The 72,089-nt window shown below is 42.9% G+C and overlaps 2 protein-coding genes across 2 annotated transcripts; both read right to left on the bottom strand.

Moving 5' to 3' along the window:
* Positions 1–20,969: 20,969 nt before the first annotated feature.
* pvalb8 (parvalbumin 8) lies at positions 20,970–26,320 on the bottom strand (the record flags this gene model as incomplete). The annotated part of the gene is made up of 4 exons (XM_080723932.1): positions 20,970–20,995; positions 23,020–23,129; positions 25,038–25,170; positions 26,260–26,320. 4 exons carry the CDS (start codon positions 26,318–26,320, stop codon positions 20,970–20,972), a joined length of 330 nt encoding a protein of 109 aa, XP_080580058.1.
* A 26,611-nt stretch (positions 26,321–52,931) lies between these two features.
* LOC308282646 (parvalbumin alpha-like) lies at positions 52,932–56,120 on the bottom strand (the record flags this gene model as incomplete). The annotated part of the gene is made up of 4 exons (XM_080723035.1): positions 52,932–52,957; positions 53,676–53,785; positions 55,266–55,398; positions 56,060–56,120. 4 exons carry the CDS (start codon positions 56,118–56,120, stop codon positions 52,932–52,934), a joined length of 330 nt encoding a protein of 109 aa, XP_080579161.1.
* Between the last annotated feature and the right edge of the window lie 15,969 nt (positions 56,121–72,089).

The following is a 72,089-nucleotide window of genomic DNA, read 5'->3' as shown; positions in this document are numbered from 1 at the left end:
ATCACTGTCACGTTGCAGCATGCAGGGGTCAGAGCTGTAGCCCTGAATGGCCATCACTGGTCTGGAACTCTGAGGGCTCTGTGATTGTCTTAAGTACCAGCTCTTATGCTTTAACTTAAAGGCCTGTCCATACTGCCTCCGACGGAGAGTTCCGGCTTTCTGACGTGCAGCTTTCCGAACTCTAATTCGGGTAATGCTTTTTAGAAGATGCAAGTGACGTCATTTTGTAGTTGAACCAGACCTTTGCGATGAAAAGTTCGCTGGTCAGAGACAGGCCTTTAAATTAAGGCATAAGAGCTGGTAGTTGATTTGGTTCCATTTGAACACTCTCAGAGTTAAGGGGGTCCTTGCAATTGAAACATTTGAGAACCACTAGTACTAGTTGGATTCCTAATATGCCATACTGTAGTGTCGTAGTAAATAATTGTCATGTACATATTCTGAGAAAACGAATACAAACATTTGATAGAAATGTTGTGATGTACGCTGTACACTGTCGTCTCACAGCTAGAAGGTCCTGGGTTCGATTCCCGCTGTGGACACTGTGGGTGCTGGGGGCGGGTTCTCTCCTCCGCGTCATCAGCTCCCATACCCTATAGGTGGGGTTGGCAAAAGGGCCTTTCTGTATGGAGTTTGCATGTTCTCCTCGTGTCTCCTAGGGTAGGTACCCTCACAAAAAAAATTCCATATATCCTGGTCGCTTAAGTGGTTAATTTATAATGTACTTTTTCACTTCCTAATCATTTTTATTTGTAACTCACTTTATATTTGAAACAAATCTCAAAGTGCACGTGCTACATTAAAATGGCAAATAAACGAAGCAAAAGCAAAAGAAAGCCAACAAAAGATTAACTAACATGGTAAAACAAACTGTTAAATCTGTACATTAAGAACAGTGCACACCTATTATACACAGCTCATGTAAGATTTAAAAAATACATTGTGATCACCAAGAAAGGGTTAAAAGCACCAAGGGCAACCAAAAAGGTCCTTCTAGACAAATGCCTTTCGTCCCCTTTTGAAAGCGTCATCTGACTGTGGTGCTCTCAGGTGGTCAGGGAGGGCATTCCACAGCAGAGGAGCAGCTGAGCAAAAAGGCCCGTCCCCCATATAGTATGTAGGTTGGTCATTTTTCCCTTGAGTGAGTTCTTATTTCCAGAGCGGAGGGAGCGTGTGGAGGTTGGGGGTTCAATGAGTTCTTTGAGGTATGAGGGAGCGTTGCCGTGGATGCACTGGTGGGTGAGGAGGCAGACCTTGTATGCTATCCTGGAGGAGACGGGGAGCCAGTGTAGGGAATGAAGTATGGGTCCTAGAAACCTAGAGGAGTCAAACATACAATATTTGTTTTTTTAAGATTTGTTTTTTGGGGGCTTTTTATGCCTTTTATTTGATAGGATAGTAGACTGACAGGAAATGGGGAGAGAGATGGGGAATGACATGTGGCAAAGGTCGTCCGGATCGGGAATCGAACCGGCGACGCCAGCAGGCATCATAGCCTAGTATGTGGTATGCGCCTTGACCACTTGGCCAGCGGGCGCCCCTAAACATACAATATTTGTAACTCAAACTCGAGTAAATGTATTTAGTTACTGTCCACCTATAGTGTTATTTAAACTTGAACTCAGTGGTTGGGGTTAAGGATTTAACCCACTGCTTTACTGAAATATTTACGTTGTACGGCTGTACACCACAAACACACACATCCACACGTGTGGAGTGTTTAAATTACTAGAGGTTAATGGGTAATTGGCTTTGTTTTATTTACACTTTAATTTGTAGAGTTCCATGTAAACACATCCTCGCTGGTAAAACAAGCTGCCGCAAACACGCAGGAAAACAAGAGGATGAGAGCTCACCACATACACACACGTGTACACGTGCGTGTACCACCTTATACCTGTCCATACATCAGGGTTAGGCAACCGTAGGCACACAGGAGGTTGATCACTGCCACACTAAGTGTGGGAGAGAGCGGGCACGTACTGTACAGGCCGTCTGTAAAAAGTTATTACTATGGCGAAAGAAATGCAAGATGCCCCATTTCCATGCCATACCAGAAGGCAGCATTAAAAGACAACTTGGGTTCATATTTTAGATTGTCATTAGAGAAAAGAAAAGATGAGTGTTAAAATGTTTTCATTTACTTCTTTCTATCATTTTAGTGATTTTAACGATTTTGATTTGCATGCATGCCCCCAGGTTGGGGGCATGCATGCAAGTGGCTAAATATGTATTTTTAGACACAAGAAGCCCATTCCCAAGATACACTGCAATCTTTCATGGGCAGATGTGACTTATGGGGGCTGGTGTAAATAGTAACAAAGCCATTTCCGGCTGTTTAAAAAGTGTTTAAAAAGACATATTTAGCCACTAGACCGGTTTCTTGTTTACAAACATTGAGACTAAATGCACAGCTGAATGTATCATGTAATCAATTCCCACCAATCCCCAAACCTGTTGTTTTGGGGAGCGCTGGTTTCATTGGCTAATTTTGGTACCAACCCTGCGTGCGCATCTAGTTCTTAAAAGTGTAACGTGGACCAGAAACCCGTCTATAGTACGCATGCCCCCAACCAGTGAAATCAAAATTCTAAAATCGCTAAAACATTAGAAATCAGTAAATGAAAACATTTTAACACTCATCTTTTCTTTTCTCAAATTATCTCCTAAAATATGAACCCTTGTTGTAAAAAAACAAAGTTGTCCTTTAAAGAAAATGTCCTTGTCCAAACACTCCTGAACTTGAATGCAGCATCTTATGTTGAAAGAATAATTGCTCTTATCTCTCTCTCTGTGTAGAAATCCATGCCGTACGCGTAACGCCGCATTCACTTGATTATGCTTAGTTCAGTGTGGTATCAAGCAAAAGTAAAACTGTACAGAATGTTACTACTTTGGATTATCGTCAGCGGGCTTCAGAAATGTAACTTGCCATCTGGGGATGATGTCACAAACCACTAGACTAGACCAATCAGCTTACGTCTTTTTTGGGGGCCTTTACGGTTAAAGGAGTAGTTCATCCCCAAAATGTTTTTTTTTTCTTTTTTTTTTATCAATTACTCACCCCATGGAGACATTCAATCATTATTTTCAGGCCCTCGGGATACCCAACAACTTTGATTGGCTCCCACAAAGTATGTCAAGGGAGTTGGGTTTGACAAAGTTTCAGAGGTGATAGTAGACACCTTTATGAACACATTTGTGGAGAAAGCTAGTGATTTAGATTTAGTTCCCAGATTGGTCTAGCAATAGGCTAACTTTCCCTAACTATCTCAGAATGCAGTCGGCCAGAGGTCGTTGGTTCACTTCCCTTCCCCTTTCCTCTCCTCTCATCTCATCTCAGGTCACTCAGAGTAAGCGAGCTGCCTGCTGCGTTCCCTCGTCCGGCTACAGTCACAGTAAGTGCAGACGAAACAATCACACACGCACACACACACACACACGCACGCACGCACACACACACACACACACACACACACACACACACACACACACACACACACACACACACACACACACACACACACACACACACACACACACACGCACGCACACCTTCTTATCTGATCCCAGGTTTCTCATTTGGAAAAGTCTGCAGTGTGTCTGTGTCTGCGACAGCCATTACTACCGTCTGTCTGTCTGTCTGTCTGTCTGTCTGTCTGTCTGTCTGTCTGTCTGTCTGTCTGAGTGGTGTAACGTAACTAAGAACAAACATTCAAGTATTACTTAAGTATGCAATTGTTTTTGTATTTTTTTTACTTCTACACCACTACATCCCGGAGGCAAATATTCTACTTTTACTTTAATTAAAACTTTAATTACTTGTTACTTTCCAGATTTGTGTTATTATTACAAAACATACATTAACCACTTCAACTCAATATACATTTCGGCCATTTGAAAATGGACTTGGTTGCATGCTGAAAATTATATGACCTTTATTGAAGGATAAACCCCTTGAGATGTAGCATCTCATTTTAGAGAGGGTCCATAATTGCCGATCTACAAGCTCACAATGTGTCAGGATGCGACGCATTGTGAGCAAAAATGCATGCAAGTTATGGCAATATTGAAATATTCAAGGTAATTCAATCGTTATTTCATTGTCATCAAACGTCCCAGTGAGAAACCCTCGAACCGATTAAAAATTGATTTGTGAGGAAATCTCCCCTACTTCCCTCGCACGCAGCCCTGTGTGCGTGCATGCGTGCATGTGTGCGTGCGTGTGTGTGTGTGTGAGTGTGTGCGTGCGTGCGTGTGTATGTGAATGGGAGCGGCCATGGATATGTACATAGCTTATGATTGTTTAATGAAGGCGTCCCGAGCCTGCAGACATCATAAGCACACAGGCTGCAGGACTAATGCATGTAGGAGAACAGAGGGCAGCGCTGTCACCGCCTGCATTATGCATGCAGTTCCTGCACTGCCCATTCACTCAGCCCAACACGCAACGTTTAAATCTTTCACGACCGCCATCCGCCGTTCATGAGATCGGGTGACCGCGGCAGCGTTGAGGTTCTCAACCTGTGGACCCCGGACCCCGGACCCCCTCTGGGGGCGGGGGTGGTGGAGCACGAGGGGATTCCAAGTAGGAATGGGACGATAAGCGATATTATCATTTACCGTGATAAAAAACACTCACGATAATCGTATCGTGGAGATTAAATTTATCGTGATATCGTCCTCCGTCATGCACTGGGATCAATTCACCTTTTATTTGCCGAGCTGCATATCCGATACCTCTTAAACCCTCTATAATTGGTAAAAGGTACTTATAATATACGTACTTGATACAATCTTTTTTTTTCACTCTATCTAATGTCTTTGCCAAAAAATAGCTGATCGACGCGTTGTGAGCTTGTAGATCGGCTATTTTTTGGCAAATGTTCCGCCTCAGGATAATGGATTTTGATTATCGCGATAATATCGTAAATCGCGATTTCTTTTGTCGCAATAATCGTGTTATGACATTTTCATATCGTCCCATCCCTACTGTGTAGTTGTTCTCAGTGCTGTGTTCTACCTGTCACGCAGGTATACGAAGTATGAGGTGAAGATTCTTTTTTTAACAGCGTATGCCCTAGCTCGTGAACTTTTTAAAGTAGCGTATCTGATAGGCATTATGCACTCTTGGCGTATGTACACGAATAGCCACGGATCATAGATTATCGTATGCCCTCAAAAAAAGTCTAGAACACACCACTGGTTGTTCCCGCATAACTTGAGTTTAGTTACTCGAGTTTAACTTGAGTAAGTACGATGATGATGTCACACGCATACCCTTTATTGATAAAACACTACGATTTTAATGCTGATACTAGAAAGATTTAATTCTTGGACAATGCAAGTGTGGTTGCGGTGACGTGAGTCGAGAGGAATGCGCTGGGAAATGAATCAATTTCTGTTAGATATCGTGATGTCAAAGTGAAGCATGACCAATCCTCTCTTTATATTGTCCAGGGTATCAACCTTACAACCCAGATAACGTCAATCAAAAGGTTAACAAAAAACAGGTTCACTTGAACCTGTGTCTCAGTGTGTCATGATCTGAGACACCTCCTCAGCACTCCTGCACACTCCAACATCAATAATGGCATCGGGGTCCCTGTTCTCTAGCTCAGCGTCATACTGCAGTGTGGGAATGTCTTGGCGCACTCAACCAAGTATAATCAAGATTCAAGCCAGTACCGGGGATGCAACTGTTTCAACATAAAATGCTGCATTCGAGTTCAGGACAGTTTGGAAGAGGCGATTCTCTTGAATACTGCGTTCATGGGAAGGGGGCATTTGCACTTTAACAGACAGGTAAAAGGGCGGGGGCTCAAGCCCCCTGTGTGCACGTGCCTGTTGAAGACCATTGTCTGTGTTGGAACCAACTACAGTACATGATCTGCACAGTATATGATGGGGGTCCAACCGTGGCCAAATGCATCCTCAACATGACCACGGGACAATAGGACATTGACATGGCCATGACAGAGACACTCCTGTCCCCTAAACGGACCAGACATGAATCACATGATCGCCGGTGTCGCTGCATGGCCGCCGTGGTGGACGCAGAACGGAGAACGAGTTTGAAATCTCTAGGCCATTTCGCAGCCTTTAGCTTCCCACTGCCCCGCCCCGCCCCCACTATGTCAGTTTGTTATCAGCAGAGGATGAGGTGCACATTAAACATTCACACAGACTTAATAAGTAAGCTGAGCCTGACAGACACTCCTTCCTTGGTATGAGTTTTTGGTGACAATGAAGCGGAGGGCATCAATTATTGACGCGGCCAAGAAGAGACAAGCAGCAGAGCTAAAGCCATCCTGCTCCTGCACACAGTGCTTCTCAACATGTGGGTCGGGAGCCCAAATTATTTTATACCCCAGCCATATGTGGAGCTCAGGGAGCGATTAGGGTTTAAGGGTCTTGCTCAGGGACACATGGACACATAGCTGCCTGACCGGGAATCGTGCCTGCGACAACCAGGGGCTCTGGCTCCCTAGAACCAAGAACTTTCAAGAACCTGTGAAGTTCTGGGACCAAGTTCTGTTTATGTTTCCATACAACCAGACCTAACTGGGAAGGTCCCACAAAAGAGCAGCAGCGCTGCTGGCCCCCGCCGCCCATATACAGCAGGTTCTCAGAAATTATGTTTAGTACTACATCAAGAGCAGGATCTTAAACCCATTCAGAACGGGTACACATTATGGCGTATTATTATTTTATGCTTTAACTATTGAAAAATAGCAGATATACAAGCTCACAGCGCGGAACCGAGTGCCGCGCTGCGAGCTTGTAGATCTGCTATTTTTTCGTGAACATTTGAATTTTGACCCGATTCTATAAGTGTCTTTTGAATCCTTCTAAGATTTTTTTGAAAAACCTATGTTTCTATGTCAGCAATCTGGCCAGCCATCGTCAAAGAAAAGGTCCTTTTCACTTAACTGGAGCTCAGTTAGTCTGTTCTTGAGAGACTACTATGTCAGTGGTTCTCAAACCTTTTCATTTGAAGGACCCCCAACGTGATATGTATTTGGCCACGGACCCGCATCTCAAAATATTTAGTTCCAGGGACCACCCAGAAGCAAAATTTGAGTTACAAACGTTCGCTTTAAAAATACAAATATTCAAAGATTTGCACACATTTTCACGACCTTTTCAAAAATAGCAGATCTACAAGCTTGCAGCGCGGCACTCGGTGCTTCGCTGTGAGCTTGTATATCTGCTATTTTTCAATAGTTAAAGCATTCAATAATCCTAGGCCTAAAAGGTTCCCAGAACCTTGTCTGAAACCAGGCCGTGCGCTATGGAAACAAAACCAGAACCAAAAAAAATAAAAAAATTAAATAGGTTCAGGTTCTGGAAAGTTCTGGTTCCACCTCGTAGTGGAAAAGGGGCTTATTTCACTTGATTTTCAGCTCCTTGATGACACAACAAACAGCTCCTGATGAGCTCAGCGGTTTGCTTGGCCATGGCAGCAGAAACAGCATCATGTGCTGAGCAGAAGGGTTCACCTTCTGTCTGTTGACTGTCATTTTCCTCACCGTCATCTGTGTCCACCAGGATGACTGGCATATTATCTGTGTACTGTCCACCAGGATGACTAGCACATTATCTGTGTACTGTCCACCAGGATGACTAGCATATTATCTGTGTACTGTCCACCAGGATGACTAGCATATTATCTGTGTACTGTCCACCATGATGACTAGCATATTATCTGTGTACTGTCCACCATGATGACTAGCACATTATCTGTGTACTGTCCACCAGGATGACTAGCATATTATCTGTGTACTGTCCACCATGATGACTAGCACATTATCTGTGTACTGTCCACCATGATGACTAGCACATTATCTGTGTACTGTCCACCAGGATGACTAGCATATTATCTGTGTACTGTCCACCATGATGACTAGCACATTATCTGTGTACTGTCCACCATGATGACTAGCACATTATCTGTGTACTGTCCACCATGATGACTAGCACATTATCTGTGTACTGTCCACCATGATGACTAGCACATTATCTGTGTACTGTCCACCATGATGACTAGCACATTATCTGTGTACTGTCCACCATGATGACTAGCACATTATCTGTGTACTGTCCACCATGATGACTAGCACATTATCTGTGTACTGTCCACCATGATGACTAGCACATTATCTGTGTACTGGCCACCATGATGACTAGCACATTATCTGTGTACTGTCCACCAGGATGACTAGCATATTATCTGTGTACTGTCCACCATGATGACTAGCACATTATCTGTGTACTGTCCACCATGATGACTAGCACATTATCTGTGTACTGTCCACCATGATGACTAGCATATTATCTGTGTACTGTCCACCAGGATGACTAGCATATTATCTGTGTACTGTCCACCATGATGACTAGTACATTATCTGTGTACTGTCCACCATGATGACTAGTACATTATCTGTGTACTGTCCACCATGATGACTTAGCACATTATCGCACTGTCATGTCCTCACTGTCCGGCAGAAATCTCTTATCTCGTGCAGTGTTGATTTTGTTGACTAAAACTATGACGAAAAATGTTTGTCGACTGCGTTTTTTTCCACTGACGAACACTAAATAAAAACGAAATAAAAACTAAGCTGTGATGACTAAAACTAAGACTAAATATATTGACAATTTCGTCAACAAAATAAAAACTAGACTAAAACGTTAGGGAGGGACTAGTCACTAGTGCTGAAGAGAGTCATTTTATGTTTGGTTGCTCTCAGGTGTTGCGTGTTACGACGCGTTGTGAGCTTGTAGATCGGCTAAATTCAGCACGCAATCAAATGTAAAATCAGTCATGTACCAAAATACGTTTTAGTTGACTAAATCAACTGTAGATTTAGTCACCTAAAATCATATATTTAGTCGACTAAAATTAGACTAAAACTAAAACTTTTCAGGTGACTAAATTATGACTAAAACAAAAAATGTAATTTTATTCAAAAAACTATGACTAAAACTAAATCCAAATTTGCTGTCAAAAACAACACTGATCTCGTGATTCTTTTTTTTTTTTTTCTCTCTCATAAATTGATGTCTTACTTCAGGGGTGTCCAAACTTTTTTCAAAGAGGACCACATTAGAAAATATTAAAAACACCCAAGAGCCGACTACATCTCAGTCCTGACATGATGTACTTTCGGTCGGACTATAACAAAGTCACACATACATATGCATCGCAAATTACAATATTTAATTAACTATCATAATCAATATTTAATATCAATGGTGTCTTTTGTCAGGTATGTGCTCTGAACAAAACATAAATAACTCACGTTAGCAAATGTAACCAGACGTGTATAAAAGTAAAAAATACAACAAAATAGCCTTTCTTTGACCCCTCTAGAATGAGACAACAAGGATATATTCTTGTTTGGCGGTGCTGCCGGGCCATTTGTAGTACAATTTAGGAATTAAGCTGCGGGTAATTAAGCACCCGGCTAACTTGATCGTGCTGCTGTAGAGAAAAGGGTGGAGGTGATCTTGGACTGTATTGTACTGTATGATCAAGTCACGGAAAAAGCATCAAAAATAGCAGATCCACACGATCAATTGAATTTGGATCCTGGACAGTTTTTTGGACATATGAGGTTTCCACCCGACAGAGCAGTGTTGATTTCGTCGACTAAAACTATGGCGAAAAATGTTTGTCGACTAAGTTTTTTTCACTGACGAACACTTAATAAAAACAGAATAAAAACTAAATCTAAGACTAAATATATTGATAATTTCGTCAACAAAATAAAAACTAGACTAAAACGTTAGGGAGGGCCTAGTGCAGAAGACAGTCATTTTATGCTTGGTTGCTCTCAGGTGTTGCCCCACCCTTTAATGCAAACCCCATGCTCTCAGGTGTTGCCCCACCCTTTAATGCAAACCCCATGCTCTCAGGTGTTGCCCCACCCTTTAATGCAAACCCCATGCTCTCAGGTGTTGCGCGCTGAAAATAGCTGATCTACAAGCTCACAACGCGTGCCAAAATACATCTTATGATATTTAGTCGATTAAAATTAGACTGCAACTAAAACTGTGTCTAAATTATGACTAAAACTAAAAGACATTTTATTCAAAAGACTATGACTAAAACTAAATAGAAATGTGCTGTCAAGCACCGTTGGGCCGGCCATTGCCCGAACTGATAGTTAATCCGGTTGTGCGTCACACACTGAGAATATGGACTCAGTTCAGGAGAACCTATAACTATGGAAATTTCTCCTTGCTAACCCCCGTAGCCTCCAACCACTTTTTCGTTCCGTCATTAAATGATATAACCTTTCGTAATTGGCGCGGAAAAGGCATCAGAAATTTCAAGAACCTGTTTATAGATAGGGGTTTTGCCTCTTTCGAACAATTGACAAGGAAATACGGCCTGCCTAGATCGGACCTTTTTAGGTTCTTCCAAGTTAGACATTATGTGGAATCTGTAATACCCGACTTCCCTGAAGAACCCAATACCAATCCCATAGATACCTTTTTATCTTTCGATCCGACGACAAAAGGCGCTATATCAATCCTATATGACACCATCTCCAATCTGAAATCCGCGCCATTGGACAAGATAAGAGCTGACTGGGAACGGGATCTTGGGCTCGCTTTATCGGAAGAAAAGTGGGATTCAATTTTTTCCTCTATACATAAATCCTCCCTCTGTGCCCGCCACTGTCTAATACAGTTCAAAATAGTTCATAGGGCCCACATCTCTAAAGCCAAACTTGCAAGCATATACCCTGACGTGAGCTCTAGATGTGACAAATGTAACGGTGAAGCCACGCTTATACACCAATATTGGTCGTGCCCACGGCTACAGTTGTTCTGGAGTGGCGTATTCGATACACTGTCCAACATTTTAGACCGTGATCTAGACCCGGACCCCCTATTGGCTCTGTTCGGTACAGTCGGAACTGAGGGTCTTCCCCTAACACGGACAGAGTCGTATGGTTGACTTCACGTTATTGATTGCTAGACGTGCCATTCTGCTTAAATGGAAAGATGCTGTCCCGCCTGGGCTTAATCAGTGGCTTTGCACTGTGATGTCCTGTCTGGAGCTGGAGATGCTGAGGTTCTCAATTGCTGGCTCTGAAAAGAAATTCTATAAGACTTGGAGCCCTTTTATGATGTTCTACCGTAATACCCAAATGGCGTAGTGTGGCGCTTACCTGCTCTGACCAACCCAACACGTAGCAAGTTCTGAATATCTATTCCGCTTTCTTCTGACTTTCTTTCTTTTCTCTGTACTAATTTTTATCTTATTTCTTGTTTTATTGAATCTGGTGTGCAACCGTCCTGGGGATTGAGGGTGGGGGGAGGGGGGATAGGGGTCGGGTTTTGGTCTCTCTCATAATGATGTACTCAGATATCTACATGTGATGATGTTTTTTTTTATTGAGATTGTCTACCTGCCTCTGGGCTATTCTATGTGAAAATATAATAAAAAGATTTGAAAAGAAATGTGCTGTCAAAAACAACACTGCGACAGAGACGATATTGTTGAACTCTCTCTCTCTCTCTCTCTCTCTCTCTCTCTCTCTCTCTCTCTCTGTCTCTCTCTCTCTCTCTCTCTCTCTCTCTCTCTCTCTCTCTCTCTCTGTCTCTCTCTCTCTCTCTCTCTCTCTCTCTCTCTGCCCTTGAGGTGCAGGTGTAGTGTGTGTGTGTGTGTGTGTGTGTGTGTGTGTGTGTGTGTGTGTGTGTGTGTGTGTGTGTGTGTGTGTGTGTGTGTGTGTGTGTGTGTGTGTGTGTGTGTGTGTGTGTGTGTGCGCTTGCATGTGTGTGTGTGTGTGTGTGTGTGTGTGTGTGTGTGTGTGTGTGTGTGTGTGTGTGTGTGTGTGTGCGTGTGCGTGTGTGCGCGTGCGTGCGTGCGTTTCTGTGTGTGTGTGTGTGTGTGTGTGTGTGTGTGTGTGTGCATGTGCGCGTGTGCGTGCGTGCGTGCGTGCGTACATGCGTTTCTGTGTGTGTGTGTGTGTGTGTGTGTGTGTGTGTGTGTGTGTGTGTGTGTGTGTGTGTGTGTGTGCACGCGGGGCCCTCAAGGCTCACGTTTCCTTCCTGTTTACCGCTCCGCTCGCAGCATCTCGACCTGCAAGGGTCACGTCGACACGGAGCTGTGTGTGTGTGTGTGTGTGTGTGTGTGTGTGTGTGTGTGTGTGTGTGTGTGTGTGTGTGTGTGTGTGTGTGTGTGTGTGTGTGTGTGTGTGTGTTGGATTCAGTTACACACTGGCTTCCCCCGAACTCTGTACCCTCCCCCCCCCCACCACCTCTACCCAGCGCTGGAAAGTAACTAAAGTACATAAAGTACTGTCCTTAATTACCATTTTGAGGTACATTTACTTTAATTGAGTGTTAATAAATGTTTCTATATACTTTAACTTGTGAGTTACCTAAAGGACAACTTCGTTTTTTTACAACAAGGGTTCATATTTTAGATTGTAATTAGAGAAAAGAAAAAGTGAGTGTTAAAATGTTTTCATTTGCTTCGTTCTATTGTTTTATCGTGTTTACTGTGCTAAAATGTGAGGCATGCGTACGCATGGGGTCATGCGTACAAGTGGCTAAATATGTATTTTTAGACCCAATAAGCCAGCAGTTTCTTTATTGCTATTTAAAGTAACACTTCTAGCCCCCATAAGTCACATCCAACCATGAAAGGTTGCGTTGTATCTTGGGAATGGGCTTATTCTGTGTAAAATGACATATTTAGCCACTGAACCACTGAAATAAGAATCTCTAAAACAATAGAAAGAAGTAAATGAAATAATTTTAACAGTCATCTTTTATATTCTTTAATTGCAATCTAAAATATGAACCCTTGTTGTAAAAAACTAAAGTTGTCCTTTAATCTGTGTTTAGATTTTAAACTTTTACTCAAGTCAAATATTGAATGAGGGACATTTTACTTTTTGATATTCTTTTACCTTTATTGATAGAACACAATAGAGAGGGACAGGAAAACCAGGAGAGAGACACGAGAGAGAGTGAGGCGCAGCAAAGGCCACCGGGCTCGGGAATCGAACCCGCGGCTCGACTCTCTGCATTAGAGCTTATATCGTGGCATGCGCCTTAAGCACCAGCGGGGCCCCGGACATTTACTCTTAACGTTGTGGTGTAGTTGCTACTAGGGGTGGCATGTAGCTGTTTTCATTTCGATGTACTTCGATTTTTTAAGTTAAAAAATATATTTCGATACAGTTACTATATCGTTACACCCCTAGTTGCTACATCTGAGCACTTTTTCTACCATCTTCTACACGTGCATACATAGACATCAAAGGGGGCTTGAGCCCCTGCCCTTCTATCCATCTGTAAAAAGTGCCCTCTCTCCAGACCATGAATGCAGTTTTTACTGTGGTGAAAGAAATCCAAATGCCTCCGTTTCCATGCCATACCTGAAGCTGCCGTTCAAGAGAATTGCCTTGTTCAAACTCTCCTGAACTTGAATGCAGCATCTTATGTTGAAAAAATTGCCCTCTCTGTGTAGAGATCCATGTCGTTACGCCACATCTCCAGAATTGACTTGATTATGCTTAGTTCAGTGTGGTATGCAAGCACCGAAAATAGCCAACCTCCAAGCTCGGCTATTTTCGATATTTCCGCCAAAAGGCTCTTTTGGATATTTCAGCCCCTGCCTCTATAACATTCTCTGCAGGTGCCTGTCTACCACTGTCACCTGCACCCTACTAACTGCCCCCCCCCCCCCTCTCTCTCTCTCCCTCTCTCTCTCTCTCTCTCTCTCTCTCTCTCGGCCGGGGCGGTAGATGGCGAAAGATGACCTCACGAGCCCTCTGTCTCTTGGACTGTGTGTGTGTGTGTGTGTGCACTCCCTCTCTCACATGCACACACACACACACACACACACACACACATACACACACAGTTAAACTACGGCCGTTAGTTTCGCTCTAATGGGTTATTGACCTTCCAATATACGTTCAATATTTCTGCTGTAATCATATTGCTACGGTCTAATTAGCGGCAGTACGTCTGCTCAGCTTCTGAAGGCCTATTACTGAACGTCCATCGTTATAAGGATGGACTGGGCCAGGTGGCTGTTCTGCTGCTATAATGCTATAATACTATAATGATAAACTTTACTTATCTAGCACTATTCAAGAGCAGGTTTCAAAGGGCTTCACAGACAAAAACAAAACACAAATGTGTGTAAAAACAATGTACACTACAGCATATTATAGCCTATAATAAGTTCAGTCAAAACATAATAAGAGACAATGAAACAAAAATAAGAATGAAATCAAAGTATTGTTATTTGTCAAAGCATAGATTCCATATGCTTTGACAAATACAGGGTGTTTGCTTAAAAAAAACTACATTTTTTTTTTACTTCTTCTATGCCATAGAAGTTAAAAAAAACTGTAGTTGAAAGCCATTTTATTTCAAAAAGAAAAATTTGTTATAAAAAAACAGTTTTAAAATTTTTAGTAGATGTTTATTAAACAAGTTTGTGTCCGGGTAGCTCAGTTGGTAGAGCTCTCGCCTTTGAACCACAAGGTCACGGGTTCGATCCTGGCCGGGCACCACCTACTCAGCGTATCAGTATAGCACGGCGTGGGTGCGGCAAGTCATGTGGCAAGTACTGATGGTAGGTGTGGTGCTCCACTTCAGCAATTCATTTCCCAGAGCTCTAGTGCATTATAATGGGTACAGCCTCCATCTGATACCGACAATACGTACTTTTTGGAGCCCTTACTGCAAACGCCCTGAATGTTATGAAACTACTTACTACAGCATCTTACGCTGAATGGTATTATTGGGAAATTCACAGCGTGAGGCAACAGAGAGTCTCCCTGATGAAGTAACGCTTGATTCATACGTAGTTGCAAAACAAAAATATCCAATCCACAAGCTCACAAAGTGTCGCATCGCGACACACTGTGCAGCTTGTAGATCGGCTACTTTTTGCAGCGCAACACTCACTGCACAACCAAAGCACACGTCGGCCTTAAGGTTTAGCTGGGGATAACAGAAAAGGAACACCATAATTAAGGCGACACACCCCTGGAATCCAGGTAGGAATTACACGTTCATCCTTTATCGGCAGCCGCCATCTCTGCCATAATTCCAGGGTATGCGCAGTGCCAGGTAGGTAGCAGGTGTCTGCAGCTGTAATGGCCGGGTTTGCCCCTGTAATACACAGAGGTGTGAACGGCTGCCACGGTGCCATCTCTCCAGGTCTAGGACAACGGGTGGCACTCTGTGTTTTGGGCCCTCCGGTGTGTATGGGGGGGTGCCAGCCAGGGGAGCCGGTGCTTAGCTCTGATCCCCTGGAAGCCTGTAAATGCAGAGATTGAGGAGGATCTCTGCGTGTTATTTGAAGTGTCTCGGAGGAGGAGGAGGAGGTGGCACATCATGTTCAGGCCTGTCTGCAACTCTGCATGTGTAGTGAGTGACTATCGTTGAATCAATTAAAAGTGCTGCCGTAGAGGATGAGCGTATATGGGCTCTTAACTCTGACTCTCACATCAAATTCTGCTGACGTTTAACATTTTATACTGTTTATTGTCAGAACCGTCACGTCTTGTCCGTCTGGACGGGGTAACCCCTGACACTGTGGTTCCCCTGACACATCATTGTGACATTGCAGGTGACAACACAGGTGACATCACAGTGATGTCAGATACTCAGAGCAGGGATCTCCATATATGGGCATAAACAGGTGACATCACAGTGGTGTGACTGGTTTAGACAGGGATCTCCATGTATAAAAGGGATTGTATGTATGATTGCGACCGTCAGGTCGTTGCAACCGTCAGGTCGCAGTTTAGTATCAAAACCTCCACCGGCCGTCCGTCCGTCGGTCGGTCACACGTCACACGTCACACCTTTGCCCTGCTCATATCTCCGCATCAGTATGACATCACACTCCTGACATCAGTATGACATCACACCGTACACAAATGACCCTTATATCAGACCGGCATTATCTACCGACAGATTAGTAACAAGATGTCAAAATCGTCTAGGAAGGATGGTGTGAGTCATGCTGGCACCCTTCGCGGCAGGAGGAAGCTGGTGCAATCGACCCCTTGGCTTGTCGGGACCCCTGCCTACTAACGGGGTGGCAGGCTATCACCTCAGACTAGAACCCGTACGGGGTGGCCGACACCAGCCCATTGACAAGAGAGAGGCCTTGATGTCCCTTTACTCTTTGATGGGGTGGCCAGTTGACTAATAGTTTCCGTTCGGGCCTTCTCGATATTGTACAGATTTCCACGGGAAATCTGGGGGTGGCTGTTACAAAGACCCTCACTCACCTTCACGTCATGTGGCTAGTCGTTAGGTAGCCATAGTTACACGTTGAAGGTTGAATCTCCAGATATGGAGATAACCAACACATCCCTCCATATATGGAGATAACCGACGAATCTCACTAAGTCTGACCTCACAAGCCCCATATTTGGACACGAACAACATATAACTCCATATATAGAGACATAGCTGCTGACATCAGTATGACATCACACTGCTGACATCAGTATGACATCACACCGTACACAAATGACCCTTATATAAGACCGGCATTATCTACCGACAGATTGTGGAGATAAGCGACCAACGGTCGCTTATCTCCCGATTAGGGAGTCTTACTGGTGTCAGATGTGATAGATCTCATAGGATTTTGGGGTCTCACAGCATATCTCCATATACAGTACATTGATCTCCATATATGGGTACCAGGAGACTCCATATATGGGTAACTGGTGCGAAATTGTTGCACTGGAAGAAACAGAACTCACCCTCTTTGACAGCAAAGTGAGTGAGTACTTAGGGGCAGCACTTACTTAAAAACACCAAGGTGCTAATTACCGGAAATGATAGCACCCCAGGGGCAGCAGTGGTCAGGAGGCAGAGTGGCCACTTGTTCGATCCCAGGCTCCCCCAGAGTTAATGTCCAAGTGTCCTTGAGCAGGTTGGTGCCTTGCATGGTTTCCTCCGCCATAGGTGTATTAATGTCTGTGTGGATTGATGAATGTAATGCACTTTGTAAAGCACCTTGGATATATATTCCCATAGCACTTACCATATAGCACTTGCCTACCCTCAATGACCATACATATCATTTAGATAGCATTGTTATTTTATTTTTTATGAAGTTTTTACTGAAGGTTCTTGTTTTCTTAGATTAGCCTATTTCCATTTGATGTACTGATGTTGATGTAATGATGTATTACCCTGATTATTGTAAATTGCTCTGGATTAAGAGCTTCTGCTAAATGCTTAAATTCTAAATTGATATAAATGCATCATTTATCAAGAAAAACGTGTGCAGCCTTAAACAAGATAGAAACAAAATAAAATACAAAAATAACAGTGTCTATTTGGGCTCCTACAGTGTTTGCCACGGTTGACTATGCTGTCTGAAAGTATGCTGTGAAATGTATTTTATTTACACTTTTTGTAACGCATACATGCTGGGTATGGATACAGTACAGTACAGGGCTACTCAACTTAAGATAGCTCAGTGGCCAGCTAAATAAATTAGACAATGATTTTGTGACACACAGAAATCAGGCACAAACCTCTTGAACAAAAAGATTGTCATGGAATGAATTATGAAATAACTAATTTTCCTCTTTTGGAATAAACATTATAGCAAAAAGTATTTTAAAAAACAAGTCAGAAATGGTTTGTTAGGGGTGTTGGAGAGAAACACAAAAATAAAAGATATCAGAAAATATTAGTCCACACTGAAAGTAGAAAGAATATTATATGTATTGCCGCATGCAGGTTGGATAGCACTGCAGTACAGTATGAGGACTAGAATGGCAGTGATGTGTTGTGATCAGAGGAATAAAATCTGTTATGTTTGGCAGTGGTGTAAAGTAACTAAGTACAATTTTGCGGTATTTCTACTTTACTTGAGTATTTCCAATTTCCAATACTTTTACTTCTACTCCACTACATCTGGGATCCAAATATTGTACTTTTAACTCTGCTACATTTATTTGAAAACTTTAGTTACAAGTTCCTTTGCAGATATACATTATAATATTATAAAACATACATGAACATACATAGCCCTATGTTATACCGTCGCTATTTGAAAATAGCCGATCTACAAGCTCACAACCCGTACTTTTCCCACCACTGATGTTTGGTTGAAGAGGCCAGATGAGTCCTCCACTGTATCATGATGATGAGCAGCCAGCCTGCTGCGTGTGCGTTTTCACTGGGACACACACACGCACGCACGCACGCACACACACACGCACACACACGTGCGTGTGTGTGCGTGCGTGCGTGAGAGAGAGAGAGAGAGACACCAGTTCAGGTGACCTTGACAGACACCTGTGTGTCACCGCTGCAGATCAGATGTCACCAGAGCTCAGCGGTGTAAATGAGCCCGGATGTACCTTAACCCTTTGATGGATGTACCTTAACCCTTTGATGGATGTACCTTAACCCTTTGAGACCTCAATGAGATGTACCTTAACCCAGTGTTTCTCAACCACTGTGCATGGGGACCTCTGGTGTGCCCCTGAGAAGGGTCAAGTGTGCCCCTTGAAACTGCTTGAAAGCCAGTATTGTATTTAGCATTTTAAAAATGATTTAAACTAGTGAAAACAGCCGATCCACAAGCACACAACGCCTCGCGGTGCGAGGCGGCGTGTGCTTGTAGATCGGCTGTTTTCACTACTGTTGCGCGACAGCCTTGTATGATGAAGCAGGGATTTACTTTGAAACTTGGAGATACAAGGTTTCTTCCCGACAGTGACGATATTTACACCCCTGTATTATGTTGGTGTGCCCATGGATTCTTGGGACATGAAAAGTGTGCCCATGCAGAAAAAAGGTTGAGAAACACTGCCTAACCCTTTGATGGATGTACCTTAACGCTTAGACCTCAATGAGATGGAAACCAGTCGAAGGACTTGTGTTATCCTCGAACTGCTGTAACCATTTACGTTTTTATTGTTTTTCAAAGAAATCTAATCTAATCGAATCCTATTCTTTACTACGTGAGGACAATTCTACCAATGTCTTCTAAATCAGTAGTTCTCAAACTTGTACCCCCAAATTGATATACAGTAAATGCAGTGCTGTGTTCTACCTGGCTGTAACGCACGTATACGGTGTCTGCTGTCGGAAATAAAAATATGAATAGCGTTTGCCCTCGTGAACCTTTCAAAGTAGCGTATTTGATAGGCATTATGCACTGGCGTATGCCCTGGCCAAGAATAGCCGGATCATAGATAATAGATAAAAAAAAGTCTAGGACACAACACTGAGTATATGGCTGCGAGGAACCCCCCTATTTGAAATGCCAGGGACCTCGGGAGGGAAGTGTTAAAAAAGTCCAAATTATTAAAAAATGATCAAATGGCTCTTTCAAGATTTTTCAAAGATTTTCAAAAATAGCAGATGAACAAGCTTGTTGCGCGGCACGAAGTGACACGCTGTGAGCTTGTAGATCTGCTCATTTTGAACAGCCAACACTAGAATCTAAAATGATTTTAGTGTTGGCTCCCCACACACACACACACTGTCTAAATACGGTACGGCATTCTATATGTGTGTGTGTGTGTGTGTGTGTGTGTGTGTGTGTGTGTGTGTGTGTGTGTGTGTGTGTGTGTGTGTGTGCAGTACGTGCATGTGTTTAATACTGCATGTTTACAGTTGTAAACATGTTTGTGTTACTAACCTTATACTGTCGGTCTAGTTCTAACTTACCGGTATAAGGTTCACACGTTCTCACACACACACACACACACACACACACACACACACACACACACACACACACACACACACACACACACACACAGTCATGGGAAGACAAAACAATAAATCTAAGAAGAGCAAGAGTTTGTGTGTGTTTTGTGTGCATGTGTGTGCGTGCGTGCGTGCGTGCGTGCGTGCGTGCGTGCGTGGAATCATGCTTTGCAACATGCCCAACGGTACAACATTTTACATTTTAATGTTATTGGCCGGGTTTCCCAAAGCGATTTTAGCCCATCGTAGCTCACGCATGGTCGTAGAGACCAAGCCCCGACCGTCATGTTCCCGTGTTTACATGGGTTCGGGCAGAGCGACTTATTTAGCTTCCTACAACTTCACCAGAATTCAGATTTCACAAACAAAGTGCTTAATAAAGTCTCACTCCCGTCTAAATACGATACAGCATTCTATAATTACCCGTATCCTCCGTGTTCTTTAATAAGAAGCCTTTTTATCCGATCGCTTTCTGTTTTCCCATGTATTTCCTGGCGTTCCCCATGGGCAACCCCATTGAGATAAACAGACAGCGATCGGATAAAAAGGCTTCTTATTAAAGAACACAGAGGATACGGGTAATTATAGAATGCCGTACCGTATTTAGACAGGTGTGAGACTTTATTAAGCACTTTGTCTGTGAAATCTGAATGTTGGTGTAGTTGTAGGGGGCTAAATAAAAGTCGCTCTGCCCGAACCCATGTAAACCCGGGAACATGCCGATCGGGGCTTGGTCTCTACGACCATGCGTGAGCTACGATGGGCTAAAATCGCTTTGGGAAACCCGGCCATTATAGTTCACTCCTGCATCCTGAAATAAACGCCACCAGCGGACAGAAAGACACGGACAGAAACTCTTGGTTTTATTCATTTATTTATTTTCCCAGTACTTTTTGGTGAATGGTACATTTTTGCATCATAATGGTCAATGCGGAGGTATAACGATCTGTCTAACATGTACGAAACAACAAATGAAACGAAACAAAGCAAACCTAAAAACATGGAGGTTGAGGTGTTTTGTCGATCGACCGGAGAAGGAGCGCGCTTGTAAAATAAAAAATGAAAAAAAAATGAAAAAAAAAGGATTGGATATATCTACGTAGATTGGAGAGATGACCCACTAAACTAACTAAAGTCCGGTAGGGTGGGTGGAGGTGGGTGGGTGGGTGGGGGTCAGGGTGGGGGAGAAGGTGCTGGATGGAACGCCTGGTTCCAGGTGTTTAAGACAAGACCATGGCCTGGAACTCTGTGGAGGAGAGGAGAGAAGAGAGAGAAGACAGCATGAGGAGGACGCCTGGCTTCTGATCCTTCTACACCATACATGGGCTACTGGCGGCCCGGGGGCCACATGCGGCCCCCACCTTCACTTAATGAGGCCCACAGGTTAATACCGGAAAACTGATGTATTCTTGATTTCAGCTGTTACAATTCCAAACATGACCTGCTTTAATTCGGGTCTATATTAGTAGCTTAATGACTAGTAGCTGATTTACAAGCTCCTTTTTAAGTTCATAAAGTTAACATGAGAACATAACTAAATGTGTTTGAAATTAAATCAAATTTCAGGATTCCAATAAATAACAAAAAATAATTCAGGATTTCAATTCAAAAGAAGCAAAAATATTCGATCTACAAGCTGCGATGCGTTTTGCGCTTGTAGATCTGCTATTTTTGCTTCTTTTGTATGAGATACTAGAATGACAAAGTAGGACGTAACAATATGCAATGTGGCCCTCTGGAGTGAAGGTGGAAATGTAGTGGCCCTCGCCATCATCAAAGTTGCCCACCCCGGTTCTACACTGTGGGGCCTTTTCCACCAAAAGAACCTTGGTTCCAGAACCAGTGCCGTTCAACTTTCTTGGAACCTTGGTTCGTTCTTTGCGAACCGGCTTGCGTTTCCACCAGATTGAACCAGATTGAAACAGATTGAACCAGAGGAACCAAGGATTTTGTGGTTCCCATTACGAACCAACTATTAACGGTTCGAAACCAACTCGGTTCTCAGTGGAAAAGCTCACCTCTGGTTCATCCCATAGGCAGGAGAAAGAACCAGAACCGGTTCTTTGCCGGTCGAACGGCGCTCATCTCGTTAGGACCTGAGGCCCATTCCACAAATACCTTCTAAATCAGTGGTTCTCAAACATTCCAGTGCCAAGGACCCCCATCTGAAAATGTTTTGTGCCAGAGAGGGACCCCCAGAAGAGAGGATTTGTGTTTATACAAATTCTAAATCATTCAAAATGTTTGACATTTTTCAAATATTTGGAGAACCACTGTTCTAAACATCAATCTAAAGAACTTTCTGAAAAACATATGTTGTTATATCTATAGCTAAAATATAGAATGACACCGAAGCTTTCCAGAGCACGTCACCCATTTACAACCTTACATTTTACATGGACATTTTACCATAAGGGCCAATTAGGCCTACCGGTATACGAAGTGTAATGTTGAAAATGAGTGGGCTGTCTACACACCAACCACTATAACTGAAACCATAATATATAGTTTTATAAATGTCAAGTCAATTTGGACAGCAGAGTGCACACACCACTATAACCTAGAATGTGGTGAACCATAGAATTATGTTTTATAGTTATAGTTATGAAGATTAAAGATTGTTTGGCATACGGTACATGCCCAAAAGCTTGTAGATTTGCATTATTTAGACAAATTCGGGAAGATCTTGAAAATGCACTCACACACACGCACACAGCACACAAGTGCACGCATGCGTGCACACACCACACACACACACACACACACACACACACACACACACACACACACACACACACACCAAGTGCTTGAGACACACTGTGACACAGTAAAACACCTTCATTTTCAATTTAGCTCTGATTAGGGTCAGTTTATGTAGGAGCATGGACTGTGCAGGCTGATCTTGTAGTTTTGTGTTCCAGTTCAGGTTTAAAAACTACAAATATGGCAGGTTAGTAAGCAACACAGCTGCAGCTAATGAAATGAATAACGTGTGTATGTATGTGTAAGATTTGGGTGTGTCCAGAGCCATGGGCCTGTGTGTCAATGTATAAACACAGACAGCAGTCGACAGTGTTGTCAATGCACGTTGAGTCATTGACACACATACACACAGCCATTATTACTGTGATCATAGCTGCAGCCATATCATCACAGTGTAGGACAGCCTTATGCAGCCTGCCATGTTTTTACCCTGCTGTAGTTTTTGACCACAAACTACGAAGCTCCATGGCTCCTTTAACTGACTGCTGTGCGGAGTCTCAGACTGACCTTCTATTCCGATCTTGCCGTCGCTGTCGTCATCGGCGGCGAGCATGAAGGCCTTTGTCTCTTTGTCTGTCAGAACTCGAGCCCCGGGGACGAACCTCTGCAGGAAGAACCTGGAGGGTACAGAGAAACACCCACACTGTGAGCTAACTGACACACCACACTATAACCTGGAGGGTACAGAGAAACACCCACGCTGTGAGGTGACTGAGATCACACGGTACACTCTGAAGAACCTGGGTACAGGTAACACACCACACACCCTGAAGATCCTGGGACAGGATACACACCATTTATTTACTAAAAAGAAACAACGTTTCAACATATGAATGGATAAAGTAGTTAAGATGATTGTGATAATGCGTAATTACTTTTGCCGGGGACCTCCAGGAACTCCCCCCAAGGACCCCATTTTGAGAACCACTGTCATAGGACACACTGATCCACTAGAAAGGTATACACTCGGGTTGCCAACCAGGACTGTTTAAAGTTTGCTTGAACAAATACATTTTCATTTAAGATATTTGCCTATAATGTCATGCCCTAAATAGGAGATGCCGGTTGAAAGTAATTAAAAGGGTAATTCATTTTAGAATAAAGAATGTGCCTCTCTTACCAAAACTGTTAATTTTCAGGATTCAAATGTTAAAAAACGGCAGAAGTAGCAGATCGACAAGCTGCGCGCCGAGTCTTCAAGCTACTTTTGATGCTTTTGTGTAACACTGTAGTATGATGAATAATGTATGGTTGTGAAGGTATGGCACCTCCTTATTCAAAACTTGATAGAACCCTACAACCCCACCCGTTCACTCAGATCTGCTGACAGTCACGGGGAGGCTGACAGAACCCTTGCTAAAAACCCCAGGGATACCTCTGGGATAGCAACACTTCTGCATTTAATACGCTACTGTGCGTGCTTCTATAACAGCTATTGGCTATCTATTGGCCTGGATATTGAGCTTCACAACAGAACGTAAACCAAGAAAGTGAACGTGGTCTCACTCATCTCTGAGGTAACAGCGCTTACCCTCGTCTTATCAACCAATCAGGAAAATGTCGCTGTCGTGCAGAAACCTCTTATCTCCATAATCTAACTTTGTGTGTGTGTGTGTGTGTGTGTGTGTGTGTGTGTGTGTGTGTGTGTGTGTGTGTGTGTGTGTGTGTGTGTGTGTGTGTGTGTGTGTGTGTGTGTGTGTTTTATTATTTCATTTTGTAAATTAACGCCCCACATGATCATAACTACAGTGTCAAATACAAGCATCAAAAGTAGCAGATCCGATCTGCTCCATTTTTGCTGTTTTTGAATTGGAATCCTGAAAGGTAACACTGTAGACTCCTGACAGAGGAACTGTAGTGCTACAATAGTTTTCATCGATGTGAAAAAAATATATGAATATGAGGAACTACCCGTTTCCACTTTTTGTTTTTGTTCACCTTTTTGGTGATGGTAACTAACAATGAACTGGGTGTTTTCTGTTCCACATGTCTCAGTGAAGTGCATACAGACAGCCTTTATTTGATTATGTTAACTTCAGTTAAAGGTGCAGTAAATTATATTTGTTTTGTTTAAAGCACGTTTCCTCTTCTACCCCAGATTTGAACCCGGTTCCCTGCACAAGTGCTGATATTTTAACCATTGAGCTAATAGAGCTGGCCTGCTTGCTCGGGGGATGAATTGAAACCTGATCATCGGGTCAAAAGTCCTGTCAAATCCTGGTGAATCGTGAAGAAAAATAATGTATAATTATTATTAATAAGACATCATAGACTGAATGGTGTCTTACTGAAGGGGGTCCAGGGACCCCCAGTGGTATTCTGGAACAGAATACCACTCAGATGGAGGTCCACGGCCAAATACAATTACATGAAAAGGTTTGAGAACCAGTGTCCTACTGCACAGCTGAGAACATCCTGCAAGGAACTCATGCACAGACAGACTCATATACTGACTTATATACTGTAGTGCTGTGTAGTACTTTGCTGTGTATTTCGTGTGCGTTCGTTCTTTTCTCCTAACTCACTTGAGCTCCTCCTCCTCGATGAAACCGCTGGCATCGTTGTCGAGGATGTTGAAGGCGTTCTTCACCTCGCCGGGGCTTTTCTTGGTGAGACCACACGTCTCGAAGAACTTCTTACAGTTGAAAGAGTCCGGTGCTGGAGGGGATGGGAGGAGAGGAGAGGAGGGAGGAGAGGAGAGGAGAGGAGAGGAGAGGAGAGGAGAGGAGAGGAGAGGAGAGGGGAGGGGAGGGGAGGAGAGGCGAGGAGAGGAGAGGAGAGGAGAGGAGAGGAGAGGAGAGGAGAGGAGAGGAGAGGTCAGAAGATGAAAAACAGCATGTAGTGTGCTTTTTGTTTGACAGAGATGAATGCTACTGTAGCTGACCCCAAAATCACTCGCATCACCCTTGGTGGAAAGTTACTCAAGTACTGTAGACTACATCTACTTATTTGACAACGGTATGACCATTTTTGCAATGCTTTATCTTTATCATCATCATCATCATCTGCGATCACTTACACTTGCCTATATGATGGTCAATGGATTCATTGTTCTATACTTTTAGTTACAAGTTTACTTGTAACTAATTTCGATTATTACAAAACCTGCATTAAGCAGTTAAGCCCACGTCTTATCTACTCTAAAACGGCAGATCTACAAGCTCACAACACTTCGGTGATGTCATGCATTGTGAGCTTGTTGACTTCTGCTCTCAACAGTCTTGCGGAAAGACGTCTGAACAATTTTGAAAACTTCCGAAAAGAACGACTTACTTTTTGTACTAAAGTATGTTTTTTATGCCAACATGGTATCACTTTTACTCCTGTGAAACCTTGAACACAGGACATTTATACTTACAGAGTATTATTGCTACGCTGCTTTTAGTTACATTAAAAATCGCAGTAGGATTAGGCAGGCTACCTCTTGAGTCTTGTTCAAGTTTTCCCCAGATTAAATATACATGATGCGTACCGAAAAGCCCTTCCAACTATTTTGGCGTGGCATCAACTCAACAACACGCGCATGCATCTCCACTATCACTGACTGTACAATATTTTAATGTCAACTATATCCTATTAATTCTGCAATGAATAGCCCCAGGCTACTGTATATCCTAAGCAGACAGTAGGCTATAGGATAGCCTGGCTGGAGATGCAGGCGTGCCCAGCAGACTCCCGTTGGGTTTCTATACGGTAATGACAAAAAAGTAATGTATAAGCAATAATGCCGTCGCTGACAGACGATACCTTGGCAGTCCTTGATAGCACTGGCGATGGCATCCGCCGACAGAATGGATGAGAGGGACATTTTAATCCTGGTGGAAAGGGAGGGAAGGACCAGTGTGAATTATTAACACGCGCACGCACCGTCACGCACACACACACACACGCACACACACACACACACACACACACGCGCGCGCGCACACGCACACACACACACACACACACACACACACACACACACACACACACACACACACACAGGCAGGTGTATACAGTACAAAGTGTGCAGGTATATCATTATATCGTTGTCGGGTGGCGGAAACCTTGTATGTCCTAAAACATTTAAACTATAGTGAAAATAGCCGATCTACAAGCACACAACGCATTGTGTCGCGAGGCGTTGTGTGCTTGTAGATCTGCTATTTTCACTACTCTTGTGCGACACTTTTTGTATGATGAAGTAGGGCTTTAACTTATGAAAAACAAGTACAAATGTCAAACTTTGAGATACAACGTTTCTGCCTGACCGTGATGATATTTTCACTCCACGGAGTGGAATGAAAATATATACAGTGGTGGAAAGTAACAATAAGTGTATTTACTTAAGCCTACTGTAGTGCAATTTTGAGATATGTTTATACGCTACTTTAATTTCCAATACTTTGACTTCTACTCCACTACTTATCAGAGGCAAATCTTGTACTTTTTACTCCACTAAAATGCTATGAAAACTTTACTTACTAAAGATGTAGATTTTGATTATTATTACAAAACATACAGTTAACACTTCAGCCCTGTATAGGATATACATTTCGGATATTTGAAAATAGCCGATCTACAAGCTCACAATGCGTGGCAATGCCATGCATTGTGAGCTTGTAGATCTGCTATTTTCAAATGATTTGTTATACGTTTGAAAACTTGAAATGGGACACTCTGCATGACGGGTAACTTTTACTTTTGGTACTTTAAGTACATTTAGATGCCAATCATTTTGTACATTGTCAATTTTGAATTCTGGACATTTACTACATTGCAGTATTGATACTTTTACTTAATTAAAAAATGCATGGGCCTACTTTTTTTCACTTTCAGATATTCAAATATATTCCTGATTGCTAGTGGAGTAAGTGTAATCAGGAATAAGCTGATTGAAAATCTAACCGGTTTTTATATTGTTTTTTCACGTCTTTCTTTCTTTCTACATTCATCCTCCCTTTCCTGAAAACTACAAATGAAATGGGAGCTTGTATGAAACATTAATTTCACCCACTTCATTCTCTTTACACTTAAACCTGTAACGTTACAATGAAGCTGATTCTGATGTGAGGAGAATATTTCGTAGCCTATAGTGGTTCTCAAAGTGGATTTCAGGGACTCTCCATCCTTTGTGGGGGTCTAAATGGACCCTTACAAGTCTGTAGTGTACAAATGGAATCAAATGGACCCGTTTTGTACACTGTCAAAGTTAAGGGGAGACCTTCAAATTTCGAGTTTGAGAAACAGCACTGCTATAGACGAACATAAGTGCTGCGTAACTGTAGCTGCGAAAAAACTATAAATAGCCCTGATAATTCGTCAATAATTGTCACTTTAAAAGTAGTCTAGTTCACCTATAGGCTATATAGCCTAGGCTACGACAACGCATTTTCTCCCCCTCGCTGAAGGTCATTCTGACTTTATATTCATTCATTCCAGGCTGTTTTTACATCTTTTACGCAAAGTCAACTTGTCTTTGACGCGCGCAAGGCAAGCGCAGCGGCGCGTAATTTCTTTCACCTCTGGCACGGACTATTATATATCCCGCATTCCGCTCTATATCTGTATTTATAGGATAGCTTATCGTCAGTGTTGGGTGGAAACCTTGTATGTCCAAGACCTTTCGTGTTGTATTTATCGTTTTAAAAATGAACTACTAGTGAAGATAGCAGATCTGCACGCACGTGTGGATCGGCTGTTTTCACTACTTTTGTGCGTCGTTCTTGTATGATGAAGCAGGGCTTGGCTTTACTTGGTGAAAAAACGTACAAACTTTAAACTTGGAGATACGAGGTTTCTGCCCGACAGTGACGTTATATATAGGCCTATCTATCATTCTGTATTTAGGATATTTTAACTTAGCTACACGGTAAAATACTCCGTATCAATCTATCCATGCGTAACTCAGAGAGTGGAACCAGATGCACCCATACCCTCTCAGAGTTAAATTAACACTGACTGAGTGACTTTCGTGCGTGTAAGGTGTACATAAACATATCCACAAAGATGCAGACAGACATTGTCAAAGTATTTTGTTTGTTTCCCCCCAAAGAGAATTCAAACGTCACACACAAAAGTCAATACAGAAGTTTGTTTCAGTCAAAGTGCCATCATCATCATCATCATCATCCTAGTACAGTGGTTCTCCAAGTCGATTCCGTGGGTTCCTTCGAGTGTAGAAATTGACCCATACAATTGTGTAACTCTGACAGTGTACACATGGAACCAAATGAACCCTAACGGCTCCATTTGGTTCCATGTGTACACTGTCAGAGTTATATGGGGGAGACCTTGGCATCTGAAAGTTTGAGAACCACCGTCCTATAGTAAAAGTATCCAATGCACCTGCGACAGTTCTCCCGAGTTTCCGAGCCTCCTTCGAGGTGCATTTTATTCGGACGGAGACGCAGAGAGAAACTCACCGGTGGTTGAGGAGGTGCTGATGAGGTGATCCGGTGGTGGAGGTGAGGTGATCCGGTCGCTCGGTCGGTCTTTCGGGGTGATGATGGTGATTCCCTGCAGAGTAAAAGTCTAAGGCTGTGTGGTGGCCGCTGCCTGGCACGCCGGGGATTTATATAGGTCTGATTGCGGTGACAATGGGGGACTGCATTGAGTTACCTGTCTATGGATCAAATTCTAGAAAACTGCCCGCCCCTGATCGAGTTTCTTAGCTAACTAATTAACCTTTCCTATTTATAACGCCGCGGGGCATGCAGGGATGAGAGACTGAGACTGGACCGTGGACCTCTAGGGCATCTGGAACGCCCTTGTAAATAGCAAATTAAGTAATAAGTGCATTAGACCCCCACCTCTCTGTCTCTGCACCCACCCCTCCTCCCTGTGTCAAACTCAAACTCAAACCCAGCCCTCCCTCTATCTCTCTCTCTCTCTCTCTCTCTCTCCTTCTCTCCCCACCAGTGGCGTCAGTTCAGAAAAAGTTAAGGTATGGCAACATGACTGGTTTCTTGCACGCGCGCCCTCCCGCGCGTGCAAGACACCAGTCATGTTGCCATACCTTAGCAACAGGCACGATGAAAAGTACATTTTATTATTTCCCACTGTAGCTAAGGTATGGCAGCTGCCATAGCTTGCCATACCCAATTGACGCCTCTGCTCCCCACCCCTCTGGAATTATATAATGTATACAGTAAAAATGCTCTCTCTCTCTCTCTCTCTCTCTCTCTCTCTCTCTCTCTCTCTCTCTCTCTCTCTCTCTCTCTACCCCCCCCCCCCCCCCCACCCCCACCCCCATAAAGATATCTCCTTACAGGCTGCAATGCCAAAAGAGACACACAAATTGTGCCAATTGCAAAAAAAAGAAATCCCACCCCCCCTCCCTCCCCTCTCTCCCTCATATTTTCACATTTGAGGTGAGTGATGATACAACAATGACCAGCAGTGTACTTATTATGTTTTAGTGACTTTGTCTCTATTGTTTTAATAATAAAGTTTTGAAGTCAAACTATTAGTGGGACATCCGGACATCTGTGGCATAAGCACGATGGACTACCAGGGGCCCCTCAGGGGTCTTCAACATTTTCAGGCAAGGACCCCTTATAGCTGAGAGAGAGATGAAGCAGGGACCCCCACAACCGGTTCATAGATTCCATATAGTTTCATTGTTTGACAGCACAATCATCAGTGTATTTTGGATTCATGTCGATTTGTGTTTTCAGATATTTAACCACTTGAACCGTCAATACTTAATAAACTTGACCTTTCACTCTGTACTTAGTCTGCTCTTTTTCCCCTCTACACCAAACCTCTTTGCCAAAAATAGCCGATCTACAAGCTCACAACGCCTCGCAGCGCTGCTATACATGATGTTGTTACTGTCCCATTATCTCCATATTCTAACTTTTTTATTTATCCACCTCTTTTATGTGGGAATTTACTGGAGAATGTTTTGCACCACACTTCCGGTTAACAGCAGACATACAAGCTCACGTCGCGTCGCAGATGCAACCATTGTGAGCTTGTAGATCACACTCGGCTGTGTCGCCGGAAGCTCCGTGCAACTTCTGCGCAATGCACGACGGGATCTTGGAAAGTTGTGGATATATATATATATATATTTTCTTCATAAATGAACGCCCTGCAAGGTTTGGAGCTTGTAGATCTGCTATGATGCTTTTGAATTTGAAACCTGAAAAGTAATAGTTTTGGACATGAATAGGGCGGTTACGATTATGACATTTTACATGGCGATTAATTGTCACTCACAGGGACGTGCTGGGCCCCTGATTCAGCCCGGGAAAAAGAGTTGGAGAGGCCCTCAATGCGCTATAGAGAGAGATCTCTATAGCGCTGCTGCTACTCAAAGATTTGCCATTTCAGATCATGACAAGTGACAAGCCAGTGGGCCAATTACATGAGTTATATTTCGCCGTTGTCGGGTGGAAACCTTGTATGCCCAAAACGATTTTAAAAATTATTTAAACTAGTGAAAACAGCAGATCTACAAGCACACAATGCCTCGCGGTGCGAGGCGTTGTGTGCTTGTAGATCGGCTGTTTTCACTACTTTTGTGCAACATTTGAAACTTGGAAATACAAGGTTTCTAATGGTCGGCCTGGACCGGCCAGGAATGAACCGGTCGTTCGGGAGTTGTCCCACTTTTCCCAATACCCAGCACGTCCCTGGTCACTCATATACTGTAACTACGATTAACGATTTAATTCTGTTTGTGTCGTTGACAATTACATTTCTGTTTGGCTTGTAAAGGCGTTGAATTTGCACATGGCAGATATGACACCTATCCACAACTTTCCAACATTCCAAAATGCATTGCGCAGAAGTTGGACGGAGCTACCGGCGCCGCAGCCGAGTGTGATCTACAAGCTCACAACGGTTGCATCTGCGACGCGACGTGAGCTTGTATGTCTGCTGTTAACCGGAAGTGTGGTACAAAAACTTCTCCAGTAAATTCCTGCGGAAAGAGGTGGATAGATGCTAAAAAAAATAAATGACATGACATTTTTGCCAACTTTATACTTAAAAAACAACATTGATATAGTGGAAATAGCCGATCTACAAGCTACAAGCGATGCAACGCATTGTGCAGCTCGTAAATCTGCTATTTCCACAATTTTTGAAAATATATGATTTTCAAATATATTTTTTTTCAACATGGAAACGATTATGACAAAATTATCGCGATTATGTCAAATAATTGCGATTAGACGATTATGTCATAATTATGACAGGCCTTGTATCTGAACTGTACTGTCCTGTACTTTTCCTGTGCAAACCTCTGATAAAATATATTCAATTAATCAATTAAACCACCCTGATCGTCATGTTCCCGTGTTTACATGGGTTCGGGCAGAGCAACTTATTTATTTAACAAGCCCCCAACATCAACACCCACATTCAGATTTCACAAAGTACTTAATAAAGTCTCACTCCCGTCTAAATACGGTACGGCATTCTATAATTACCCGTATCCTCCGTGTTCTTTAATAAGAAGCCTTTTTATCCGATCGCTTTCTGTTTTCCCATGTATTTCCTGGCGTTCCCCATGCGCACCAACCCCGTTGAGATAAACAGACAGTGATCGGATGAAAAGGCTTCTTATTAAAGAACACGGAGGATACGGGTAATTATAGAATGCCGTACCGTAATTAGACAGGTGAGACTTTATTAAGTACTTTGTTTGTGAAATCTGAATGATGGTGTAGTTGTAGGAGGCTAAATACGTCGCTCTGCCTAAACCCATGCAAACACAGGAACATGACGGTCAGGGCTTGGTCTCTACGACCATGCGTGAGCTACGATGGGCTAAAATCGCTTTGGGAAACCCGGCCAATATATTTGTAGGCAAGGCAGGGCAACTTTATTTATAGAGAACCTTTCATACATCCAGGCAATTCAAGGTGCTTCACAGAATAAAATACATTCAGAGCGCAAATAAATAAATAAAACCGTCATGGAGTTCTTCTCAGAACATAATTCAACATCGTGAAAAGTTTATAGTTCCTGCTATTATTTGCACAAGATTGACACATTTCCCGGACTATGGCTTTCCTTACTAAACCACTTACACACATCATCTAGTAATTCATCAATGAAAAGCACTCTCTTATAACGTTAATGTGAATGGGCTCCTCATAATATGGGTATAATACAATGTGTGAGCTTGTAGCTATTTTTGGCAAAGAGTTTTGGTGTAGAGTGGAAAAAGAGAAGACTAAGTTCAGCGAGAAAGGTCAAGTTTATTAAGTATTGATGGTTCACGTGGTTAAATATGTGAAAACACAAATTGACAAGAATCCAAAATACACTGATGATCGTGGTGTCAAACAATGAAACTAATATATGGAATCTATGAAAAGGTTGTGGGGGGTCCCTGCTTCTGCTTCATCTCTCTCTCAACTAAGGGGTCCTTGGCCTGAAAACGTTGAAGACCCCTGCCTTAGTCCGAGACCGAATCAAGAAGACAGAGTAAAATCATGGACCTGACTGGAGATGAGTCATTGACTGGAGTACTACAACACTACTATATAATGTACTGTACATCCTTCTTGTGTTACACTGTCAGCCAGGACCTCTTACAACTATACTTTATACTTAAAGGGATGGTTCACCCAAAACATAACTTATTTTCTATTCATTATTAATATTCATATGTGAATGATCGTCTTAGAAATGTGACAAATACAATATATATATATATATATATATATATATATGTATATATATATGTGTGTGTACTATATATATATATATATATATATATATATATATATATATATATATATATATATACACATATATATGTATTACATATATATGTGTATATATATATATATATATGTGTATATATATATATATACATATATATGTGTGTATATATATATACAGCATCATTAGAACCTTGGCTCCTCCACCATGGGTGGAGTCAGGGGCCTTAGGGAGATAGAATGGTAATTTTGTGCTAATCAGTCTAAAAGCGCCACATTTTGCACAGATGTAGTCCAGGGCGCCCGATTTAGCTAGGGCGCCCGATTTGGCGACCTTTTGGGTCACCACAGCGGCCAAATCAAGTTGGGGTCCTATCGACTTTCTATACAGGAGACAAATACCCAGAAAATCTTTTTTTTTCTGGGTATTTAAGTAGGATGTGAGGGGTCTCTCTATGTAGAAGTCCATGCTGTATGCCACATTGGCTTTTTTATGATTAGTTTAGTGTGGTATCAAATGTTGAAAATAGCAGACCTCCAAGCTCACAACGTGTCGCCGCACAACGCCTTGCGAGCTTGGAGGTCTGCTATTTTCGAAATTTTCACCAAAAGGTCCTTTTAGATATTTCAGCCCCTGCCTCTCTAACATTCTCTGCACGTCCCTGAAACCAAATGGACCCGTGTAAGAACTGCTGGTGGGTTGATACCCTCACAAAAACATGCAGTAATCCTGGTCTCAATAATGCCTCCCCCTGGCCAGCCGGGGTGCTTGATGGAGGGGAAAGGAACTGGTTGGAATAACGTGTTCCTTCCACGCGCTACGTCCATCCCGGGGAAATCCCCCCTGTCAGGTGAAAAGAAACAACTTGGACTCCTCATGCATTGAAGGAAGCATGAGGTCAGTCCGTTGTCTCCCCAGGCGCGGCAGAGGGAGAGCAGAGCCCAGGATTACATAGGCAATTGGCACTGGGTGAAAAAATGGGTTGCAAAATCGTGGGATAAAAATGATAAAAAATAAAATAAAAAAAAGAACTACTGGTGTAACTTCTTTAACCTCACCACCTCAGTGGGGACAGAACAGGAGCGCGGGACGGTTTGGTGTGACTCTCTTCTTTAACCTCACCACCTCAGTGGGGACAGAACAGGAGCGCAGGACGGTTTGGTGTGACTCTCTTCTTTAACCTCACCTCCTCAGTGGGGACAGAACAGGAGCGCAGGACGGTTTGGTGTGACTCTCTTCTTTAACCTCACCACCTCAGTGGGGACAGAACAGGAGCGCAGGACGGTTTGGTGTGACTCTCTTCTTTAACCTCACCACCTCAGTGGGGACAGAACAGGAGCGCAGGACGGTTTGGTGTGACTCTCTTCTTTAACCTCACCACCTCAGTGGGGACAGAACAGGAGCGCAGGACGGTTTGGTGTGACTCTCTTCTTTAACCTCACCACCTCAGTGGGGACAGAACAGGAGCGCAGGACGGTTTGGTGTGACTCTCTTCTTTAACCTCACCACCTCAGTGGGGACAGGACAGAACAGGAGCGCAGGACGGTTTGGTGTGACTCTCTTCTTTAACCTCACCTCCTCAGTGGGGACAGAACAGGAGCGCGGGACGGTTTGGTGTGACTCTCTTCTTTAACCTCACCACCTCAGTGGGGACAGAACAGGAGCGCAGGACGGTTTGGTGTGACTCTCTTCTTTAACCTCACCACCTCAGTGGGGACAGAACAGGAGCGCGGGACGGTTTGGTGTGACTCTCTTCTTTAACCTCACCACCTCAGTGGGGACAGAACAGAACAGGAGCGCAGGACGGTTTGGTGTGACTCTCTTCTTTAACCTCACCACCTCAGTGGGGACAGAACAGGAGCGCAGGACGGTTTGGTGTGACTCTCTTCTTTAACCTCACCTCCTCAGTGGGGACAGAACAGGAGCGCAGGACGGTTTGGTGTGACTCTCTTCTTTAACCTCACCACCTCAGTGGGGACAGAACAGGAGCGTGGGACGGTTTGGTGTGACTCTCTTCTTTAACCTCACCACCTCAGTGGGGACAGAACAGGAGCGCGGGACGGTTTGGTGTGACTCTCTTCTTTAACCTCACCACCTCAGTGGGGACAGAACAGGAGCGCAGGACGGTTTGGTGTGACTCTCTTCTTTAACCTCACCACCTCAGTGGGGACAGAACCGGAGCGCAGGACGGTTTGGTGTGACTCTCTTCTTTAACCTCACCACCTCAGTGGGGACAGAACAGGAGCGCGGGACGGTTTGGTGTGCCTCTCTTCTTTAACCTCACCACCTCAGTGGGGACAGAACAGGAGCGCAGGACGGTTTGGTGTGACTCTCTTCTTTAACCTCACCACCTCAGTGGGAACAGAACAGGAGCGCAGGACGGTTTGGTGTGACTCTCTTCTTTAACCTCACCACCTCAGTGGGAACAGAACAGGAGCGCAGGACGGTTTGGTGTGACTCTCTTCTTTAACCTCACCTCCTCAGTGGGAACAGAACAGGAGCGCAGGACGGTTTGGTGTGACTCTCTTCTTTAACCTCACCACCTCAGTGGGGACAGAACAGGAGCGCGGGACGGTTTGGTGTGACTCTTCTTTAACCTCACCTCCTCAGTGGGGACAGAACAGGAGCGCGGGACGGTTTGGTGTGACTCTTCTTTAACCTCACCTCCTCAGTGGGGACAGAACAGGAGCGCGGGACGGTTTGGTGTGACTCTCTTCTTTAACCTCACCACCTCAGTGGGGACAGAACAGGAGCGCGGGACGGTTTGGTGTGACTCTCTTCTTTAACCTCACCACCTCAGTGGGGACAGAACAGGAGCGCAGGACGGTTTGGTGTGACTCTCTTCTTTAACCACACCACCTCAGTGGGGACAGAACCGGAGCGCAGGACGGTTTGGTGTGACTCTCTTCTTTAACCTCACCACCTCAGTGGGGACAGAACAGGAGCGCGGGACGGTTTGGTGTGACTCTCTTCTTTAACCTCACCACCTCAGTGGGGACAGAACAGGAGCGCGGGACGGTTTGGTGTGACTCTCTTCTTTAAGCTCACCTCCTCAGTGGGAACAGAACAGGAGCGTGGGACGGTTTGGTGTGCCTCTCTTCTTTAACCTCACCACCTCAGTGGGAACAGAACAGGAGCGCAGGACGGTTTGGTGTGACTCTCTTCTTTAACCTCACCACCTCAGTGGGGACAGAACAGGAGCGCAGGACGGTTTGGTGTGACTCTCTTCTTTAACCTCACCACCTCAGTGGGGACAGAACAGGAGCGGGGGACGGTTTGGTGTGACTCTCTTCTTTAACTTCACCACCTCAGTGGGGACAGAACAGGAGCGCAGGACGGTTTGGTGTGACTCTCTTCTTTAACCTCACCTCCTCAGTGGGGACAGAACAGAACAGGAGCGCGGGACGGTTTGGTGTGCCTCTCTTCTTTAACCTCACCACCTCAGTGGGGACAGAACAGGAGCGTGGGACGGTTTGGTGTGACTCTCTTCTTTAACCTCACCACCTCAGTGGGGACAGAACAGGAGCGTGGGACGGTTTGGTGTGACTCTCTTCTTTAACCTCACCACCTCAGTGGGGACAGAACAGAACAGGAGCGCGGGACGGTTTGGTGGTGTGACTCTCTTCTTTAACCTCACCTCCTCAGTGGGGACAGAACAGAACAGGAGCGCGGGACGGTTTGGTGTGCCTCTCTTCTTTAACCTCACCACCTCAGTGGGGACAGAACAGGAGCGTGGGACGGTTTGGTGTGACTCTCTTCTTTAACCTCACCTCCTCAGTGGGGACAGAACAGGAGCGCAGGACGGTTTGGTGTGCCTCTCTTCTTTAATCTCACCACCTCAGTGGGGACAGAACAGAACAGGAGCGCGGGACGGTTTGGTGTGCCTCTCTTCTTTAATCTCACCACCTCAGTGGGGACAGAACAGGAGCGTGGGACGGTTTGGTGTGACTCTCTTCTTTAACCTCACCTCCTCAGTGGGGACAGAACAGAACAGGAGCGCGGGACGGTTTGGTGTGCCTCTCTTCTTTAATCTCACCACCTCAGTGGGGACAGAACAGGAGCGCAGGACGGTTTGGTGTGACTCTCTTCTTTAACCTCACCACCTCAGTGGGGACAGAACAGAACAGGAGTGCGGGACGGTTTGGTGTGCCTCTCTTCTTTAACCTCACCACCTCAGTGGGGACAGAACAGGAGCGCAGGACGGTTTGGTGTGCCTCTCTTCTTTAACCTCACCACCTCAGTGGGGACAGAACAGGAGCGCAGGACGGTTTGGTGTGACTCTCTTCTTTAACCTCACCACCTCAGTGGGGACAGAACAGGAGCGCGGGACGGTTTGGTGTGACTCTCTTCTTTAACCTCACCACCTCAGTGGGGACAGAACAGGAGCGCGGGACGGTTTGGTGTGACTCTCTTCTTTAACCTCACCACCTCAGTGGGGACAGAACAGGAGCGTGGGACGGTTTGGTGTGACTCTCTTCTTTAACCTCACCACCTCAGTGGGGACAGAACAGGAGCGCAGGACGGTTTGGTGTGACTCTCTTCTTTAACCTCACCACCTCAGTGGGGACAGAACAGGAGCGCAGGACGGTTTGGTGTGACTCTCTTCTTTAACCTCACCACCTCAGTGGGGACAGAACAGGAGCGCAGGACGGTTTGGTGTGACTCTCTTCTTTAACCTCACCACCTCAGTGGGGACAGAACAGGAGCGCGGGACGGTTTGGTGTGCCTCTCTTCTTTAACCTCACCACCTCAGTGGGGACAGAACAGAACAGGAGCGCAGGACGGTTTGGTGTGACTCTCTTCTTTAACCTCACCACCTCAGTGGGGACAGAACAGGAGCGCAGGACGGTTTGGTGTGACTCTCTTCTTTAACCTCACCACCTCAGTGGGGACAGAACAGAACAGGAGCGCAGGACGGTTTGGTGTGCCTCTCTTCTTTAACCTCACCACCTCAGTGGGGACAGAACAGGAGCGCAGGACGGTTTGGTGTGCCTCTCTTCTTTAACCTCACCTCCTCAGTGGAGACAGAACAGGAGCGCAGGACGGTTTGGTGTGACTCTCTTCTTTAACCTCACCACCTCAGTGGGGACAGAACAGGAGCGCGGGACGGTTTGGTGTGACTCTCTTCTTTAACCTCACCACCTCAGTGGGGACAGAACAGGAGCGTGGGACGGTTTGGTGTGACTCTCTTCTTTAACCACACCACCTCAGTGGGGACAGAACAGGAGCGCAGGACGGTTTGGTGTGGCTCTCTTCTTTAACCTCACCACCTCAGTGGGGACAGAACAGGAGCGCAGGACGGTTTGGTGTGGCTCTCTTCTTTAACCTCACCACCTCAGTGGGGACAGAACAGGAGCGCAGGACGGTTTGGTGTGACTCTCTTCTTTAACCTCACCACCTCAGTGGGGACAGAACAGGAGCGCGGGACGGTTTGGTGTGACTCTCTTCTTTAACCTCACCACCTCAGTGGGGACAGAACAGGAGCGCGGGACGGTTTGGTGTGACTCTTCTTTAACCACACCACCTCAGTGGGGACAGAACAGGAGCGCAGGACGGTTTGGTGTGACTCTCTTCTTTAACCTCACCACCTCAGTGGGGACAGAACAGGAGCGCAGGACGGTTTGGTGTGACTCTCTCCTTTAACCTCACCACCTCAGTGGGGACAGAACAGGAGCGTGGGACGGTTTGGTGTGACTCTCTTCTTTAACCTCACCACCTCAGTGGGGACAGAACAGGAGCGCGGGACGGTTTGGTGTGACTCTCTTCTTTAACCTCACCACCTCAGTGGGGACAGAACAGGAGCGCGGGACGGTTTGGTGTGACTCTCTTCTTTAACCTCACCACCTCAGTGGGGACAGAACAGGAGCGCAGGACGGTTTGGTGTGACTCTCTTCTTTAACCTCACCACCTCAGTGGGGACAGAACAGGAGCGCGGGACGGTTTGGTGTGACTCTCTTCTTTAACCTCACCACCTCAGTGGGGACAGAACAGGAGCGCAGGACGGTTTGGTGTGACTCTCTTCTTTAACCTCACCACCTCAGTGGGGACAGAACAGGAGCGCGGGACGGTTTGGTGTGACTCTCTTCTTTAACCTCACCACCTCAGTGGGGACAGAACAGGAGCGCGGGACGGTTTGGTGTGACTCTCTTCCTGTCCTTGTCCTGTGTTACCCATTACACCGGACAGGACATGATGTCACATGTAAGCCAGGCCAATCTATAACGTGATCCAGTGTCAGGGACGTGCAGAGAATGTTAGAGAGGCAGGGGCTGAAATATCTAAAAGGGCCTTTTGGTGAAAATATTGAAACTATCAGTCCTCCGACGCGCTGTGAGCTTGGAGGTTGGCTATTTTCAGTACTTGATACCACACTAAAACTAAGCATAAAAAAGTGCGCTACAGCATGGATTTCTACACAAAGGGCAATTATTTCAACATAAGATGCTGCATTCAAGTTCAGGAGAGTTTGGAAAAGGCAATTCTTTTGAATGCCGCCTTCAGGCAGGGGTTGACACTAAGGTCTCAGAGGCACAAGTACTTGCCCAAAGGTCATGCCCACTTGCCCGAAAAGTAAATTGTCCATTATGAAAGGTAAGATTTGAATTACCGCTCAATTTAACACTGTTTGATAAACAAGTCATACTGTACCTCAATACTTACAAATCCAAATACCTACATACTGTAGCTATGATTGAAAATGTCTTTGGTTTCACACTTGCTATTTTACATTTTTAAGTGTAGCAACAGTAAAAACAGTAATCAGTGCTCTTATTTTACATTCCACAGACCAGAAGACAGAGCGTTCTGGCCACGTTCAGGTGTTTAGACAGATATGTTGTGTTTATAGACGGTTGCGTCCGCTCTCAAATAGCACTTGCCTGGTCAGGCAACCTGAAAGCTATAACTTCACCTGCCCTGAAAGCTTTATTTACCTGCCGGGGGGCAGGTGGGCAAGCCTCAGTGTCAATGCCTGCCTTCAAGTATGGCATGGAAAGTTGGGCATTTGCATTGAAATGTGAAAACTGCATTCATGGTCTTGAGAGGGCACTTTTTACAGACGGGGGAAAAGGGCAGGGGCTCAAGCCCCCTTTCATGTCTATGTGTGCACGTGCTGATTGATGATTGGTCAGTAGGTCCCGTGCGTCCCGTGCACCCTGCGGTCTGGTGCAGGCATCCCAACTGGCACGGGTGCTTTGAGAACAGAGGAAGTGAGGTGGCATTGTGTGAGGGTGAGGTCATGCTATTAACTGCCTGTGTGATCCGAGCTGCCCGGCTCCTCCTGACTGGCATGATAAATGTTGTTGTGCTGCTCTGACGCCGCGGTGTAACGTAACCCAGTACATTTACTAGATTACTGTACTTAAAGTATAGATGTACCGGTAGTTTTCACTCGAGGGTTTTTGTAATTTATATGCATATACTCTACTACAACTCCAGAGGCAAAATAGCCTGGCCCTATGTTATACCTTTTTCTCCAACTACAATTAGTTGCTTTTGTTAGCCTACGAAGCCTAGTAAGTTTCTTGAGTATTATTCAAAACACATGCTACATTAACCACTTAAGCCCTATTATATACTTCAACTTTTCAAAAATAGCTGACTTGAGCTTGTAAATCTGCTATAAAAAATACATTAGAAAAAAAAAAAAAAAAAAACATTTGAGTACTTTAACTTTGGTAATATAAATATGTTTTGGTGCCAATAATTAATATTTATCAGTTTTACTTTCATTTAAGTACAATTTTGAATACAGGTCTTTTTAGCAGACTTGTAACAGCGTTTTTTTCACGTATAGTTGTATGGTTCTTTTACTGGATTACTTTGTTGCCTTGCATGATGGATTGTCATGGGGTGTGACGGGGTCATCTTCTCCCTGCATGGCACCTGGCCCAGCCAGCAGGATAAACCTCTTCAAGTTGCAGCCGCCGTGCTTTGACTAATTGTCTGTCTGTCTGTCTGTCTGTCTGTCTGTCTGTCTGTCTGTAACCAAACAGACCCTTATACTGTAGATCAGGGTTCCCCAATTATTTTTTCCCAAGGGCCGAATTATGTCTATAGGGTACCAAGCCGAGGGCCACAGCATTGCAGGGGGCGACAGCATTACTCGAGCTACTGCGACAGTTCAGATATCGTCGTTGTCGGGTGAAAATCTTGTATGTCCAAAACCATTCGTTTTGCATTTATCATTTAAAAAATGATTTAAACTAGTGAAAACAGCCGATCTACAAGCGCACAACGAGGCGTTGTGTGCTTGTAGATCTGCTGTTTTCACTAGAAAAAAGAACGTACAAATTTGGAGATACGAGATTTCCACCCGACAACAACGATATACTAGTGTTGTTGCTGCTCTTATAGCACCAATATTACTGGGGTTGGTGTGGGCCAGACAGTAGCCCCCCGTGGGCCGCCTATTGGGGAACCCAGCTGTAGATCTTTAGGACTTGAGAGTGTAAAATGAAACCATTTGGTTCAATGTTACACTCTTAAGGGTTAACATTATTGTTAAGCATGCTTAATTTACAAGAAGTCTACACAATGAGAGAATGTATAAGAATGTGTATTTTGATCCACGTTTGCATGTTTTATCTCTCCTATGGTACCAACATCAATACAGCACGGAATTTTAGACAATCTTATGCAACGACAACAAAACATTCTACTGTTTTCTCTGAGAGGCTTTAGGGCTCTATTTTGATTGTCTTAAGTACCAGCTCTTATGCCTTAACTTAAAGGCCTGTCCATACTGCCGGTTCTACTACAAAATGACATCACTCGCATCTTCTGAAAAGCATTAACCCGAATTAGAGTTCAGAAAGCTGTGCGTCGGAAAGTCGGAACTCTCCTACAAAAAGTTTTGTGGTCGGAGACAGTATTGACAGGCCTTTAAGTTAAGGCATAACAGCTGGTACTTAAGACAATCAAAATAAAGCCCTTTATCTCATCATATGGTGGTCCGTGGCTCAAATGCTGAATAAATAATGGACCTTGATATGAAAAAGCTTTGAAAAGCACTGTTGTAGAGTATAGACAGTCAGAGAGAGTCAGAGAGAGTGAGGGAGAGATCCGGGTGTCCTGTTGTGCTGTGGTGTTGCTGCGAACCATGTGTTCCGATTCTGAGGACATTTCCACCTGCCCTTCACTGGGTTCTGATGCTCTGACACCTCACACACACACACACACACACACACACACACACACACACACACACACACACACACACACACACACACACACACACACACACACCTACAGGGTCATTAAACATATATTCCTGAGAGAGAGAGAGAGAGAGAGAGAGGGAGAGAGAGAGAGAGAGAGAGAGAGAGAGAGAGAGAGAGAGAGAGGGAGTCAGTTCACTGACTGCGGCGCGTTTCAATGAAGGTTATTTTATCATCATCGCTGCTGCTTGACAATGGGCTTTGTTTGTGAGGTGTGCAGTGAGCCGCAGTGCGTGCGTGCGTGCGTGCGTGCACGTGTGAGCATGAGCACCTGACAGTGTTATGAGAAGTGTTGCCAGGTGTGCTTATTTTAAGTGACTTTGGGCTTGTTTTAAAGTTGCTTGTAGATTTTGGTTGCGGTTTTTTTAAGGCTTCTAAAGTGTAGCTGCTTATTTGGGCTTGCTTCCTAAATGCTGTTTGATGGGATAGTTCAACCCCAAAATGACTTGTTTTTTCCTATTGATTATTCACCCCATGGAGTCTAGAATTCATGGATATTCTTTTGTTTTTGTCACATTTCTAAGCCAATAATTGGAGGAGGCGCTTTGTGTCTCCATAGGGAACAAAGCAGGCTCTTTGTGTCTCCATAGGGAACAAAGCAGGCTCTTTGTGTCTCCATAGGGAACAAAGCAGGCTCTTTGTGTCTCCATAGGGAACAAAGCAGGCTCTTTGTGTCTCCATAGGGAACAAAGCAGGCTCTTTGTGTCTCCATAGGGAACCACTGCTGGTCATCAAATTATTGGTTTAGGAATGCAACAAAAACAACAAAATATCCATGAATTCAAGTCTCCATGTGGTGAGTAATTGATAAAAAATAAATCATATTGTGAACCTATAGTCTCGTGATTTGCATCCTATCGTGAGTTGAGTAATGCCTGGCCTACACATACATACACAATGCATATACTGTATACATATACTGTACACAATCTACAAATGAATTAAAGGATGTGTCTTGGTCAATGTTAATTAAAAATAGTTCATGTTTATATTCTCTGAGTTAAAGGAGCTATAGTCAACTTTTTCTTGAAAAACGGATGCTAAAATAAAAATAATGTTTCGAAAATATTTTATAAAAAAAATAAGCTTCATATATGTGTTTCTATTCAAAAATGACCACAAAAAGCGTAAAATAATGATAAAATAATCATTTTGGCCATTGTCAGACTGACACTTTGTTTACATTCTAGTCTATAGACTAGGATGTAAACAAAGTGTCGGCCCTACAATGAAAAGGTTGACTATAGCTCCTTTAAATGATCACTGCAGGGTTTGTGTTTTGTTGTCAGTTGTAGAATGAAACTCCTCCATAAATAAGTAAGCGGCTGATTCCTTTGGAATGGACTCTATTTGACAACAGTGCTGGATGCATGGCCTCTCCTCTCCTCTGTCATGACAGCTGATGTCCTCCGTCCGCGGCTGCCTGGGGCCACACGAGCCAGCGTGTCACCTGTAACGTGACACTGTTTGTGGGATATACCCTTGTAAATCCCCACAGCTAGAGAAAAGAGACATGGAGACCGCTGGACACAGCATTCTAAAGGCTACAGCCATCTCTCTATAGACAGCACAATGACTGTACACTATGTAAAAAACATCAACAAAACACTGCATGTGTTTCCAGGATTTAACTCTGGTAAATTCTAAAAGGCAGCCTTACAGTATGTTAGTGGTTTTGAGGGACAGTAACTTCACTCGACTACTCCAAGTAGTACAAATTAAAATGCACTAAAAAATGCATTAAAATGTTAGTAGATACCAGCAGTGCATGTTCCATCTGTATGTACTCAATGTTTGAAAAGTAAGTGAAACAGTCCATGTTTATAACCACTGGTCAGAGCGATGGTCACAGGAGCTATAAGGCTGTGTGATGATGTGTTAAACACTGCTGTAGTGCCTCACATGTGTGCAGTTTTTGACTATAATACTCTCATGCTAGACCCACTGGGAACCCTGACTGGCAGCACAGCAGTTTAAGGTTACAAAAGAAAAAAAAGTTACAAAGAAATAGGAAAAATAAAAAGAGTACTGTAGTCCAAAGAGCAAGCACAAAAAAGGAGAATATATACATAAAGTGACCACGAAACATGCAACGATCATAAGTGACACGTCACACACACAAAAAAAGCTATACTCAAAGCACAACTTAACAGACAGTGCCAAACAAAAAGGTGCACATAACAGTCAATGCTAGTCAATGCAACACAAGTATCACACTGCCATATCAACACAGCAATAGTACACAGTACAACCAACACAGCCCAATAGTGCAGGGCCAGAAAATAAGTGACCAAAGTCAGTGCAAATAAATCAAGAATATACTATATACTTTTTTCCCTCTTTTTTAAGCAATAAAGGGAGCCACAGCAAGACGCCACAGCAACCCTCTCAGGGAAAAGTACGTTAGGGGTCAGAGTCGGTACAACTTTTTGTTCCAGTAGTGCAAGGTAACAGTTGTCCTAGGTTATCCTATTAGGCCTTGGCAAGCGTCCGCTATGAGTCTCGTTGTATTGCTTGAGAGCGACCGGCACGAAGGACTTTCCAAGTCTCTCGCATCTCCGTGCTGGGTAGCCTACTTCTATGTGGCCCTACTTCTGCAAATACACATACAGTATGCAGACGCACACGCGCACATTTGTTTAACTTACTACCAGGTGAGAACATTGTTTAAGCCCTATATGGGTTTCCTTTCTCACCTGCACTTTTTCTGTGTCTTTTAATAATTGTTAGTACCTTTTGTTGCTGTTTGTATTGGGGCGAATACATGACAAAACAAAAGATAAAACAAAAACAAAGCAGCTTCAGCCAACGTGTAACAGAATAATTAAATCAACAAAATGGACTATTTAGGTCAAACTACGGACCCCTTCGGGGACTCTTTGGGACCCTTTGGGGGTCCATTTGTACACTCACAAAGTTAAAGGACAACAAGGGTTCATATTTCATATTTTAGATTTTAATTAGAGAATAGAAAAAGTGTGTGTTAAAATGTTTTCATTTTGCTTCGTTCTATTGTTTTATCGCGTTTACCGTGCTAAAATGTGGGGCATGCGTACGCATGGGGGCATGCATACAAGTGGCTAAATATGTCTTTATAGACACAATAAGCCAGAAGTATCTTGGGAAGCGTTGTATCTTGGGAATGGGCTTATTCTGTGTAAAATGACTTGTACGCATTCCCCCAACCACTGAAATAAGAATCTCTAAAACAATAGAAAGAAGTAAATGAAATAATTTTAACACTCATCTTTTATATTTTTATTTAATTACAACCTAGAATACCCTTGTTGTAAAAAACTAAAGTTGTCCTTTAAATGAAAGCTCCTTTCTGGCACCTGCTGTGTGTGTGCGCTGGCCCGGCGCACAAAGGCGACAACAACAACCAACAACAGCAGCAGCAGCAGCAGCCGTGAGTCTCTATAGTATGGGTGGCCTGTCACACGTGCATGCCAGCTGGCCAGTGTGCGTGGGCACGCACCCCTTCAGGGTGCCCTGCAGGTATAAGTGCAACTCTGACACCATGTCAACCAAGGTACACAGTGGATAAAGAACACCTCGGGTGAACAATCATTGTTTAAAAAGTGTGATTTGAGCCTTGATGGCTCTGCTATTCAGGGGTCTCTATAGCACAGGGGTGGGCATGCGTGCAACTTTGATGATGGAGAGGGCCACTATATTTTCACACTCACTCCAGAGGGCCACAATGCATATACACTACAGTCAGAAATAGCAAATAATTAGATCTTTTTTAATTGGAATCCTGAAAATGTATATTTGTATTTATTTTCAAATGCATCTCTATCTTCTTATGTTAACTTAAAGTTTATGAACTTAAATACAAATACATTGGACATAAAACAAAAGACTAGAACTAGTCATTAAGCTACTAATACAGACTGAAGTAATTAAAGCAAGAGGAGTATCCATCGCGCCTCTAGCCTAGTTCAGGCCGGTCCGGTGCATCTCAGAAATAGGACTTGAATGTGTAGAAGGAGCGTACTGGAGCAAACACGGACTTTTAGAGCCTTTTTATTAGTACAGGGTACAAGTCACTCTTGCCTGTACCCTGTACTAATAAAAAGGCTCTAAAAGTTTGCTCCAGTATGCTCCTTCTGAAGTAATTAAAGCTGGGCATGTTTGTTTAGAATTGTAACAGTTGAAATCGATAATATATCAGTATAATTAAGTGAAGGTGAGGGCTGCATGTGGCCCCCCGGCCGCCACTTGCCCATGTATGGTAATAGCAGATCGACAAACTCAAAACAAGTCGCTTCGCAACGGGTTTTCGAGCTTGTAGATCTGCTACTTTTGATGCTTTTGTGTGACGCTGTAGTGGCTATGATCAAGTAGGGCGATAATTTACGAAAAAAACACAAAATATGGTAATAAGATGTTTCACCAAGGATACACTTATAGTTGACCAGAGACCCCCAGGGGTCTAGATAGGCTACTAGAACTCCTCCTTGTCCCCCTCTACACCAAATATGCACCAGGGGTCTTCGACAGGGGGTCCGGGACCCCTAGGGGGTCCTCAGAGTTACTACAGGGGGTCCTCTAAATCTTTGAGCGATAGAAAGTTTTTTTTCTCCTTTTTTATATTAACCACTTGAACCCTATATAGTGTCCATATTCTGAGAACTTTAACCAAAAATAGCAGATGTACAAGCTCACACCGCCTCGCAGTGCGAGGCATTGTGAGCTTGTAGATCGGCTATTTTCGGCAAAGAGCTTTGGTGTAGAGAGGGGGAAAAGAGCAGACTAAGTGAAATGTCAAGTTTTATAAGTATTGACGGTTCAAGTGGTTAAATAGGCCTATTTGAAAACACAAATTGACATGCATCCAAAATACACAGATGATTGTGCTGTCAAACGATGAAACTATATGGAATCTAGAAAAGGTTGTGGGGGTCCCTGCTTCATCTCTCTCTCAGCTAAGGGGTCCTTGGACTGAAAACGTTGAAGACCCCTGATGTACACCGAACACATCCTTTCTGAGCTCACAATAGCAAGTGAATGTGAGCTTCTAGAGCTGGTATTTTTGCCGTGAGTTATATCAGATGCATGTTCATGAAAGAAATGTTTTTTGTATGTGTAAAGCCCAGGATTCTAACCTGGGTCTCCCGCGTTAAAGTCCAACATCTTAACTATCAGACCAAAGGGATGCCCCTGCATGTGGACTGAGGGAGATACTAGACCAGGGGTCTTCAACAGGGCGGTCCGGGACCCCTAGGGGGTCCTCAGAGTTACTACAGGGGGTCCTCCAAGTCTTTGTGTGATAGAAACGTTTTTTCTCCTTTTTTATATTAACCGCTTGAAACTTTAGCCAAAAATAGCAGATCTACAAGCTCACAATGCCTCGCAGTGTGAGCTTGTAGCGCCATGAGTAGCTTGTAGCTCACAATGAAATTTTCAGCAAAGAGGTTTGGTGTAGAGGAGAAAAAGAGCAGACTAAGTACAGAGGGAAAGGTCAAGTTGCTGGAGTTTTGACAGTTCAAGTGGTTAAATATCTGAAAACACAAATTGACACAAATCTGAAATACACTGATGATTGTGCTGTCAAACGATTAAACTACAGTACATGGACTATGAAAAGGTTGTGGGGGTCCCTGCTTCAATTCTCTCTCAACTAAGGGGTCCTTGGCCTGAAAACATTGAAGACCCCTGTACTAGACTTTTGATGCCATCAGGCAGAGGCATTGAGTCACTCTGCTATTATTGTACATATTATGCTCATGTTTCTTACAAAATAAACGATATATGTCCATCAAACAAAACTTATTCTCAGTATTCAAATTATTCAAATTATTCAACCTCAAAGTATTCGAATAGTCGAATATTCGACAGGACTGGCCAAACTGTCAAATATTAAGTAAGCAAGAGGCGGACATTGTGAAAATAGCCGATCGACATGCTCACAACGCCTCGCAACGCGAGGCGTTGTGAGCATGTAGATCTGCTATTTTCACAATATTTATCTGTGGAACCGAGTCACATTAAATGTAATACCTACAATTCCAAGTGCTTGTCAGGGTGGGGGTCCCCTGTTCAAATATGTTTATTTTGGGGGTCACGGCCTAAGGTTTGAGAAGCCCTAGTATAGAGCATTAACAAATTCATCCACCAGGGGCATTGACAACTCATTCTTATGACTTACTATCTAAGTTTTATAAACTATATATTTTTTAAAGAGAAAACAATAAAAAATAAATAAAAATAATAATAAACAAATATTCGACTTCGGTGAACAACGTCGAATAGTGACTTTGATATTCGAATATTCGAATATTCGAATAATAGGCCCTATGCACAGCAGCCATTTTGGAGAGAAGTTGGATGGTCTTCTCACTTCCTTCAAAGGTGTTACCAATGATACCAATGAAGGCTCTGTTCCATTTCATGTTGTACAGTGGTTCTCAAACCTTTTACGCCTGCATTTGGTTCCATTTGAACACTCTCAGAGTAACACCTTTTAAGGGGTCATTTGAAACCCCCAAGGAAGCACGAGGGACCCTGGGCCACACTTTGAGACCCACTGGTGTAGCAGAGTGTTTCTAGTGAGCCCAACATGCACAATATCAGCACCCTGACTCTGTTTGAGCAGAATGGAACAGAGCCTTCATTAGTATTATTGGTAACACCTCTGAAGGAAGTGAGAAGACCATCCATCTTCTAGCCAAAATGGCTTCTGTGCATAGAGCCTTTTCTCAGTAGTTTTTCCGCCTCAGTTCCGCGCGCCGTCACCATTAGGCCTAGCAGCGTGGTTGTCTTTCATTAGTGGATAAAAGGCCTCACGGACGGCGTCTCAGGTTTACAGACTCCTTCACGTCCGCTTTCCTGGAAGGTTCCCTCACTGAACTTGGCCTCCAGCAGCAGAGAGAGAGAGAGAGAAAGAGAAGAGAAACCCTATCATTGGCTCTGGACGCGGGTCAGCGTGCAAAACAAAACACACAGTGCTCTCCATCATGGACACCGGATGGATGAAGCCACGGTGCAATGCAACCTGCTGCTCGCTGATGTCATGATGTCACCGCTCTGCCGCCCGTGGCTATACGGTTACCGCCGGCCGATCATTTATTTATTCATTTACATTTGCTAATTTTCTTTTACAAGGGAGAGAGGGAGAGAGACTCTAGTTAGTAGTCTACATTGTTCTATCTGGATATGGCTGTCTGAGGTGACAGGCCTGTCCGTCTCTCATTTGTCTCAGCTTGTACAGTGACCTGTCCGGACAAGGGCTATTAGCAGTGTTGGAAAGTAACTAAGTACATTTTCTAAAGTACTGTAGGCCTATACTTACAGTAAGTACAATTTTGCAAGTGTGCATATGTGTAACGGCTTTGCTTCGGATCCGGTTCTCCCGTGTGAAAGTCCAATATCTTAACCACTATACTGAAGAGACATCTCTTTGGTTCGGGGGAAGATACTAGACTTTTGACGCTTCAGGGTGCCAGCCAGTCGAGCCAGACAGACAGATACAACGGGTATTGCACAACTGGACATCGATGGTGACTATTCTGCCCAACGGGCAGCGGTCTGGGTTCTCCAACATTACTTCTGAGACTCCTATATTCAATCCCTCATCGATCGCACACCCCCGGGCACAGGACTAGTTTAGTTTAATTATGACAACACATGAAAATTAAACATTTCCAATGAATTTTGTCAGGAAATTGTAATCAGAGCAATAATCCCACCTATCAACCAGATTCCCATCCCTGACCCTGTCAGAGTTTGAATAAAAATGTATGTGCAAGATTTAACGTGCATCACAGAAGTGAGGTGAAAATCCTCTCTCTCTCTCTTTCACACACACACTTACAGTATGTCAGAGTGCCAGCCTCCCCTGTGCCAATGTTGGTACCTGTGCCTAAGGTTGCCCTACCCCTGCTGTGGATTAACCCATAGGGCAGTGCAACAGGTGGCCCGTGGACCAGAACTGGCCCACCAGCGATAATATCTGGCCAGGCAAATTATTTTGTAAATCATTTACAATACAGTCTGCAGGTGGAACAAATAATTAAAATGGTCATTCTTTGGATGTTATGTTTTCACTGTCTTGAGACTTTTGGATGGAAAACTTAAAAAATAACCAAAAATAACCAAAGCTCAGTTTCATAATGCCTTAAATACTACATTGTTTCTCTCCGTTCTAAGAGACCTTGAACCATGAAAGAGTTCTTGTTTGAAAAAAGAGTATGACTCTCTGTCTCCGGATGAAATGTTCTATTGAAACCTTTTGAAGAACTAAGAATTTTAGTTCATATCCTCCAAATGCCACATTCAAGGATGGGGCCGGCACAAAAAGGATTACAGAAGGTGTGTGTGTGTGTGTGTGTGTGTGTGTGTGTGTGTGTGTGTGTGTGTGTGTGTGTGTGTGTGTGTGTGTGTGTGTGTGTGTGTGTGTGTGTGTGTGTGTGTGTGTGTGTGTGTGTGTGTGTGTGTGTGTGTGTGTGTGTGTGTGTGTGTGTGTGGTGCACCTGTACAGTGACAATTGATTCCTTGTGCATTTCTAGCCATTGTTAGACCAGACACACACATCTTTATATATTAACTTTAATAACAATGGATATAAGGTTGTTTGTTTCAAGCTCCTGGTCCTAAATTGTCCATTGTGTTCTGGCCCACCATCTAATGGCTTAGCCTTAGCTTAGAAGAATATTGACCTAGACCAAAGCTTTTCTACAGTCTATCCAAGAGTTTCACTTGCTAGGTCTATGTTTAAGTATAGGCCAATATCTCCTCTCACTGAACAACTGAAAAGTTGAAGTTAAAGGAAACACCAACAAAAAGCAATAGAGTGACGATAAATGCCTCCAAATGATAAATGCCTCCAAATGATTTTGCAGTCTTGTCTGTCCAATGTACACTGGCCAGCAGTCAATGGGCTTTGTCGCCATCTGGTGGTCACACAGGGTAGCTGCAGGTGTAGCAGAGTGCCTCCAGACCAAAAAGGCCTTCTAGCTGTTATCTCCCTACAGCCAATGGGAGATTCCCTCTTGTTTTGTCGTCCTAAAGGACAAAGAGAAGTAAATGCAACCAACACCAGACATTCGAAACTGTGTCTTCCAAGTGGGAACTGGGAAGCCAAGATTCTATACCTCTCATGCTCACAACGCCTCGTGTTGCGAGGCGTTGTGTGCATGTAGACCGGCTATTTTCACAATTTCTGCCACTAATATTTGACATTTTTGCCAATGTTTAACCAGAGGTACTAAAAAGGTCTTAAAAGTCCTTAAATTGTCACTTTAGACATGTGCAGATAACCCTCTACAAACCTAAACCTTATGTTGGTTTGTTTACTGTTGAGTGAGAAAACAATGTTTCACATTAAACCAATCATCTGGGGACCCCCCAAAATAATTTGGGGACCCCCCTGAGAACCACTGTACTATATGACACTATGGCACATTAGGAGTCCTACTAGTACTAGTGGTTCTCAAATGTTTTATTTGCAAGGACCTCCATAACACTGAGTGTTACAGACCTGTTATGGTCATTCAGTGCTATCTCTTTGTGTTTCTGGTAATACTACTTACTTACTTATCCTCTTCGTCCCGGTTGGGGCATAAGACCGCAATCATACACTGCCACTGAACCCTGTCTCGTGCTTTGGCCTGTGCTTCGTCCCAGGAAAGACCCGGTTCCCTCAGCTCTGTCATCACTGTCCTTCGCCAGGTGTTCTTTGGTCTGCCTCTCTTTCTTTTCCCAATTGGGGTCCATCTCAAGGCAACTTTGGGTAACCTTTCATTGGGCATCCCTTATCCCTAACATATGACCGAGCCATCTTAACCTGCGTTTCCTAATCTCAAGGGACATATGCAAGCTGCCCGTCTTCTTGTAAAGTTCCTCATTTGAGATCTTACTTGGCCAAAAGATGTTGCAAATTTTATGGTAATATCTGGTAATACTGATGTCTTCTAATTTTCATGTCTGTGGCAAAACGTTTATTTTGACAAAATGTCCACCAGCCAGCATCGTGATGCTTTAGGGGGGGCAGCAGCTCCCCAATGCTTTTACTTCTACATCTTAGAAATGTGCTTGTAGGTCTTTTTTATACATTTTGAAATGACAAATTCTACATAATGAGTTCATTATACCTTTGGTAGGCCTGCTTTAAGTGCACTTTGATGGCAACTTTTACATGGGCATTTTCATTCATTTCATTGTGGTATTTTAACAATAAGTAAACTTTTGTTGCAAACTTTTGTTCTTCTGAGTATGACATCTACATGGGGGGAAGAAAACTCCAACAAAACCGGTCCATAGCAAAAGAATATTTATTCTTTTTTGTATATCATCTGTTCCTGGAAAGTGCATGTTATATTTTCTTTTTACAGTATAAGCAAAAGTCATATTTTAAGACATGAACACAGCTATTCACAATCATCATCATCATATTGACGGTGGGTGTGTTGCATAGGAGGAGGGTATGTGTATGTGTTTGTATAAAAATCATTTCATATTCAGATGAAATTCGGAGGTCATGACGTGAGCAGAGTGTTGTTCCATCAGAGCAGGTCTAGGGGGCGCTGTTTATGCCTTCACCATCGCAGAGAACTCTGCAAAACAAACAAAACACATCAATGATCAGTCATAACATCTTTGGCAACGCTAAAGCAGTGGTTATGAAACATTTTCATGTCATGGACCCCCCAATATATATATATAGGCCGTGGACCACTATTTAAACAGATTTGTTTCCAGGTGGTCTACCCTACCGAGGGTCTATGGAGGCCCCCCAGGCCCGGTGGCACAAGGGGGGTGGCTGGGGCCGAGCCCCCCATCACGCAGACCCCGAAAAGGTCTAGTAGGCCCATCTCCCCCAGTCCATACTCCATACAGAATTACAGATACCCCGTTGGTCTAGCGGTTAAGATGTTGAACTACTACGCAAGTCTGAATCTTTGGCGTTATTTGGACCATTTCATTTAATGTCAAATAAAAGAGTTGGCTGAATAGCAGCTGTAAAAGTATCTTGTTACTGGTTCCAACTCCTCTCCTCCACAATTGCTCAGTTCTCCTCTTTCTTTTTAATATTGTTACAGGTTCCATTTGAAGAACCCATGTTGTTTTGTGCTAGTTGTCTTGTCTTCTGAAATTGATAGATTTATAATTATATGTTTCTGTTTGACTCAGCCAAGACATATTTTCATATATCAGAGTCCATATAGGACGGAACAATTAGAGACAGTACATTTGGGCGTCCATAACATGATGAGGTTTGCCACTCCCTCTCACTGCCAAGAACATGGATGAGAGAAAGAACTGTATGCCTACCATCAATGCCGATTTTGCCGTCTCCATCAGTGTCTCCGGCTTTGAGGAAGGTCTGGGTCTCAGCGTCTGTGAGTGCACGCGCACCTTTGCTGAAATTCTGCAGGAACAGCCTGGATAAACGAAAAACAACAAGAATGAATAGTTTAAACATGTATGCGAGCAGGGGTGTTGCACCCTGGGTACAAGGATTCACTGCGGGCCCCGCCATGAATGTCCTTCATATGGGGAGGGGGTTTAACACATTTAGACTGGGAATGCATTATTTATTACGCATTATTTTGAGCTTTAACTATTGAAAAATTGAAAAATTGTAAAGTCTGCAAGTCAAGTCTTTGAATATTTCAAATCCTTCTAAGATTTTTTGAAAAACCTATGTTTCTATGTCAGTGGTGCGCAAACCTTTTCATGTTAAGGACCCCCAAAATGATATGTGTTTGGCCAGTATCTCAAATATTTAGTTCCAGGGACCCCCAGAAGCAAAATTTGAGTTAAATGTTCGCTTAAAAAAATACATGTATGTATTCAAAGATTTGCACACATTTTCACAACTTAAAAAAAAATAGCAAGCTCAAGCTTGTATATCTGCTATTTTTCAATAGCTTAAGTATAACGAAATGCAGGCCCCTTCACCTTGGGCCCTAGTGACCCAGTCCCACTTTCCCCCCCTTGTGACGCCCCTGTATGCAAGTGAAACCAAGCAGTTGAGTTATGCGCAATTCCCATGTTACGCACATTACGCAGGACATTACGCATGGGATACATTGAGCATTTTGAACTGCACTGTAGCTTGCCAACAAGAACTGGTCTTCAAGCTTAATTCCCATGTTATAACATCAACTCCAGAAGAGTCGCTTTATTTTTACGCACTTTACGCACGACATTGCGCATGGCATAGCAGGGATGCTGTGCATATTTTTGAATACAGGTCACTTCGCCAAAATTCCAACTCGCCAAATCAACTTGCAAGGACAGCTCGCCAATGAGCAGGGTTGTCAACATTGGACTGTCAGTCCAGGAGAATCCAGGATATTTATTTTTAGGGGGTGTGCGCGGAAATTCCCCAACAGGGGTCTGGTGGTCCTCCCCCAAAACTTCTTAACAGATATATATTTTCCTGTGTTCTGTTGAATTTTGTGCATGTTTGATACTTTTATCAGGCTTGCTTTAGTAGCATGGGTACAATTTCAGCCTTAAAATGCCAAATGTAAGTGTACAGATTTGATGACTGAAGCAAAGTAAGACATCCTTAATAATGACTTATCATCTGGGGGTCCTCCCCCAGAAAATATTTAACATAGTAGATGTAATTGCCAATCATCCTGGCAAATCCAGGAGCATTGACAAGCCTGCCCAATGAGCGTGGACAATTTGGCGAGTTGGATTTTTGGCAAAGTGACCGGGTTACCATATTTTTAATCACACTGTTGCTTCCCGACAAGGATTGATCCTCAAGCCGACAGCCGACAGCTTGAAGATCAGCCCTTGCTGGCAAGCAGCACCGAGTGTAACAGTAACAGACTTAGGTAAATGGTGCGTTGTGTTTTATATTGTGCGTTTCGTCCACTTTTAAAAAGCGTGCATCAGACCTACTTGAGCTCATCCTCCTCAATAAAGCCGCTGGCGTCCTGGTCGATGATGGAGAAAGCTTTCTTCACATCAGCATCTGTCTTGCCCGCCAGACCCACGGCGGCGAAGAACTTCTTGTGACAGAACGAATCCGGGGCTGGAATAACGCACATGACGCACGGGTTACACAGCAGATAGAGATGGATTATTATGTCATAACAAGTAACAATAGCCTACAGCAGGGGTGTCGCACCAAATTCTGGGCCCCGGGTACAAGGATTCACTGTGGGGCCCCTGTGCTTTAACTATTGAAAAATAACAGATATACAAGCTCACAGCGCGACAGAGTGCCGCGCTGCGAGCTTGTAGATCTGCTATTTTTGAAAAATCATGAAAATCTTTGAATATTTCAAATCCTTCTGAGGTTTTTAGAAACATCTATGTTTCGATGTCAGTGGAGCTCAAACCTTTTCATGTGAAGGACCCCCAAAATGGTATGTATTTGGCCACGGACCCGCATCTCAAAATATTTAGTTCCAGGGACCCCCCAGAAGCAAAATTTGAGTTACAAATGTTCGCTTAAAAAATACATATATTCAAAGATTTGCACACATTCTCACGACTTTTCAAAAATAGCAGATCTACAAGCTTGTATATCTGCTATTTTTCAATAGCTAAAGTATAAAATAATTAAGGCCCTAGTAACTCAGTCCCACTTTCCTACCCCTTGTGACGCCCCTGGCCTACTGTACTGCGTGGTGCTTAAGCTAACATTATGTGATTTATCGTTTGGTAAATGAGGGATGAACTCAGGTTACCTTTGCATCCGTCCAGGGCTGCAGTGATGGCGGCATCAGTAAGTACACCGGCGAAGGCCATTTCGATCTAGGAAAATGATAAGGATAGGATAACTAAAAAAATACAAAAAATAAACACTTGGTAGGCTAAATTAATTAATTAGCCTATAGCCAAAGTGATGCACTAGGCTGCAGCCTAATTTGCACATGCACTTTGGAATCTTACAATTGCAAGCCCACTTAACATTATTCAGGGGTTGACACTAAGGTCTCAGAGGCACTTGCCCATCGGGCAAGTACAGGTCATGTTCTACTTGCCCGAAGGTAATGCCCACTTTCCCGAAAAGTAAATCGTCCATTATAAAATGATATAGGTACGATTTGAATTACAGCTCAATTTAACACGTATTTCTTTACTTTCTGGGGCTGTGCGATTAAATGTCATACCTCAATACCTCCAAATCCAAATACCAAATACTTTAGCTATGATTGAATATGTCTACTGTATGGTTTCACACTTGTTATTTTATATTTTTAAATGTAGCAACAGTAAAAACAGCACATTATAGGTAAATAGTGCTCTTATTTTACATTCCACAGACCAGAAGACACAGCGCACTGGCCACGTTCAGGTGTTTAGACAGATATCTCGTGTTGTGTACATTTGTGTCCCCTCTCAAATGAGCACTTGCCCCGTCGGGCAACCTGAAAGCCAACTTCACCTGCCCTGACGTTTTATTTACCTGCCGGGGGCAGGTGGGCAAGCCTTAGTGTCAATGCCTGATTATTTATCTCCATTTCATTATGATAAGATAATGAATCATCATCACCATCTATATGAACTTGGTCTGTTTAAGGCATACACTTCCAAAACAATTGCCTTCAAACATTCGTCTGTCATTCAATGTTATATGAGATAGGCCTACTTTAATGGTTTCCTGTGGAAATAAGCCTAGTCTTTTCATGGATCTCCTTTTAGTAGACCTTATACCAGTGAACTGTACCGTCATGAAACTATACCTTTTCCTATGCAAACTTCTAATAAAGTCTTCAATCAATCAATCAATCAATCAATTCATGAATCATTCTCGACTCGGGGCTTTTAATTGATTGATTAAAGAATTTATTAGAAGTTTGCAATAGAAAAAAAGTACAGTTTCATGACAGTACAAATCACTGGTACAAGGTCAACTAAAAGGAGATCCTAGAAAGCCGAGGCTTATTTCCACAGGAACCACACTTTAAGTAGGCCTATCTCATATAACATTGAAAGACAGACGGATAGAACATAGTACTTTATCTAGGATAATATCAGTATCAGGGCTTTTAAAATGTCGCCACGATGAAGTTTCCAACAAACCGATTGCATTTCAGAAGAAGAAGCCCACAAACAAATAAACGCGAATTAATCCACTTTACAGAGCTATGCGAGAACCGCGCAGCCGCCCTTAAGGCTCTTTTCCACCGGCAGCGATAACGATGACGATATCCATAAAATACCACAACCATCGTTGTTGATCCTAACGATATAGTTGTCGGCTATCGTCGGTGTTGGGTGGATGCTGCCGATCCACTTCAATTGAAAACTCATTTTTTTAAATCGTTATCGTCATCGTTATCGCTGCCGGTGGAAATGAGCCTTAAAGGCCCATTCCCACTGGGCCAGATAACAGATATCTGGAGATATTTCTCCAGATATTTTTCCATGCAAAGTGGATGGTAGATACAGATAAAAAAAAAGTCTACCACAGATATTTGCCACAGATACTTTTATCTGTGGCAAATATTTTTTGTATCTGTATCTACCATCCACTTTGCATGGAAAAATATCTGGAGAAATATCTCCAGATATCTCCCACTAAACAATTTGAACTAGAAGTATAAGTTTATACGTATAAAAAATGGTCTACCAGAGGTATAGATATGCAAGTTTTTTAGATGTCTAAACTTAGACTAGACGTCTAATATACGTCTAATAGACGTCTAAGTTTATACCTGGGTCTAAATTTAGACGTCTAATAGACGTCTATATTTAGACCTTACGGCCGGACGTCTATTAGAAGTCTAAATTTAGACCCAGGTATAAACTTAGACGTCTATTAGACGTATATTAGACGTCTAGTCTAAGTTTAGACGTCTAAAAAACTTGCAAATCTAGACCATTTTTATACGTATAAACTTAGACGTCTGGTATAAGTTTAGATGTATATTAGATGTCTAATATACCTCAAAATGTTTGCTGGGCTGTTATCTGGCCCAGTGGGAATGGGCCTTTAGGCCTATATTTGATATCGCATATCCTTGGTGTCCCATTGGAGAGGCTGAGACGGGGCACGCGTTCCCCATTCCCCAATCCCTGCAAGCGATGGGCCCGTCTATTGTGTGTTTCATTGATCCCCACTCAAAAATTAGACCTACATTCTTTTTTTCACAGTAGATATATAAAATTCTTATGAGTACCGTGATTAATGTTTCCGTCTCGAATTCGTACTTTAGGATAAAAACGAGCGTTCTAAACATTTCAATTTTAAGCAGGCAAATGTTCAGGGCTACTAACAGGCAGAATGGACATGGAGACACCGTCTCCATGACAACCAGGAAGTAAACAACTCGCAACGATCAAACGCTGCCTCTTAAATGACTTCAAATAAGCATAATATTTTTATTTTCCACACAATCTTGTGAAAGCTATACTTAATAGTTTATTCCTAACATTGTAGGACTACTTTTCTGTTGCAGATTACTACCGAAAATTCACGCTATTTTCAATGATTCAGTGGCAATGACAAACCGGTACGTTCTTGTCTTTTCACGCTAACAGTTGTTACGTGGATATATATTTATCATATGAAAGTGTATTTTACCCATGTGAAATGATTGTTAAAATAAAATGAACATTGCCAGTTTTTACCCATGTCAAATGATTGTTAAAATAAAATATTCATTGTCAGTTTTTACCCATGTCAAATGATTGTTTAAATAAAAAGTACATTGTCAGTTAAAGTGTTTGTCTCCTCTCTTAATATGTACATCATTAAAGCCACACATACATATACTGTTGCTGCATTGGACCACCAGAGGCCAGCATACTGTGCTTACCTCGGGCTTTCTTCACCTGTGCATTGTCCACATGTAACACACCCACCAAAACAAGATGTAAACATCCGACCCGGTGACCCAAACCTCGTGCCTGGAAAGATGAAGTGCTGTATGCATGTGGTAAAAGATGCTAAAAGCACTATAACACAATTTTCTTTAATAAGTTGGGAGAAATTCAAGGTATGTGCAAAGCAATGGCATAACCTCAACACAGCAGAAAGTGCCTTGGCAGAAAAAGCCATTTCAACTTTTAATATTAACAACGAAGATGTCCCTGTGCCAACCAATGTGGGATACCACAGAGAGTGCTACATGCGCTTTACAAACAAGGATCACATTCAAAGGGCACTAAAGAGGAAAGAAAAGGCCAATGAAGGTTTGTATAACATGCACTATACCTCACTACCATTCAAGTTATATTAAACATTCTGAATGTAATGCATAGTTTCATCATTAATGAAAAGTTGGACATTTACCAGGGGTAAAAAGCATAGATTTCAATATATATATATATATATATATATATATATCAGCCAGTAATCCAATCCAATTAAGCTATATTAACCATTATATATGTCCTGCATATAATTTCATAATGCAAAGCTGGACATTTACACAGGGTAAAAAGCATAGACTTCCACAGTGCAAAATATATCAGCCAGTATTTGACCAAATATAACAGTATCACAATAATTTCACATGGCATGTGTCATTAAGGCTGAGATAGTTTCTCCATCTAAGTGGATGTATTGTCCAGTCCATCTGCAATATGGTAGCATTCAACACATCTGTGCAAAGTGTGCATGAATGGTAGCTGGTTCCGTCTACATGAGCATCTCCGACTGCTGAACACAATGTGTTTCTTTGCATGGGCAAGAGGCAACCTTAGGCACGGGTGCCTACTAGTTTTCAAAAGGTTTAAGTCCACTCAAATCTATAAGACCAATTACATCCTGTACATCATTCTACATTCAATGTGATAACTCAGACTGAGGTGGGAGATATGTGGGTTATTGCTGAGTCTGATTATTACATCCTGAAAGAAAATATTACAAAAGGCAAGGTTATGTATAGCATATGGACAATCACAGTCAGTTGGAAATATGACATTATGATGTGGTGTCATAATTAAACTTAATGTTGATATGAAACACTGATTAAATTAAAACATGGCACTTCATCTAAAAAAAAAAAGGTTGCCAACCCTCCACTAGCATAACCTAAATGTTTCGAGGTTTCCTTAAAGTAGCATACCAATTTGATCTGGTTAATAGTCTCATAGCATTTGAACTGCAGATTTGAACCAGCAATGGGTGAACCTTAAACAGAGCAATCACAAAACCAAGAGCTTGGTTAAGTAAAACCATCCAATGAAGCCATATAAAATGGAAATGAACCATGACAACCTATACAGTGCTCTAAGGCTTAGGTGTTTGTTCTGCTCAAACACCGACTGGTCCGGTGGCTCTGGATCCTGGCTGGTCTTCTGCTTAAGTGTCACAGCCTGGGATACTCACCAACTCCAGAGCCTGAAACACAGACCATAGTCACTAAAGAATATACAGTACATCAAGTAATGTTTATAGAATGTCAATATCAGATGTTAGGACCAAAATGCCTTTTTATTATTAGTTTTGTTTGATATAAATGAATTGTGTGGCCTTGATGCTAATGTGTAACCACAGTGGGTGGCCCCAATATACCTCATAGGTGTGGCAGTAATACTCACCTTGACAATCACAGGGAGTGGTTACTTATACTTGGTAGTGGGTGATGAGCCCCAGGTGTGCCATGCAGGTTGGCTTCATGTCTGACCTATATTTTCTGAAAAACATTATTCAAAAATTAGCCTACAAAAACAAATACAGTATGTTGCTACATACTGTACATGTACTGTAATACACCAAAATGTGTTCCCAGCCTGAATGGATTAACATATCCCCTTCCCATTATTACCGTGTTTAGAAGACCCTGGACTCTTTGGGAGTCCAGGGTCATCAGATGACCCTGGACTCCCAAAGAGAGCTTCACACCTTCTTCCAGTTGGCTGCCTGATCTGCAAAAAGCAAAAATACTACGTTGAGTCACAGCAGAAAAAGGCTCTGTGAAAAACTCTCTCGCTGTGAAACACTAACTGCAGGTACAAAGCACTGACATTATTCTTGCTTCATATAATGTACAGTACAGTATATATGCTGCTATGCTTACTCACCTTATGTTTTACTTCACATCTGTGTTGTGACTAAGTTGATTATATTTCTGATTCAGGTAAACTACTTTTTGCTGCAGAGGAAAAGAAGGATGAGAGTCTGCTCATTCAGATTCGTGGAAGAGATCTGGTCGCTTCAGAGGCCATGTATCACTTAAGTTGCTACAGGCGTTATACACAATACCTGTACAATCCAAGAAGAGTTGCTGACAAGGAAAATCCAGAACTCAATCCCTACCAGGCAGGCTACAATGAGTTCTGCAAGACAGTGGTCGAGGAAAGGTTGCAGAGAGGCCGTGAAGTGTTAAGGCTTTCACGTCTAAATGAACTTTTTAAGAAGATTGTGAGAGAGAAGGAAGGACTAGACATTTCCTCTTACAAAGCATTCTCCTTGAAAGCTAGACTTAAGAATTCCCATCCATTTCTGAAGTTTCTCAGATCGGCAAATAATGACTTGGTTTTTGTTGAGGACTTAACAGCTGATGAAGTCATCCACGACGAAGCTAGACAGCCATCAGACAGTAGCGAAGATGAGGAAAGTGAAGATGAGGAAACTGAAGAATGCCAAACTGGGCCTCAGCATAGAGATGACCCTGCAATAACAGGTTTGTTTATTATATGCATATGTCATCATTATAGTTAACACACAGTATAGCAGACATGTGCACAACTTAATTTCAGTATATATCTGCTGCTATGCTTACTCACTGTATTGTTTTACTTCACATCAGATACTGTACATACTGTGTAAATATGTAGATACATGGTGTTGATATCTCTCCTCCACTTGTTTCTTCAGACACCAGACTGCTGTATCATGCAGCCCTGTCACTTAAGGAGATCATAGTGGCCCAGTGTCGAATCACTCCTAAACTAACATGGCCACCCACAGCACAAGACTTGAATATGGACACCGCCTTAAAAGTGGTACCAAATGAGTTGTACAATTTCGTTGCTTGGACAGCAGGTATGACTATGGAATTCACAACTGATGGTTTACGTGTTCATGTTAGTGTGGAGGAGAATCAGAAAATTGTGTCAACTTGCCAGGATGACATGAACCTCACGATGTGAGGACGCTGGCTCATGCCCAAGCATTCCTCCTTAGCCATGGCTATACGTCATATGACCGGATCAGCTCAGCTGATAGGAATCCTCCATGGTCTTGGGCACTGTTCCTCACACTCACAAGTCCTAGAACATGACACAGCTCTGGCAGAGCTGCAGTTGCTAAGAGGTGATACATACATCCCACAAAACATTACAGCTCAGGTCCAGGCTACACTTGTTTGGGACAACAATGACTTTGGAGAGGAAACGCTCTCTGGGAAGGGAACCACACACAATACAAATGGCATCATTATTCAAAGGCCCACTAACTGTGCTGTGTCCATTTCTGAGAGAGTACCTCTGCAAAGAACACGAAAGCGTTCTCTTGAGCCACCTCCTGTCCACATCGACACCTATATAAGACAGAAAAGGACTGGTCCAAAACCTTTTGGAGCCAACATTGATCTGGGACTTGAGAAATATATTCACACGCAGAAGACTGCACGGCGATTTGATAGTGCTTACTTTCTCATGAAGGTGCCAGAAGTCCACATGAAGGTCCTGTCTGGATGGACTGGTCATAACACTCTGCTACATAGAGGTATGATTCCCCCACAGTCTAACATAGGTTATTTGCCAGTCATTGACGCCAGTCCAACAGACCTAAACACAGTACACACTATCCTCACTCGTTCCATAGAAATAGCTGACAAACTGGCACTTAAAGAAATTGTGTTGGTAATGGATCAGGCTATATACTGTAAAGCACAAGAAATCCGTTGGATGAACACTACATTCAAGGATCAACTCGTTCTGAGAATGGGTGAGTTTCATACAGCTATGGCATACCTGTCTTGTATTGGGAGGCGCTTCAAGGATGCAGGATTTCAAGATGTCATTGTTGAGGCTGAAGTTGAAGTGATAGAGTGTCAGTTCATTGTGTCAATTCTGTTTATATAAGATGAGTCTATTCAAAGAAATGATTTTGCTAAGTGTGGCATGCCATTTTGCTCCATCAGTTTCATTCATTAATTGCACAGCAAATAAAGACCTGATTACTAATGGCTAACAGGGCATCATTGGTCATGCTGGGCTTTGGCAAGGAATGAAGGAGACCTTTTTTATCGCTTAATTGACCAAACCATGGTTGTTTTGAATCAAACAGTGGAGTCTTTCACCATATTTAGACAGGTGTGAGACTTTATTAAGCACTTTGTTTGTGAAATCTGAATGTTGATGTAGTTATAGGGGGCGAAATAAGTTATTCTGCCCGAACCCATGGGCTTTTATTACATGAGACTTTAGTACATCATGTGTCACTGCAAATAAGTGTAATTAATATACAGATTATATTAACCCATTTAGACCTAAGGCCGATTTAAAAAATGTAAAATAAATTAGGTTGCTATACTGTATGTATAGCAAATACTAATGTGACACAGAGAGCGTCCCGGCCTTAAAGGTAAAAGAATGTCTAGGTAGCACCATGTCTAAATGGGTTAATAGGGAGAACATAAGGAACAATAAGGAACTCCTTGAACAATATTCACATGCAACTGCAAAATATTACAAAACACATGACTAAAGTAAATTATCTTTACAGAACATCAAGCAACCTGCCTATGGCGGAAGAGGCTCAGCCGGGGGAAGCCAGAGGTCCAGTCTACAGCCAGAGATCAGACAGGCAGCCAGAAGACAGACAGCCAGAAGACAGACAGCCAGAGGTCCAGTCTACAGAGACCGTGTCGTCACAAAAGAGGACGCACACTGACGCACCAACATCCAGATCGAAGCCAAAGAGGTCTGCTGCTTCTGCCCCATCAGACCTTGACAATGCCATAATGGACTATCTCGGAAGTCGGAAACCAGAGCCAAAGCCAGAGGATGACCTGGACTCCTTTTTTAAGTCAGTAGCTACCTCCATGAGGTGTATGCCTGCTCATACAAGGTCTAACCTGAAATTTAAAATTTCACAGCTCGTCCACATGGCTGAACAGAGCATGATGGAACCTCAGCCACACACTTCCCACGCAACCTACTGGGACCGTGACATGAAGTACACTCTTCTGTCATAGGGGGACCCTATCGGGACCCTATCACAGAAGTGTGTGCTCAATGTCACGCCTCTTTCTCCCCCCCTGACCCCCCCCCCCCCCCCCCCGTCCCCCCGTCACGCCTCTTTCTCCCCCCCTGACCCCCCCCCCCCCCCACACACACACACACACACACACTAAGTTAAAAGCTGCTGGAAGCTGGCGTCTTTTTTGTTGTTGTATTTATTATTATTTTGTTCAAGGCCTTTGTGTGTGTCTCTCTCTCTCTCTCTCTCTCTCTCTCTCTCTCTCTCTCTCTCTCTCTCTCTCTCTCTCTCTCTCTCTCTCTCTCTCTCTCTCTGCGTGTGTGTGTGTGTGTGCTTTTTCTAAAGTGTTGGAAATGCCGCATTGAACTGCTTTGGTCAATAGAGCCATGTTTTAGAATCTTACACTAGTACAGTTACTACTTACAGGGTTTTAAGCGATTACTTGTGACTCTGTGTCCAACTCATGTTGTACAGTTCCATGTTTTAGAATCTAAACCACGGCTCTATCAGCCCAAGCAGTTCAACAGCAGTGAATGTTTGAGCTGTACAACCTGTAAAGCTGTACACCTCCTCCTCCTCTCCTCCTCCTGTGTGCTTGTTGTGGACAGAGGGGATGCAGCGCTCTGTGCTCCACTTAGTTGGAACGTCTAAAATCTGGGTTTCCCCCAAACAGGATCGCAATTTGTCACAAAAATAGACAATCTACAGGCATGCGATCGTCTATTTTCGCTATTTCTGAAATAGGGCTTAAGTCTGGGATCGGCAACCTTTTTGACATGAATGTTTTTATTTTGTTGACAGTCAGTGTGCCTTTTCAAATTCACGTTTAATTACGACACCACATCAGATTCTGATTGTCCATAAATACAACAACCATTTTTTTCTACTTCCACTTTTGAAATATTCACATCAGGACATTGTAGTGATCATTACACCTCCTTAACCAGAGTTCACCATTTGAATTCATGCATAGAATGATGTGCAGGATCCAATATGCATACAGATGTGAAGGACGTCATTTACATGACGTCATTTACCCCTCTCTCTCTCTCTCTCTCTCTCTCTCTCTCTCTCTCTCTCTCTCTCTCTCTCAGGGTGTACCATAGTCTGACATAGTATGATGGAAGTTGGCATCTGTGGTTTTTGTTTAGTTTTTAGGTCTTTGTGTGCCAGTTCAAGTTGTGGAACCACTATTCTACCTCTCAAAACTGTATAGTCCTTCCCTTTTGTGCCTTATATGCCTTAAATGCCTTTGGCTATAAGTAGTTTGGAAAAAGTGGTATCTTTCATTGTTGTAACATTTTATTTACAATATTCTCTCTCTCTCTCTGTACTTTCTACTAAGTTAAAATATGATGGTTGGCATCTAAGTTGGCATCTGTGGTTGTTGTTTTTGTTTCGTTTTTATGTTTTAGGTCTTTATGTGCCAGTGCAAGTTTTGGAATTGTTCTACCTCAAGTAACCTGTGTGCCAGCCAGTTCAAGTTTTGGAGCCTTATATGCCTTTGGCTATAAGTAGTTTGGGAAAAGTGATATATTTCATTGTTATAACATTTTATTTACAATAAAGAAGTTTTATTTAATAAAGAAATAAATGCTGTTATAGTGTTTCATAAGTACAATGTTAAATTAATGTAATCACAAGTGTTAAATATGATAAATATAATAAATACAGATAAATATAAATAATAACACATTGCTTAAATACAAAAAATAAATATACAAAAAAGGATACACTATTCAATGAAGAAATATTTACAGGAATTAAATGATGTGAATGAAAACATATTTACAATAATTAAATGATGTGAATGAAGACATATTTACAATAATTAAATGATGTGAATCATTTAATTAGTGAGATCAGTGCAGATCGTGACAGATTTTCGCAAGTAAGTATTATAGTGTTGTGCCTCACCTGACAATATGTACTGTATACAACGTACAGTGAAGTACTCCCACTCTAAATGTAATTGCCTCCACCAACAGAGTTGGACGGGGTTATGTTTTCGTCCTGTCCCATTTGTCTGTCTGTTAGCACATTTTATCTCCAATAGTATTTTTTGTAGAGCTACAGTATAAGAAACTAGACCAGGTCAACCTGGTTGTGCCAGACCCCCTGTCTGTCATCATCATTTATGACATCATGCCTTTTGTAGGCATGTCATCATCATGTCATCATCATATATACCCTTTATATAGAAAACCCGGACAGACCGACATTTGCTTATGTAGGCCTACCCATTTCATGGGTCTGGCAAATACACTACTGTAGCAACATAGCTGGTGTTCTTAGATATGGGTACTATAACCAGTCAAAGACCATAGCATAGATTATATATAGGATATAAGGACAAATACAAATGTGTAATTGTTTAAGGAGTATCTGCATTGAACACTGGGGTTGTTACAACTCAAAAGTAGGAACTATGTACATAGCTGATAGGGTTAGGTTAACCTTTGGGCCGACTTATGTAAAACACATTTTTGGATATTACTCCTTGAGATTTTATGCAAAAATCATGCAAATCGGTACACAGTATCTCTATAGTCATGTGATCAAGCCTGATCCCTCTGATATTTCATATTCCATCCTGATTGGCTAATATTAGCTGCCTCAAATCATCAACGCAGCTTGCGATTACCGTGCAATTTGCCACACATATTCCCACTAGGTCAAGGAACAAATGCTACCTTTTTCACATTGGCCTGTTATAGCGCCACCAGCAGGTAGACTTTAGCAAAACACATTTTTGGAACACAATGCTTCAAATCATGCATGCAGCGTCCGATTGCCATGAAAGATCTAAGGTGAAGAACATATGCCACCCTTTTTACATTGGCCTATTATACAGTAGCACCACTGTATAATAACTGTGAGTTACAGTTCATGTAACTGAGCCACTCCAAAGCAGGAATTGCGCTGCCATGAGACTGCTCCAGTGTCAGACATAAAATAGTCCTTGAAGGCATCCCTAATGTCAAAGGCCTCGGTTGAGGCCTCGTTCCCAACCCTCTCTAGGTCCTGCATGCCTTGAATTTTGTCCCAATCTGTAGCCTGGGGCTGAGCTGGTGAGTCGCTGGTTTTTATAACATAATTGTGTAGGACACATGTGGCTTTTATCACCTTGTCTACATTTTTTGGCTTCAACTTGATCCTCCTCTGGTAGACTTCCCACTTGGAAGCAAGGATGCCAAAAGTGTTCTCCACCACCCTCCTGGCCCTTGATTGCCTGTAGTTGTATATCCTCCGAGCCTCATCCAGCCCCTCTCTCCCAGAGTAGGGGCGCATGATGTTAGGTGAGAGGGGAAAGGCCTCATCCCCCACAATTACATGGGGAAGTGCAGGCTCTGTGGATCCAGGAAGAGGTTTCGGTGGGGGGACAGACAGGGTTCCCCTGGTGATAGCTTTACCCATGGCACTTTGGGCAAATATGCCACCGTCACTGCTGGAACCATGCCCACCAACATCCACAACGGTGAAGCAGTATTTGTGGTCAACCAGGGCCATCAAAACAACGGAAAATGCACCTTTATAATTAAAGAATGTGGATCCAGAGTTTGATGGCGCCTGGATGACCACATGTTTGCCATCCACCGCACCAATGCAGTTGGGGAACTGCCAGCTCCCCAGGAATCCAGCTGCAATTTCCACCCAGTCATCCTCTGTTGGAGTGGCCATGAAGAGAGGCTGCAGGTTTCGCCACAGTGCTTCACATACCTGTGATTGATTGATTGAATACATTATTAACAATTTGAAATAACAGCAGGCCTGTACCTCTAGTTTAATAATTGAAATGAATGATACTATGCAAAAAACATGAATGAGTAGTATTTGAAAAGAAAAAGATGTACCTCAGGTATTATCTTGCACACAGTGCTTCTGCCCATCCTATAATTTAGGTATATGGTCTTATATCCATCCCCTGTGGATAAGTACCTAAAGAAAATATATATTTAGATTAAATGTTACAATTATTAAACAATACCCCACTTCATGTAGCATTATGTTAAATACCTATAAATTACAGAGCAATTGGGATCTGAATACCTGTGCTATAATGCTATTAGGCTGCCATTGTTATTATTGTTATTGTTCTCGCTCTGTCTGTCTGTCTGTCTGTCTGTCTGTCTGTCTGTCTGTCTCTCTCTGTCTGTCCCTCTATCTCTCTTATCTGGAATAATGAATCAAGTGCTAGACTACATATTACATGTAATATATTGTATGTGTATGTGTTGACAAAATACATGTAATAGCATATGAATTTATATGTAGAGCAGCTATTTTTATTGTTTGAAAACAAAATTAATTAAAACATATGCCTCGCCACTGTCGCCAGTAGGGGGGGCTCTTGGGTTTATAAAACCCATCAACCCAATACAAATTACGCTACAATGAAGTAGCCTACAACGTTATTTCCAGTCAGTTCTAACCGAAATGGCTCAACGTTTTTCTCATAACATAATCGCTAACATATGCTATAAATAGGGTGCTGGAAATGAAAATTATGAATAGCCTAGGCATTTAGGGCGCTCTGAACCAAAAAAATGTTTGGCTGTAGTTTAGGGCAAATATAGGCCTACTAAGCTATTGATTGATTGAAGACTTTATTGTCAGTTTGCATAGGAAAAGGTACAGTTTCATGACGGTACAGTTCACTGGTACAAGGTCTACTAAAAGGAGATCCATGAACTAAGCTTATTTCCACAGGAAACCATTAAAGTATCTCATATAACATTGAATGACAGACGAATAGAACACAGTAGGCTACTATGCAGTAGATAAGGAAAATAAAATGAGAGAACACAAAAAAAGAAAACAGTAGACCTATAAGTCTAAACACACAGTAAGTATAGCCTACAAAGAAGGGGCAGCCTTCTTTACTTACATTATACTATAATGTAACAATATAGGCCGTACAAAAAGAAAGAACAAAATAATAATAATAATTTTACCTGAGACATACAGCCAAACGATCTCTGGGGCTGATGGGTTCTCTGAAATTTGTTGTCTGCTTGTAGAGGTCATCTTTGACCAATGCCAGGACGCCTTCAAACTGAGACTGACTCATTCTAAAATATTCAAAGAATTTGTCCTCGAAAGATGACAACTCAACAATAGTTGTGTTGGCCTCTCCTATCTGCGCCCGTCTTTGGAGCATTTCGTGAACCCATATCCTCCTCCTTTTTCTTTTCTTTTTTTGGGCTAAATATAGCAGCAACAGGTCGTCCATATCCGAATCCATATTACCTCCGACAATGTAAGTAATTAACTCAAATAGACAATACAAAAAAAGACGCACTGTGACCAACGTGTATCTGGAACTGGGTCTCACAAACAGCTCGAGGTGCGCTCTGCGCGAGCGGCTGTTAATTGGCGCCTATTCACATTGATGGCCGATAACTTTATCGGACATCAATGTGAAGGCATAATTATCGCTGCGATATTTTATGGCTATCGTCATCGTTATCGCTGCTGGTGGGAATGGGCCTTTAAGGCCCATTCCCACTGGGCCAGATAACAGATATCTGGAGATATTTCTCCAGATATTTCTCCATGCAAAGTGGATGGTAGATAGGCCTACAGATAAAAAAATGTTTTGCCACAGATAAAAGTATCTGTGGCAAGTATCTGTGGTATATATATTTTTTTATCTGTAGCCTATCTACCATCCACTTTGAATGGAAAAATATCTGGAGAAATATCTCGCCTATATTTGATATCGCATATCCTTGGTGTCCCATTGGAGAGGCTGAGACGGGGCACGCGTTCCCCATTCCCCAATCCCTGCAAGCGATGGGCCCGTCTATTGTGTGTTTCATTGATCCCCACTCAAAAATTAGACCTACATTCTTTTTTTCACAGTAGATATATAAAATTCTTATGAGTACCGTGATTAATGTTTCCGTCTCGAATTCGTACTTTAGGATAAAAACGAGCGTTCTAAACATTTCAATTTTAAGCAGGCAAATGTTCAGGGCTACTATAGGCAGAATGGACATGGAGACACCGTCTCCATGACAACCAGGAAGTAAACAACTCGCAACGATCAAACGCTGCCTCTTAAATGACTTCAAATAAGCATAATATTTTTATTTTCCACACAATCTTGTGAAAGCTATAGGCCTACTTAATAGTTTATTCCTAACATTGTAGGACTACTTTTCTGTTGCAGATTACTACCGAAAATTCACGCTATTTTCAATGATTCAGTGGCAATGACAAACCGGTACGTTCTTGTCTTTTCACGCTAACAGTTGTTACGTGGATATATATTTATCATATGAAAGTGTATTTTACCCATGTGAAATGATTGTTAAAATAAAATGAACATTGCCAGTTTTTACCCATGTCAAATGATTGTTAAAATAAAATATTCATTGTCAGTTTTTACCCATGTCAAATGATTGTTTAAATAAAAAGTACATTGTCAGTTAAAGTGTTTGTCTCCTCTCTTAATATGTACATCATTAAAGCCACACATACATATACTGTTGCTGCATTGGACCACCAGAGGCCAGCATACTGTGCTTACCTCGGGCTTTCTTCACCTGTGCATTGTCCACATGTAACACACCCACCAAAACAAGATGTAAACATCCGACCCGGTGACCCAGTGCCTGGAAAGATGAAGTGCTGTATGCATGTGGTAAAAGATGCTAAAAGCACTATAACACAATTTTCTTTAATAAGTTGGGAGAAATTCAAGGTATGTGCAAAGCAATGGCATAACCTCAACACAGCAGAAAGTGCCTTGGCAGAAAAAGCCATTTCAACGTTTAATATTAACAACGAAGATGTCCCTGTGCCAACCAATGTGGGATACCACAGAGAGTGCTACATGCGCTTTACAAACAAGGATCACATTCAAAGGGCACTAAAGAGGAAAGAAAAGGCCAATGAAGGGTTGTATAACATGCACTATACCTCACTACCATTCAAGTTATATTAAACATTCTGAATGTAATGCATAGTTTCATCATTAATGAAAAGTTGGACATTTACCAGGGGTAAAAAGCATAGATTTCAATATATATATATATATCAGCCAGTAATCCAATCCAATTAAGCTATATTAACCATTATATATGTCCTGCATATAATTTCATAATGCAAAGCTGGACATTTACACAGGGTAAAAAGCATAGACTTCCACAGTGCAAAATATATCAGCCAGTATTTGACCAAATATAACAGTATCACAATAATTTCACATGGCATGTGTCATTAAGGCTGAGATAGTTTCTCCATCTAAGTGGATGTATTGTCCAGTCCATCTGCAATATGGTAGCATTCAACACATCTGTGCAAAGTGTGCATGAATGGTAGCTGGTTCCGTCTACATGAGCATCTCCGACTGCTGAACACAATGTGTTTCTTTGCATGGGCAAGAGGCAACCTTAGGCACGGGTGCCTACTAGTTTTCAAAAGGTTTAAGTCCACTCAAATCTATAAGACCAATTACATCCTGTACATCATTCTACATTCAATGTGATAACTCAGACTGAGGTGGGAGATATGTGGGTTATTGCTGAGTCTGATTATTACATCCTGAAAGAAAATATTACAAAAGGCAAGGTTATGTATAGCATATGGACAATCACAGTCAGTTG

The sequence above is a fragment of the Nannobrachium achirus genome (genome assembly GCF_963921795.1).
Source record: "Nannobrachium achirus genome assembly, chromosome: 4".
Classification (NCBI taxonomy): Eukaryota; Metazoa; Chordata; class Actinopteri; order Myctophiformes; family Myctophidae; genus Nannobrachium; species Nannobrachium achirus.
The sequence above is the reverse complement of the archived record's forward strand: the minus strand, read 5'-3'. Positions and strand labels throughout refer to the sequence as shown.